The sequence below is a fragment of the Pelobates fuscus genome, chromosome 6, assembly GCF_036172605.1.
Source record: "Pelobates fuscus isolate aPelFus1 chromosome 6, aPelFus1.pri, whole genome shotgun sequence".
NCBI classification, from domain to species: domain Eukaryota; kingdom Metazoa; phylum Chordata; class Amphibia; order Anura; family Pelobatidae; genus Pelobates; species Pelobates fuscus.
Window position 1 is genome coordinate 21,510,105 of NC_086322.1, and position 72,089 is coordinate 21,582,193.

Consider the following 72,089-nt stretch of genomic DNA (forward strand, 5'->3'; position numbering starts at 1 on the left):
TTTTTAAATTTTAATAATTTATTTTTTTTAATTTAATTTTCAATTTGTCCCCTTTGATACACGGCCAGGGAGGTGGGCTCTCATTCCCTGGTGGTCCAGTGGATGGCCTGTGTAGGAGGGGGCTGACAGAGAGCTCTTACTTACCTTTCCTGCAGCTCCTGTCAGCTCCCTTCTCTCACCTCCGGTCCGCTCAGCTCCCCTGTCAGCTCCACTGTAAGTCTTGCGGTCTCTCGTGGCTCTCGCGAGACTTACAGTGGGAGCTGACCGGACCGGAGGAGAGAGAAGGGAGCTGACAGGATCTGCAGGATAGGTAAGTTACAGCTCTCTGCCAGCCCCCAAAAGGACCGCCGGCTTTGTAATGAGCCCGGCGGTCCTGGTCTGTATTATGGCAATGTAAGTGTGACGGTAGTCATCTGTATCACCGTCTAGTATTCCTTTTCCCAATAGCAGAATAACTCCAATAATCCACAGGAACAAATATCGCTGGTATCGCCAAATAATCCACACATGAGCCAAAGCTTAATGCTGGAACAAGACTGATTTTTAATGACACACACTCTGCTTTTATGCAATTCTCCCATGCAAGAGAGACACCCACAGACAATTATGAATTACCCAATCACACAGTGGTTACATCCCACACATCTCCTTCCCTTAGCCTGAGAGGTAACCCAATTATACGTACAGTTTAAAACATACTTTTTACCTAACATTCATAACTCTAAAACCATACATCCAATATTAATAACAGTGACATATTATTAATCAGCACATTCCAAATACAAACATACCCAAAAATCATACAAATCCGTTCAGCCGTTCGGGAAATAGTTATAAGTCACTTTTGACCGACCGCAGGCACCTTTTCATGCCCAAAACAGTTCCATGGATTTGGGCTGTGCGGTCGGTCTATTTTACACAGTGAAAACGACTAAGTCCCATTCGAATGAGCGTTCGAATCTTCGAACGGGACTTAGTCTCCAGCCGCAGTGTCGAAGAAGGTACGGGTCAGCGGTGTTCGTTCCTTTGGGTAGCCGCAAACAGTTCCATAGATTTGGCTGCACACACCGCTGACTACGTACGAATAAGTTAAAATGGCCGCCACCACGTGTTCGTTTGTCGAATGGCGGCCACTTCAAGGACTTTGCACTTCGACTGCATTCGAAGTGCCAATTTAAAAGTACAAACCCTTCCTCTGGAAGTTAAAGGGCCAGCAGCACCACAATGAAAATCCATTGTGCCCAAATCTTGTAATTAAAGGGCAAAACCTCCCAGGGACCATAATCACATGGCAAGAGGCTGGCAAGCAGTCCTCTCCAGGCCCAAGTGGCGAAGGGCACTTCGTCACAGTAAGTTGCCATAATACAGACATTAACTCGAGTATAAGTCGATGTTACAACACCCTTTGTGTCTATAAGTAAAAGCGCCGTTTAGTTCACCTTCCCCTCTCACCGTATCAATTCTCTGTTCGTATAATTTGTAATCCACGAACCATAACCAGGGGAAGCGGTAATCTCCTGAACAGGATCCGTGAAAGGACTCCGGTTCCCGAACAGAACTCCACGAACTGCCGCTAACAGCCGAACCACGACATCCACCAAGCGGCATACGTTTCCCATAAGCAGTCTCTAAGCATGAATAATAAATCCCCCCAATAACGAGACAGAAGCTCCGTATTGAGGGTCAAACAGGATCTGGCTTTACTGTGGGCTACCCGCCCGTATTTATGCGGGTCTCCCACTTGGTGGACACTCCCCTAGGGGACCAAATGGAAGACTGAAATTACAGATGTACAGTAGGACATTCCAGACATACAGGCATAGACTTTTCCCACAATGCAATATGGTTTCCTCCTTCCTGCCCTGGAAATAATTGGGAAGAAATGCAATTATCTCCAGGGCAAAGACCTATCGCCATTTTAAATATAAAACCAGAAAGTACTGTGGCAAACCTAGCCACTTCTGGACTGTAGTATTAAAGGTTGTCCGTAGGCTGAATATATGCTGTGTATTTTAAACTGTATATGTACCGTATTATGGCCGTTCGCATGCTGTCAGCCGTACGCTGCCAGCATACAAATCCCGTTCGTTTGACGAAACACGGCTATCCAGGCCGTTCGCCATACGAATGCGGGCTCCCCAGGTAGACCACCCACTCACCAGTCGTGTGGCACCAATTAACCGATTGCAACAATGTTGCAATCGGTAATTAAGGGCTCTCCTAGGTGGCCGTCGTTCGGCTACCGACCATGCGGCGGTCGGCCATCTTGGATCCTTTGTCTCTGCAGCGGTGTTCGGTCCTCGAGAGCCTGGAACTGAAAACGGCTACTCAATGATCCGAACACCGCTGGACTTCCAGAGCGTTCGGGAGTTCCGCGTTCGGCACATTCTGTTCCCCATAGATGTTCGGTACTTTTAAACCGAACTCAATGTTTTAATGTATTTTGTGCGGCGTTCGGTTAGTTTAGCTGGGATCGGAGCGGTATTCTCACTAAATGTGCCCGCCGACCCCAGCTATCTACCGAACGGTCATTCGTCTAAAAGCGAGTAAAATTGTATAAAATATGGATTTCTACATAAATTGTCGGGTTTGCTACACGAGGGGATAATCCACTTAATCGTCCATTTTAGTGGGAGTATCCCTCTCGTGCAGCAATGCCTGTTGGGATAATTACACTGCCTGATGGGAGAAATCCCCTGTAACACCTGTAAGGAAACCCCTTGCATGGGGAACTGCATAAATATGGAGGTATGTGAATAAAGCGAGTTAGTTGACTCCCAAACTGTGTTTCGTCCGGTTATTGGGAGGATTGGGGAATATTGCCGTGCTTTCTGCTCTGACTGTGGATTACCTGAAGATACCAACGGATATCGTGGACTAATATACTGCATTCCGTTACAAGTACATAAAAATGCATAACTTTATAATAACTGTACATTTCACATCCATATCACATATCCCCAGATAGCCGGGATCTGAGGGCACATTATTGACGAATAGCGCTCAGATCCCATACGTATAGTTCAATCACCATGGAGTCAAAGTTCTTATAGTCTTTCGGCAGGCGATCGACTCCATGGGAAGGCTATCTGGGTTAAGTACTTTTTGTCGACGGTAAAACTCCCGAACAGCTGGTATTCGTACGGCTTTGTCGAGACAGCCAAGTGACCCATGGTTTCATCGGTGTTCGGCAGAAAGAGTGTCCGTTTTTAGTTCCATGGAATCAGAGCCGAACACCGCTGGGCTTTCGTACGGTTTAAAATGGCCGCTGCCTCGTGTTCGACATACGAACGGCGGCCACCCTGAAGTCGGTTTAATTGAGAAGTGTCTGCGGTTAACCACAACGTTCTAATTGGGATTAAAAGGTTAACCAGCAGCACACTTCTCTTCTGGGTGGCCATCCGTTCGGTAGCTTTATTCGTGGAAAACAGTCATTCGTATGGTTATGATACTGGAAACAGTCATTTGGACGGACGGAATAAAATAGACGAATCCACAGAAAATAGACAGACGGATGGTTCTGTCACAGTCGAGTTGGGGTTTTTCAGCACATAAAAAGGGGCTGAAAAACTCGACTTATACTCGAGTATATACGATAATAAGTGAGATGGACAGCAATACTCACATCCAATTTTTACACGTTTACCACCTTGCTACTACTTATACTTTTCTTCAAACAGTGCTCCAAGAAGAGGTACCCAGTATCCTGCATTTCGGTAACAGGTAAGAAGGTTTACTATTTTTACGTTTTCCCTTGAGGCCTCATTCAGCCTCCACGGCTTCATACAACCCCCCACCTCCCAAAGTGGGCTCTACACTTCAAAACGTACCTGGGTTAAGATTCCTCACAAAATGTCAACAGCAATCTCATAATCATAATCCACCATATTACTACTATATTTAACGGTACATGTTTTGTCATTTATTTCTACATATTATTACTTAGACTTGTGTCATTGCCACCAAGTCCTACGCCATCAACAACCTACAGGCTACCAGGTTCCCTGCATTGCAGTATCCGGTATTGGTAATCTTACTCACTACGATTACGTTTCTCCTTAAGGCCTCACTTTGCCTTCGTATCATTCAAATGATTCACATTCATGGGAACCCAGGGGCTTGCCTCTAATTTACGGACCAACGTTCAGGTCCCTCAGCTTACCCACGTTTGTACGTTACAGTATCTCTGATACACACCTTCTCATACGTTAAACATTTTTACACTCATTATATTAGTGGCACGCCTCAGAGCCACTAGTCATCTTTTTCCCCCTAAGGTTTCCCGGCTGGGCCCGTTCCCTGCAGACGCAAGAATATATTGTACTCTTCCGGCGCGTTGCCCAAATAAAGAGGACAGACACTCAAGGTTAAGTATCTTCATACGTTACATCACACCATTCTAAGAGACAAGCCCCAATAGGCTAGAGAACTGGCATTGAGGGTTAGGCACTGGCCTTAGCTATCCCAAGTAATACTACGGTCCCGCGAGGTCTACACCCCACCTCAACATGGAGGTTCAGCCCCACAACCAAATCATAGTTAGCCACCTCGCTCGCCCTTCTTTAGGGCTACAGTTAGGGCTTCCCATGTCACGGCCACACGTTTTTAATCTCTTACGGTCACCGAGAATCCGAGATCCTGCCACCTCGTTCAAGTGGCCACAAAATCCCCTCGGCCCAAATCATAGGTAGAGCCTCTCTCCGCCACCGGGCACTAGCAGGGCCTCACCTTTCACTTGGTACTAGTTAAATTCTTCGCTTCGGCACTAGCTAGCAGGCCAGTTCTCCGAAGGTCTCATCCATACCTCTAAGACACATTACTTATCCAAATCATTATTTCTTTTTCAGAATGTCACAAGTATCCATCCCAATAATCGGTCTCCTGTTGGACGAAATACCCAGCACGCCAGTCTGGCCAGGGTCTCCATAGGAATCCCTCACCCCTTCTACCCTCAGTTACCTGGGATTCTGGTACATTCCAAAAAATATCAGCAGAGCTCTGACACAGGGGTATCCCCTGCCCAGCCACTGCCAGTAAGGCAGAACTACACTGGCTCACAACGGCTCAGCCCAATGTTCCTAGGCCCAGCTCTAGCTCACAAGTGCCGTCAGCTTACTCCTCAGATTCCAATCAGGAAACCCCAGTCGCTATCCTGGCCAGCCTCCAAATGATTAACAGGCTGATAAATGGAATCGGCTATAGCCACACCAGGTGTCTCGTTAAGCCCGGCAGGCGCTCACCTGGCGATCTCGGTCATACAGTCTGGCTTTCCCCTCATTTCCCTCCCCGTCCCCCACTATCACTACTCCATACGTCTCACCGGCCCACCCTGTTCCAATTTCCATGGAGAAAATAATTCTCGATGGAAAGGACGTTAAACTAACATAACTACTTAACTTCACAAGCCTCCCTACAGTACAAAGGTTATATTCTTGGCGACATTTCAGTATTCCAAAGAGTGACACCCACGACTTAACCAAGCTTTCCATTCCTCTGTTTATCATTGCCTCTCGCATAGAGACAGCTACTTCCACTTCTCACCACCCCTTCAACCCACGCACTAGTCAGGGAGGCTGCCTGAGGGACATGCTGGGCTGACCATTTCATTTCTGGGGAAGGCTCGGGTGCACTATGACTTTAATCCTGGGGTATGCTATTTCACTACATGCAGGGTTTTGCACATCTGCTCCAGAACCTACACCTAGTCCACATACGCAGCCCATCTGTCACCTAAGATACGCCCAACTAAGGTTAACATTGTTATCCTAATATACTATCTACATTTACACCCAGCTAGGCATCTGGTAGATTCTGGTGCCGGGTTTCTCACAGGGGTTCACATGGGCCTTATCGCCATTCCCACAGGTACACTCGTAGGCCCTAACCCTATTATCTTCACCCATTGACCCTCTTACGGTGGACCACCTTCTGTCCACAGCAGTCATACGCTGGGTTCACGATCACCTCCTCACTTCTCATCTTGGCGTAGCATTCCCATCGATGTAGAAATTCACTATACTCTATAATACATCGGATCATAGACCTCTTCTGCACCGCACTCTACATCCATTCCCAGCATCAAACTCCCTCATTCCCGCTATGGAATTCTCACTGCACTACGCAAATCGATCATGCCATACAAGCGATCACTTCGCAAGTAGTAAGGCTTGGTTGAGCAAGATGGACTTATCCAACGCCTTTAATCTACTATCTATTCACCCTTCACTATGACACCTGGCCTACGTTCAGGCGGCCATCCTCGCTAACCATTTTGTGGCTATTTTTACAGGCTGACTTGCCTGGCAGCAACCTCTCAGCTCTTTTTAGTCTGCTTTTACATTCCTGGTGTCCACAACACAGCCGCTGAAGCTCTTGCATGCTCAGTTTAAGGTCTCCCTACGACCTACTACCAGGATACAACCTTTTAATGAGAATCTTGGACTAAGCACAGTTACACATACACACGCTTCACGACTACTCTGTCACTCACGCCAGGGCTTTGTATATTGTTCCATGTCACAAGTAGAGTTTGCTGAATTCAAGACTTTTTTAAAACTATTTTTTGCCTTCTCCTCTGAACCTACATATCAAGCATCTTATTTATACCTCCTATGCTGTCACTCAGTTTTACGCATCCAAGGTCAGACACACTATAAGTACTAATCCATTACTTCACATCTAAACATTCCATTAAAGGTAAGCTACATCATGGCTTCCTTCACTGGTCTTTCTTTGGCAGAAGCACTGCATCAGCAGTTCCAAGCTCTTACACCCCAGTCCACATCACTAGGTGATGGGGCCCACAGGTAAGCCTCACCTAGTTATATATACACCTCAGTAAAAGCTCCTTACTAGCTTTCAGTACAGAAGCCGTATAAACTTGCAATAGTGTGTTTTCTTTGAATCCTCTTTTTGCCCTCTTTTGCAGGCCTACTCGTACGTTGGCTTCGGCACACCTCAACCAACTTTGCTTCTCCTTCTACATTCCATTACGTATTAGATAAAACGTGTTCAACTGAGAAGACAGACCACTTATTACAGAAACACAAGCTCTTTTAGAGAGAGTGAGTTTCAGAAAGCTGGAGGACAGCCAGTCAGATTAAAGAAAGGCAAGTGGTGGCACATTGTAGGACAGTGGGACAGAGATCAAGAGAGAATAGATATCTGGGTGTCATTGGCATACAGGTGGTAAAATCCAAAGGAATGAGTTTGCTAAGAGAGGCAGTATGAAAAGCGAACAGAAGGGGAGGATGAGGGGGAGCAAGGGTCATTGGAAAAGGAGACATTTAATTAGTGTTAGGAGAGATAGGAGGGGGAAATCATGAAAAGGACAGTGTCACAGAGACAGAGATTCAAAGAGTTTGGAGAAGGATACGATCAGTGTCAATGGCGGAGGATAGGTCAAGAAGAATTATGGAGTAGTGGCCTTATGGGTGTGCCCCTTCATTCTATTCTCCACTTTGTTTCAGGAGAACACTTTCAAGCAATACCCTCTGATTCAGATGGAAGGAATGGTAAAGAGAAATAGTCAAGGGTGGGTGGAGAGGAGGAGAACAAGAACAATGAGTATTTCTTGGTCAAGTAGTGATATCAAGCTTCTTTTCATCATCTACCCATCACCTCTAAAATCGAAGTAGGGTTCCACCTACGCGTTAGCCAGACCTATATGGCAGGATACAGATTTTCTAGAGACACCAACCCAGCAGAGTAATCTCCACTCTCCCTCTATTTTATGCATATATTTTACATGTTTCATCCTTTATGGGCATATCTTATTGCATCTCTATTTCCGATTTTGACATTAACTGTATTTTTATGTCATTTAAGAAACTACCTTTTTGATTTACATTCTTAAAGGCACAGTACCTTATTTTAAAAGATTTGAAATATTTTCTCATTCATTCCTTTTTAGATTATAGATAGCTTTAAGCTCCTACAGTTCACATTCATATCTTACAAGTCCTTTTTCTGTTTTAAGCCATTAACACGAGTCAGCTCCTGGTACCCACACACTATCCTTTAGAGTGTTGTTTTTCAGCTATTGTCTATAGGTTTTGTGAATCCCTATTTTTCCCCAGCGTGAGCAACTCAGTGTTAGTTAGACTCCCTCTCCTCTGTGTACACAATAGGTATACCAGAACCCTCCCCTTCTCTGAAACAAACATGCCTGTGGAACAGACCAAGCCATGAAGCAACATCTATGCCACTGTGGTTCACAGCATAGGGGGATGGTTGACTCCCTTCCTAGGACAGAGTTAACCTGCAAAAATGTCGACCATCCCTGCATTATACAACAGTCATGGAATGCCAGAGATGGATAGTCATTTGGCTGACCTCTAGGCTACTAGTCAGGATGGTTATAGGGTGAATCAAAATGGACAGGAATTAGAGGGGGGTTTACAGTTTAGATAAGGAAAAAGATACCTAGAATTGAACATTCTACCTGATGTAAAGCAAACAGATTGACAGTCAGTGGAACAAGGGATTGCAAGACATGCACAAGTTTAATTTGTTTTTGTACACCAAGACAGAACATGACATTCCTGCCATTTATACAATTCCTATTATACCATGAATGGAATTATGCAAAGTTTGATTTATCTGTACAACATTTCATATTTCAGATCATATTCCATACAGAGGAATGCACAGGATTATCCATCTCATGGTTTGTAGTCTTCCTGGGTGACCATCAGGTTATAGTGAGTGACCCCTTTCCACATTCCCTGGATGGTGGTCTCATATCCAAACAAAGTGCGGATCTTGGCATTGAACGGTACATCCATTTCTGCCTTGGTCACTGATGCCACCATACGTATTGAATGTCCACCTGGAACCTCCACATCTGTGCTGGATGAGAAGGTTGTCTGCAGAAGAAGTCAGAAGGTTAGAAGCTGAAGGAGGAATGGGGCAAACTGGAAATCTGCTCAGGGCCCTGTGTTATTTCAATCCTCCTCTGCCTGTCTGTACTGCAGTACAATGAAGGTAGGTGAGAGATTACAGAGGCACAATACAGGAATTTGTGTTGTGTGTTCTTATTAACCATTTGCCACTACAAGCACAAACAGCTTTAGCATAATTAGGCAGTTTTGGTGTACAAATCATGCCCTGGCAATCTTCCTGCTCAATTCAGGAGATCAATCACTATTTATGCAGTCCTAGTCACACCTCCCAGCACGTGATTTGAACAACCTTCCCAAACATGAAGCTCGGATATTACAGGTTCCTTTATTACATAGTCTGTTTAATCTAGAATTCCTCATCTCCTGCTCGGTTAGTAGCCTCCGAGCATGATCTATACACCAAAAACTGTATCATTAAAATAAAGTTGTTTTGTTGCCTGTAGTATCCCTTTGAGAAGGAGCATTTACTGTAACATGCCAACAGAATACAAGTTAACAAGTTCAGCATAAGTAGGTATAGTGTATTTTATGACAGCTTTTATAGAGGTTGGGCAAGAGTGTACACTGACCAAAGCCAGTTAGCAAGGTTCTTACCCAGCCACCTGCCTTATTGGATATGCAGTTACAGGGCCCACAACTACCAAGTCAGGATGTCTTAACCAGTGGGGCTGTGTCTTTAGAAGCAGATAAAAGTCATACATGGAGTCATGAGAAAGAAACTGAAGCCAGTTGAAGAATAAACCGAATAGCGGAGTGGGTTTTGATATTTCACTGTAAGCAGTATGCCAAGTCTAATCAATAGAGAATACTTTCTCCCTTCCCACAAGCCATGCTTACCTGTGTTGTGTTGGTTGTGGTGAAATTCCAGGTATGAGTTGTGCTCACATTGATGGAAATCTTGGTCTCAGTTTCCCCTATGAATGGGACTCCAGCTTTAAAGGACATCTCAGATCCAACAGCCACTGTGAATCCATGTTGCTGGCTGAAGCTGCTGCTCTCAGTTACAGTTTTGGAGAAGCTAAAAAGAAACCAGTCATTAATAGTTTGAAATTCAGGCTAGTTTACCACCACCACCTCCAATCAAACCCAGTTGGTTAATTTGTTTTTTTTGAGCAAGGATAAAAGGGAGATATATTCATTTGGAATTTCAGTTTGTTCAAAATTCAGAAAATCTTAAGGAGAAAAAACCAAGTGCCTTCTGAAATTCATAGGTCCATTAGACCATATGGAGTGCAGCTTACTCTTTCATGGCAGTGCCATGTGAGGGGCAAGTTATGGAGCCATCTACTAAATGGCTGAAAGGAAAGTTAAGAAAAGTCATTTGAACACCCTTATTCTTAGATGTCCTCAGCATACTTACCCATTCTCATTGTAGCCATCTAGATCATGGAATAGGACTAGAGATGTGGTCTATCCACCACCAATCACAGACCTGGGCATTCCAAGTATTGTATATACACTGCAGGCATTTACCTTCCTAACCCAAGTAGACAGCAGACAGGAGCAAGCAGCACAATGAGGTTTCCATTACTTACGAGAAGGTGTGCTTTAATGGAGTGCTGCTCTTGTTGTTATAGATCTGGGTCTGCACCACCTCTGTACCTTGGGATAGGATTTTCCCTGAATCTGGAAGGAATTCAAAGCTCACAATACTCTGGATGGTTTTATCAATGGTGAAAGAAAGGAGGGGGTAGACATTGTAACCCCAGCCCAGTTTCTGTGCCTTTTCAATATAGTTGGTATCAGCAACGGTCGGGGTTGGTCCTTTATAGATGTTGCCATTCTTTGAATCCACACACCACAGGTCTGACTCTAGGGTGAAAGCCATGAAATGGGTCAGGATGCGCCAGCCTCCTTTTCCAATGGTTTTGCTGGAATCAAGCCAGTTATCGTCTGGTTTGGTTGGGGGGCTTCTCATCATGAGCTTGTCGTCACTTGTCACTGCATACAGGATGCCTTTAGGGTCAAAGAAGAGGGCATCAAATTCATTCCAGATGCCGGTTCCTATTTTGGTGGCTTGGCCATAAAGCCAGGACACATTTTCATTGCTTGGTGCTGGACCCTTGTAGAACTCCCCTTTCTTGGTAGCTGCATACAGAAGGCCATTTGGATCAAAGAACATGAATTTAAACCCATCCCAGTCGGTTTTGCCCACTCTCTTGGCAGTTGAGAACCAGTCCAGGTTTGGATCTGAAGGCATAGCTCCCATGAAAAGCTCTGTACCACGCACAGCAAACAGCATCCCTTCTGGGTTAAAGGCAATCTTACTGACATTATTCAGCTTCCCTACAATGGTAGATCTGGCATCAAAGTTATCCAGAAGATTCTTGGGTGGTAATCCAGCTCTGGCAACATAATCCTTCACAGCAAACAGGAGGGTGTCTGGAAGTCAATAGGAAGAGGTTAGTTAGAAGTAATTCACAACAGTTTGAAATGACAGGTGATGCAAGTCATAAGCCAAGATACTGATTGTAGTTTGAGACAGTTAAAAAAAAAAAAAAACAAGCAGCACAGGAAACATCCCTTCAAGAACACTGGGGCATTTCTTATGGTCTACAGCAGTGCTCCTCAAGGCACACCCAACAGTCCAGGATTTGGGGATTACCAACGTGTGTCCAAGGCATTTAGAAAATATGAACTAAACACCCTAGATATACCCAGGTAATCCCCAAATATGGACTGCCTTGAGGAGCACTGATCCATAATTTTCTTTATACCTCCAGAGATTTCAAATGGACAAAAAGAGGACACTCATTTAGGGATGAGATTCATGGTGTGGCCAAAGATAGAATGGTTCTGAAAAGTTTTAGGCCTTTTACCAACAAGTTGTAGAATTAAAGTGTAGTTTTGAACAGGAATAATGCATCTTATTTACACAGACCAATTTCTAAACACATTTAGTAGTTTAGAGACATTATTGCGGTGGAGTTCTGTTATATACATAGACAATAAGGTGCTCCTAGCAGAGAGGTACTGTGGGGTTTGAGGCCAAAATATGGACTGGATCCCTAGAAATAAGGCCGTCCCAAGACATTACATTTCTGTTATTTACTAAAATTAACCCCAGATCTCTGCAGTTGTCAGGTTAAAGGATCACTATAGTGTCAAGAAAACAAAGTGGTTTTCCTCACAATTTAGGGCCATGAGGGTGCCTCCACCCTCAGGGTCCCCCTCCTGTGGCGCTGAAGCAGTTGAAACCCCCTTCAGCCACTTACCTTCATCCAGCGCCAGGCTTCCTCGGCACTGGTGACCTCTCCTCCTCCCACTGAGGTCAGCTGAGACGAACGTGCACGCAAGTGCCGCGCACAAAGTGTCCATAGGAAAGCATTTCTCAAATCTTTCCTATGGACGCTCTGCGCAATGGAGGTATAATATGCCTCCAGCGTCACAGATGCACCTCGAGTGGCTGTCCAGAAGACAGCCAGTAGAGGCTGGCTTAACCCCAAATGTTAATCTAGCAGTTTGTCTGAAACTGCTATGTTTGCATCTGAAGGGTTAAAACCTGAGGGACCCAGCACCCAGACCACTTCATTGAGCTGAAGTGGTCTGGGTGATTAGGGTCCCTTTAATTGTGCCTCGATGTCCGTGGCAGACAGGCAGCAACCAATCATGCTGTCTCAGCACATGTGATCACCGAGACAGCAAGTCAGAGCAATTATGCGCTGCAGGGACTTTTGGTTTGCCTTCGTGTATGCCAGTTAAGTGGAGGGACCTGGATCTGTGCAGACCTGCCCCTTTCTAATCATTTAACCCCTTTCCTTTAGATATACCCTCGGCGTCAAAACTAATTTAGTTTCTTTATAAGAAAAAACAAAAAAACCACACCCTAAAAATTTTAATTCTCCAAAACATGGATCCATCAAAATGCACACTTAACCTGTGATGTATGTTTGTATTGAAAGGTTAATGGCCAACTTCTAAAGTGGTTTGTATTTTGTGACCTGAGACTGGTAATAAACTGAAGCCATATACATTATGTACTCTGTAAATCAAGACAAATGTACCGTATATACACTCGAGTATAAGACGAGTTTTTCAGCACATTTTTTGTGCTGAAAAACCCCCACTCGTCTTATGGCAACTTACATTGCCATAATACAGACAAGGACCTGGGGCTGGCAGGAAGCTGTAACTTACCTTTCCTGCAGCTCCTGTCAGCTCCCTTCTCTCTCCTCCGGTCCGTGCAGCTTCCAGGTCAGCTCCCTCTGCAAGTCGAGAGCCGCGGGGTCAGAGCGTTGCTACGGGTTACTGTGGCAACGCTCCGCGCGGCCGCGAGACTTGCAGAGGGAGCTGACCTGGGAGCTGCACGGACCGGAGGAGAGAGAGAGAGAGAAGGGAGCTGCAGGAAAGGTAAGTTACAGCTTCCTGCCAGCCCCCTCCTACACAGTGCACACCACCGGACCACCAGGGAGTGAGAGCCCCCCTCCCTGGCCAACTAACAAGCAGGGATTGGGGACAAATAAAAAAATACAAATATTAAATTAATAATTAAATAGAAAATGCCCACCCCCCACCAAGGCTCTGCATCACATGCACACACACACAGCGCATTCAGTATATACACACTGTAAATAAATATTCAGTTAATATAATTTTTTTAGGATCTAATTTTATTTAGAAATTGACCAGTAGCTTCTGCATTTCCCACCCTAGTCTTATACTCGAGTGAATAAGTTTTTCCAGTTTTTTGGGGTAAAATTAGGGGCCTCGGCTTTTACAGTATTTTAAATTACTTCCCCCATCCCCATCTCCCCCCCCCCCCCCCCCTCACTAAATTATACACAGTATAAAGCTTGGATTTTTTTTTATAATAAATGAGAATTTATACATGTATGGCACATCAAGTTAAGCAGCAATTTCAGCCAAACCTGAGAAGATGTGACATATCAGCTAAGACTCCGGTTTTGGCTTTAGATTGAAGTTCATTTCGAATGCCAAACAGTTCCAAGATTTTTTAATTCAGAGAATTTATAAACATGTATTCCTGATACTGCAGTGCCTGTTTAGATTCCCAGCCCTCCTTAGATCAGTTGGAAAGGTGATTTTAGACACTTTGATCCCATGCCATTCTCACAGAAGATAGTGCTGCCTATGTGGCAGAGATAGTCAGGTTTGATATCAGCCAGTACAAGGCTTTCCTGTAGGAAGATGGGAGGTTATTGCACAGCAAGACTATTCGCCTGAGCCACCTATTTGCATACATAGCAAGTGCGGTTGTAAATTTAGTTCTCAGGGCTCCTGCTGCCGTGTCTAATCCACCCCCCCAAGGTATCATTTTGTAGACGTGATTTGAATTAATGCATCTCTATGAGGAACATTCCTGCAGAATGTAGAGGCACTGAGAAAAGCTTTACATACATAGTTCTCTATAATGTGAGAGACTCCCTAGTAATGCTCAGTATATACAACCCTACAAAATGAGCTTAAAAATCCACAATACACAGGGATCACTTACCTGGTGTATCCATTATCAAAGAGAGATCAGAAAACAAGCTCCCAAATCTCTAGACTCCCAGCAGAAATCCTTTTTTGTTTTATCTTGGAGTCTCTGGCTTGTATAGCTGAGGAAAAGTCTCCAGAGATCTCTGTATAAGGGCAATACCCTCAGTGATTAGCTTTATAGTCAGGACCCCTCCCCACACACAGCTGTACCTGGTTTAATAAGCAGGAATGAAATTCACTATCACAGGGTCATTCACTAAACTCTAATCTGAATGGCAAAACTGAGACAAAAATAGTCAAAAAGTGATGGGGATTATGTATAAAACTTCTGACATTCACTTTCAACAAATTTGTGTGAATGTTCCATTTTATTATGAATAAGATTTTTAATACATTGGGGACATATTTTCCATCCTTTGTTGTAGTGGGCCAAAATGTGTTTTTGACACTTTTTATTCCTCTTTCAGATTTTGCTATTTTTTTTCTCCCATAAATCACTGTGATTCTGGGTCCACAGGGCTCCATTGTACCAGTCTGCATCGTCCTAAAAATGCAAGCATATTTTTAATAGGGTATATCTAATCATTTCTTCCATTTTCTTTAAAGGAACACTCCAAGAAAAAAAAAAAGGGAGGTAAAAATCACTATATAATAGATATGCGCCAAAGAAAACATGCATGAATTTTTGCTGAATGTTTTCACTGGAGATATATCTAAAACAAGCTTGGACAATCTGCAGATCTTCTCATTTACTAAAGTGGGAATTAGAGAAATTGAAACCAATGGCAGAACTAACATAGGGAACCCTGGTGCAAAAATGTCTTGCCCCCAATCGCAAGGGTGTCCAAAAGGAAGATCCCCATCTGTTGTACAATTATGTATTATTATACATAATAAAATGGAACATTTGCACCAACGAGAATTGTTAAACATAACCCCTCTGTATTGCCTTTCAGATTTGATCTGCAAATATTTGGTGCTTAGTGAATAACCTTGTGAGAATCTACTGTATTCCTGATCATTAAAGCAGGTACAGCTGTGTGTGGGGAGGGGTCCTGACTATAAAGCTAACCACTGATGGTATTGAACTGATACAGAGATATCTGGTGACATTGCCTGATCGGCACAAGCTAGAGATTCCAAAAGGAAATAAGAAGGATCCCTGCAGGGAGTCTAGAGATTTGGGAGCTTGTTTTCTGATCTGTTTATGAAAATGGATACACCAGGTAAATGGTTTCTCTTCATCGTGTCTAAGATGCTTCTCCCTATAACATACACTCCAAGTGTTACTCTAGGAGCTTCATATTGTTGCTGTGTCTGAATGTAACTACACTAAACCTGTCTGGACTCTGTAGAGGTAAAACCCATTGCCAATTCTCTAACAACTTTAGTTGTGTCAACTGTTCTTACAAGGGGATCTAAAGCTTCTCAGAACAACCCTGCATTTTCCCTCTTTAATAAATTGTAGTGTTTTTATTATACACTTGGTGAGAGAGACCCAATGGAGGGCTGTTGTACTTGTTTAAACTTGGATGTTCTGCTCTGTCTTCTGTAATAGTTTATTATTTCTATAATGGTCTCTCATCCCTGAGATCTTGTTGCTGGCTGCAGGGAACTAATTGGATATCAATTATCTACATTCCAAAGCTGGTATGTTTGTTTTGAATGTCTCGTCCTTGGTAAAACCAGGGTTAAATCTGCCTGTTAAAACCAAGACAACTAGCAGAGTTAGAGAATTAAACTAAACCTGCTATTTATTGTCTGTTCTGCCATTTGCATTTAATTCCATGAACTATCTATAGTGAAGGTTTATCACCCAGCTAGACTTTCTGTTCCTAGCACACTAAGTTTAATGTTGCTCTCCATGGCAGCTTAGAACATGAGGTGTTCATGTGGGTGTTTTTGTGTTTTTTTTTTTTTTTATCTTTCTGATGAGAGCACTTTCTGGGCATTGCCACCCATCCTCCATTTTCAGGCCTGACTGTTGGGATGTATGAGCAAGCTTACTGGCTCACTTCGTATTTCCCCTCGCTAGTTTTAAATTGAACTAGAGCTAAAGCACAATTCCCATAGCTCAAATTGTTTTGTAAGCAATAACCACAGATGTCAATGAGGCAATTCAAAGGGATGTTATGGCACTAGAAATAGAGGCAGACTATACAATTAATAAAAGGAATGGAGCATCTTGGTTATGAAGGTTAAAGGGACACTACAATGATGGGAATACACATCTGTATTCCTGCACTATACTTTCCTTGTACCACCTTGCACTGTAAGGGCTATTAAAGCATTGCTTTAATGGGGTTTGCATAAAAGGCAGTGTCTAGGGAAGGCGCCAAGCTGCAGTGATAATGGTACTCGGTGAGGACTAGGAAGCATGATTGGCAGAGATACCCAGGCAGTCTGCCACAATCGTGTGTGTGTGTGTGTATATAAAACAGTTTGTCTAAGGGTGTATACATAAACTGCAACATTATCTGTGGCGAAACCAGCTTCGCCACTGTGAACTGGAGAGGCCTGGTTGCTAGCCTTCTGCCCTGCGACTACGGCCCCTGGACATATTGCTCTATAAAAACTATATTTGGGCATGTAATAATTGATATTACTGCTACTGGGCCTTTAAGGGCCATCCGTGAACTTATTGGGACTTTTGTGATACTGTACCTTTAAGACTGTGGAACATAGTACTTTAACCCTGCCTTTAATATCCTGTATGTATTTATGTGTTGAGTTAACCTGGGATATAGATATGCAGTATTCATCTGATTGTTCGGTAGAATCACTCCATTCAGTATATTGAGTGAAACTACCGAACAACCAGACCACCCAGGAATAAGCGTGCCTCCAATTACCGTTTGCAACAATGTTGCAAACAGGTAATTGGCAATCTATGCAATGTATTCTGTGTCCTCTGGGTGGCCGCCATTCGGGAGCCGAACACGTGGCGGCGGCCATCTTAAACTACCGAACAGCGGTGTTTTGCCGTCGAGTGTCTGGAACTGAAATCGGACACTCGACTAGGCAAGCACCGCTGAGACCTCCAGACTTCCAGGATTTTGTGGGGAAACTACTGAACGGCCCGACGTTCGGTAGAAAGAAACGCACGAACTAGGGGATTCATGCGAATTCCCCTTAGTCTCTATAACCCAAGTAATTCGCCTGTTTCTATTCCCTTTTCTGTGACCGACCGCAGGGCCAAAATGCATGGAACTGTTTTCGGATACTTTACCCATGCGGTCGGTCAAATCTTTGGAAACCCATATCTCCCGAACCATTCATCCGAATGACTTGAATTTTGAATATGTTGTCCCCCTGAATAAAGGTGTACCCCCTGTTTTTGGGGTACATCCAGAACTTGGCTGGAAAAGTGTACCGGATAATTGGGTTTAATGTTATCTGAGGGGAGGGGATGTGTGGGCTGAACCATGTATGTGATTGGTTATGTTATGCCTCCCCTGGGTGTGGCCTGTATGTGTACTCATGTAATAAAAACCAGGCTGGGTGCCCCAGCACCTCAGACCACTGCTTGACCTTCAACACGGAGCTTTGTCTCGTTTCTGGGGGGGGGATTAACTGTATGCTGTTGAAGATTGACTGCTAGGAGTGTAAGCTGATGTCTGCTTTTCCTATTCATCTGCTAGCAGCTATTCGTGAGGTTCCAGCTTGGAGTGCTATGTTATTCCCTGGTATGCAGTTCGGGAGTTTAATGCATTCACCTATATCCAATTCATGAGTTTTGATGTTCTGCAGTAGCTGTGCCTTTCTGAGAAAAGGGGATTATCGCCTAAACGGATTTTAATGAGACTGACCACCTGTAACATAAAATATATATATATATATATATATAGTCGGGGACAAAAGCCGTATACATGATAAGTTGGATATATGAGCAAGTCGGTTGTGGTGTGCCGAAACCGACGTATCGGGTAGGCCTGTAATAAAAGAGGGCAAAAAGTTGAATAAGATACCTTATTACACATCTTTACGTTGCAAGATTCATAACGGCTTTACCTACTCAACTCTAGCTCTGGTTGTGGTATGTATCTAGTATTATACTGTGGATTTCCAGCGTCCTAATGTTTATGGTGTGAGCAGGGACATTTTTTCTGGAAGCGGCTGATGCTGCCCTGATTCTGGAGGAATGTCCCGAAAAGGCATTGGGGTTGAGTCCCCGCCTAGTTAAGAGGGTTCTGAGGTACATTATGAATTTAGCTGTAGTGAGTGGTTTGCCCTGCAGTTAAATAGGGGCATATTGAGATTTTGGTCCTGTGAGTGATAACCTGTAAAGGTCTGACATTTTGACCGGCACCTTATTGCCCGTAGGATTGTCCCTACGTATTACATATGGCAAGAGGATGTGAACTGTTTGGTACTAGGATGGGCACTTAAGACATGGTGTAGCCAGCCAGGTAAGTTTTGTAGTGTTAAGAGAGATTTTATAAATTGTGTGGGCAAAAAGGAGAGGAATGTCGCAATGGTGACTAGTGAACGAATATTGGTTTTATGGTAATCGGTGGTAAACTTGTTGTAAAGGTGAAATCTCTATTGTATGCTTGTGATGTATAATCAGAGAGGGCCGCTCAATCCAGAAATCTGCCAAATGCCATGAGGCGAGTTAGTGCAGTATTAAGCCATGGAATGTGGGTATAGCCAGCTGCTTTATTGTCAGAAAATCACTTTACTTCCCCTATCCGATCATGCCTCCCCAGGCCTTGTAGGCGGCCACTATGGGGCAGATTCCAAAGAAATGTTGACGAGGAATAGAAACTTTTTTTTTTTTTTGTCTCAACTGGCCAGGCAACTCAGAACCAAAAGTCACCAAATTGGCTGTGAAATCAGTGTGTGCAGACGCATTGGTCCATGTAACTGGGAAATTATGAGAAATGGTGGGAATAACCTGGCCCCCAATCCAATGTGGTATGAACCTGAGCCATATGTGTAGGTCTGCTAACAACTAGTGCCAGAATGCAACTGTCGGTGGGAAGAAGACTCAGCGGTCGGGAAATAAATGTGCAGAATAATGGCAAACCTCGATGTGCCCAGTAGGACTGTAGATCCATTCTCCCCCCACCCTCCCCGCTTGTTCTTCAGAAGGAAAGGTTCCCAGGACTCCGATGCGCTGTACCTTCTCTGTAGGTGGACATGTTCTGTAGCTTATTAGTGTCAAGATGAATGCCTAAGAAGGTCAGTTTGTGAAAGTGGAACCCATAGTGAGGAAAAGTGCCATCGTCTTGTGAATACTAACCAGAGCGGAGTGAGGGCGTTCTATCGTGAGGAAGTTATCTAAGATAACCGGTGACTGCAGGACATTCGCTAATATTGAGTGTTAGTCAACATAGTGTGTTAGCAAATAAGAAACAGCTTGGGGTTACTCTTTGCTCTAAAAGTTACACGTGTGGGAAATTCATGACAATCCCTCCATAAAATGCCATGAACATGCCCTTGGGATGGCTGAATAGGTAGAAGCTTGGAGGCATAGGAAATGTCTGTCTTGCCCACCCAAGCTCTGGTCAACCCCTTTGGCATAGTGCTGGGGGAATTCCTTAGAGGAAATCAATGAGTTGAGGCTAGGGGTGGGTAATTAATATGGTTGAATACCTTCTTAAGCAACGTGATTGTGTTGCGGGGTCTATTAATGCAGACAGAAGGTTCTGACACTCGTGAATACCGGACAGGAGTGTGACCAGACCTGTGTGGAACTGGTGTGTGGAAACCTTGATGTAGAAGTCGACTGAGTGACAGAAAGGCTGTGCTTAGAGGTAAAACTCCAGGTTGTCGATGCAAGCCTTCTCTATGGTGAGGAGAAGTAGAGCCACTTACATCACAAAAGTCTGAAGGCTAGGATGAATTCTGGGATAGTGAGTTTCTGATTGAGTCTGGGATTCTGGTGTATAGAACGACGTACAGATCATCGTAGTAGTAAGACTTGTACTCTAAGACATCGTGGGAGGCAATCAGTAAGGAGACTAAATTAACCTTTCCAGATGTCTTTGCGTATGGTCAGGGACACAAAGTATGAGGGAGTAATAATGTAAACCGATGTGCTAAGGGAGGGATTTGAAAGGATAACATAACCATGAGAGGGATTTGGGAGTCCTGTGGCTGGGATGTGCATCAGTGCCTGTGGAGATTCCCGTCTCTGTAGTCCATCGTTGATGTTATGTATGGAGGCAAGTAGAGTGGATATCAACGGTTTGACTTCATGTGATTTGGACTAGTGGGCAGGGGCCACTGAAAGGTGTGGCAAGAACGTTGGCCTCTTGGGGACTGTAAAAAGAGTCAATATAAGAGGCCATGCTGGTTGAGGCCCTAACTCGTAACCTGGAGAGGTTGATGTGAGGCGTTAGCTATGTGTTGGGCTGAGGGGCGTGTACCTCCATATGTGGAGGAAGATGGGTGTTGGCCTCACGGAACTGATAATGATGAGGCTAGTTACTGGCATAGCTGGGTACCAGGCCGATAGCTGACATAGCGGATCCGAGAATGGGACGGGTAATGGGTAGTAGCGAGGTGGGTAAACATACCTTGCTTGGGGTAGAATGTGGTTTCCTTGCCAGAGGAATGAGATATTGGAGAACCTAAAGGGAAATGATGGTGGGAGGCAAGTTGGAACTGGAATTGGGCTTGACTTACTGTGAACAAAATACGCCTGTATAATCGGGGTGGTTGTTCTTGAGGCTGGTCTATGAATAGGTAACCTGAGGACATAGTTGTTAGAATCCTGACCCTACGATGGTGGGTACAAGATTCATAGGACATAAATCAAATATCCCTATAAGTGAGTAGGGTGAGGATCCTAGGCCATTACCAGAGACCTTGGGGAGTGTTTAACCAATACTGCGACAATAATGGGGGATAGGCAGAGTCATGAGTGACCGCTAATTGGTCCTGTGACTTTAGCTAAAATACATATAGGGGGATATGGAATACCAAGCTATGATGGCAGTTTTGAGCTATCCCGGTAGGACTTAGAATATTTAATTATGGTCGTGCCAGCATGGGAAGGGGGGTGTATGTGTGGGGAATTAAGGATCCCCGGGCGTGGGCCTGTGTACGGCCTGGCAAAGGAATTGCGTGCCAGCGTTGGCTGATGTAACATAGAACAGTTAGAGTGGAGTTGCTGTAGGTTTAGTGATACAAGGGTCGGTTAGGATGATTAACTTGCTTGAGTAGAATATAGCAGCAATGAGTAAATAACTTTTAGTGCATAATACGTGATTATTTTGACGTAGAGTCAGGGGGAACATATGATGGTATGGTAAAGCCTGGTACACTAGGGTTTGTCCCAGGTAACATGACGATACATATGAACATAGGAGTGTGGCGTGTTACAAAAAAGGTTTAGCGAATAGGTGATCGTCCTCCAAATAAGTAATATACCTATCGTGGGAGCAAGTATACAGATTGGCCATAACACATGGTAACAAATGTGAACGTGATGACTGCCTCAGAACAGTACCAGGTCCATAAGTGATAGAATAAGACATATGCGATATATGATGGTAATGCTATATATGTAGTGAATATTAAATGCTTACCAGAGCTGAATTAGTAATGGGAAACTGACAATATCCATGCACAATTGTAAATAATAACAAGAAACATAGCAAATATAACAGAACTACAGGGGGCATGTAAGGATAACTAGTAGCAGGCTAAAGAACCTGGACATTTCATGTATCAGGGAACAGTGTAAAACTAACGAATTGGTACTATGATTATGGTGGCCGTTGATGGAAGCATGGAATGGAAGATGGAAGCATGTAATTGAGAGACTGGAGACTAGTTCGGTAGACATTTGACGAAAAGAAACTAGCGAATAGGAATGGAACAAAGAGCAGGCAGGAGTAGGTGAACTGACAAGTCCTGAACGGGAAAAAGTCCAGAATAGACGGTATGTAAAAACATAAACGTGTGAACAATTGTGTGTTCATGGATTTGGCCCGTACAGGCAGACTCACGGTTCGTGGATTTGACTGGTACAGGAAACAAACGAGAGGTCAGCTATGTGGCTGGAAAGTATCCAGACTTGGTGGACACGGAGGTTTGGTCCAGGAAAAGGCCCGATAAGCCGGTAAGGGGTCCCATAGCGCCAGCGGGAACGAACAGCCAGTTCTGGAGAGGAGGTAAGTAGTCTCTGACTGCGTGTGGCTGGAACAGCGTGATGGGAGTTGTTGGAGCAGGGAAAACTTGGTCCGATCGGCGTGGGAGTCTGACCGCATGTGGCTGGAACAGCATGATGGGAGTTGTTGGAGCTGGGAGAACTTGGTCCAATCATCGTGGGAGTCTCTTACTGCATGTGGCTGGAACAGCATGATGGGAGTTGTTGGAGCAGAGAGAACTTGGTCCGATCGTCCTGGGAGTCTCTGACCGCATGCGGCTGGAACAGCAGGATGGGAGTTGTTGGAGCAGGGAAAAACTTGGTCTGATCGGCATGGGAGCCACAGTAGGCCCAGACCAGCTTGTTTGGAGTTTTTAGGCAGTCTGTGTTGATGACCTTTGAACCGGAAGTAGTCATGAACCAGGCAGCATCAGCCCTGTGGTGTAGGGGGGCCTGAGTTTAAATAGCCGGGTAACCCCTCCCACAACTTCAGGCTACGCCTTCCAATATATATATATATCTCTGTATGTCTAGGGGAATACTCACTGAGCATTGCATAAGTAAATTAATGTTTCCCAACAGCTGTAATAACTAATATTCAGCACCGATTTCCCTCTGTTCTGGGTCAGTGCTCAGCATCCTTTGCCACTTGACCGCAAATGAACTATGCTTCAATGATATTACTGATCCTGGATTTCCTCCATGCAGATTTTCTAAATATTCTAATAAAACAAAATGTGCAAAAAGGTTTTGAGCTCTTCAAATTTGAAGATGAAACCCATTTTTATAGCTCACATTTCTAATGAATAACTTGCACCCTAGCCTGCTTCACTGGTAATAGTCTAATTCCTAATGTGACCATTCTATCTATCTCTATAAAGAGGTATTCTTTTACACTATGCTTAGCCTGTAGAGCTAAAGATTTAAACTCTAAATACAATCTGTTTGTGAACAATCCCATGTTGTGAATTGCATCTGATAGCTATAACCTCTTGCTTTTGAACTTCCAGACACCCTCCTGTTTGCTGTGAAGGATTATGTTAGCAGAGCTGGATTACCACCCAAGAATCTTCTGGATAACTTTGATGCCAGATCTAGCATTGTAGGGAAGCTGAATGATGTCAGTAAGATTGCCTTTAACCCAGAAGGGGTGCTGTTTGCTGTGCGTGGTACAGAGCTTTTCATGGGAGCTATGCCTTCAGATCCAAACCTGGACTGGTTCTCTACTGCCAAGAGAGTGGGCAAAACTGACTGGGATGGGTTTAAATTCATGTTCTTTGATCCAAATGGCCTTCTGTATGCATCTACCAAGAAAGGGGAGTTCTACAAGGGTCCAGCACCAAGCAATGAAAATGTGTCCTGGCTTTATGGCCAAGCCACCAAAATAGGAACCAACAGCTGGAATGAATTTGATGCCCTTTTCTTTGACCCTAAAGGCATCCTGTATGCAGTGACAAGTGACGACAAGCTTGTGATGAGAAGCCCCCCAACCAAACCAGACGATAACTGGCTTAATTCCAGCAAAACCATTGGAAAAGGAGGCTGGCGCATCCTGACCCATTTCATGGCTTTCACCCTAGAGTCAGACCTGTGGTGTGTGGATTCAAAGAATGGCAACATCTATAAAGGACCAACCCCGACCGTTGCTGATACCAACTATATTGAAAAGGCACAGAAACTGGGCTGGGGTTACAATGTCTACCCCCTCCTTTCCTTCACCATTGATAAAACCATCCAGAGTATTGTGAGCTTTGAATTCCTTCCAGATTCAGGGAAAATCCTATCCCAAGGCACAGAGGTGGTTCAGACCCAGATCTATAACAACAAGAGCAGCACTCCATTAAAGCACACCTTCTCGTAAGTAATAGAAACTCTATTGTGCTGCCTCTGTTAATACTTCTGCTTGTTGGCAATGTTTGTTCTATGGTGTTAGTGAGGTACATGCCTGCAGTATATGGTGTACTTGGATTGCACAGGTGGTGGATAGGAAGCCACTGTAGCCAATTATCAAAATGGCTGTATAGAGAATGGGGTAACAATGCCAAGGCCATCTATGAATACAAGGAGTCGATGACCTGTCCTATGGCGACTGGTAGCCCTCCATTGGTGAGCATGAAATGAGTCTGTCTGGTGTAGCTGGAACTCTACACAGGACGCTCTCCTTGAATTTCAGGTTTCAGTGGAAAGGTTTTCCTTCTAGGATACAAAAGGCAAATTGTTTAGGGTCTTGTTCTCAGGAGTGTAACGTGTATCCTTGTCTTTTGTGGCTGGTATTTTGTGGATTTTTTTTTAAATTTATTTTTTCTTAAATGAAAATTGGTCCTCAGTCCATAAATTTAGTAATATCCCACATGTGGTCAATACTGAATCTTGACAAAACAAGGTAGCTGGAGAACTGGGTCAATAGACCTGTGCAATTCATTTAATCCTATCTTGGAAGAGTCCAAATGTAAAAAACTGTCAGATCTATTCACAATTTATCTTTTAATATGGATTTCAAAGTAAGAAGCAAGGACTCTTCTACTAGAGAACAGATGGCTGTCTTTCTTGACTTTTCAGCATTTCAATGGATTGCTCATTAACTTGGAACTTGTGTTGCACTCCCATTATTGAGCCATCTGCTCAACTGGGATTAATGGGTACATGAATTCCAGAAGCCAATGGAATGTAATTCTTTCTGAATTTTAAGCAAACAAAAAGGTTGAGATATTACAGATCAAAATTGTTTGCGGGATTTTTTTTATTACCAAGGCACATCCTTGGCAAACATCTATTTTACGAACTAGATTTGGGTGCGACTAGCCTAAGCCCTGCTCCATGAAGTCTAATCTCTCCCAATATATTAATGTGAAGGTTTTCTTTCTAGCTTCTCAAAAACCATAACTGAGAGCAGTACCTTCAGCCAGGAACATGGATTCACAGTAGCAGTTGGAGCTGAGATGTCCTTTAAAGCTGGAGTCCCATTCATAGGGGAAACAGAGACCAAGATTTCCATCAATGTGAGCACAACTCATACCTGGAATTTCACCACAACCAACACTACACAGGTAAGCATGGCTTGTATAATGAGGGTGAGAAAAGCTTCTCTGCATTAGTATTGGTTTGTTGCTTACAGTAAAGTCACAACACCCACATGGCTATGTGGGTAATTCTTCAACTGGTTTCCATGTTCTGCTTGTGAGTCTCCATGTATGGCGTGTATCTGCTTCCAAAGCAACGGTCCCACTGGTTATAGGTATCCTGGCTTGGTAGATGTGGGGCATGTTACTGTCACTCCAATAACAAGGCAGGGGCTAGCTATTAACAAATAGCTTAATGGTACTGGCCCAGATCAGTGTACCCTCTTGCCCAACCTCCTCTCTAAAAATAGCACTACCTCTTTTCTCTGAACTGGTTAATTTGTAGTCTGCTGCATTGATATCTATATCTCATTAAAACAATGAACTTAATGAGGCAGTTTTGGTGTATAGATCATGCCCCTGCAGTCCAGTTTTTTTGGTTTCTAGCCCTAGCTCCTCCGGCTGTGTCATTCTGAATGGAGAAATGGTTTAACTTTCAATCAGGCTTGCTATCTAAAATCTGATCGCCTGTTTTCTTCACTGAACTGTACTCCCACATGAGGCTATTGTAGTGTCTAGGAAGATATTAACAGAGCAGAAGATGATTAATTTTAGATTAAACAGACTGTGCAATAAAGGAACCTGTAATATCTAAGCTTCTTTTTCATGAAGTGTTTTGGAAGTCTGTGCAGACCACATGCAGGGAGGTGTGTCTAAGGCTGCCTAAACAAAGTGATTGAACTCCTAAATGGCATAATTGAGCAGTAGGACTGTAGGGGCATGATCGATGCACCTAAACTGCTTCATGAAGCTACAGTTTTGGTGTCTATTGTCCTTTTATTCTAGCCAGGGGCAAGAAGGCTTCAATAAGAACCACACAACAAAATCCTGTGTGCCTTTCTAATCTCTCACTTAACCTTATTGTACTGCAGAGCAGTCCCACTGAGAAGGGTTAAAATCCTGCAGGTTTCCAGTTTGCCCCATTACTTCAGTTTCTAACCTTCTGTCTTCTGCAGACTACCTTCTCATCTAGCTCTGATGTGGTGGTACCAGGTGGACATTCAATACGTATGGTGGCATCTGTGACCAAGGGAGAAATGGATGTGCCGTTCCGTGCCAAGATCCGCACCTTGTTTGGCTATGAGACCACCATCCAGGGAATGTGGAAAGGGGTCACTCACTATAACCTGATGGTCACCCAGGAAGACTACAAACCATGAGGTGGATGGCTCCTGTACAATCCTCTGAGTGAAATGTGTCCTGTGGATAAATGTTGTACAGAATGTCTCTCGGTGTAATTGGAATTGTATAAGCTACATGCATTTCATATTCTGTCTTGGTGTCAAAATAAACAATATTGTAAAATGCTGTTTTCTGCTGCATATGTCTGTCTGATCCTGTGGGCTTCCTTAACTCTAGCATTCCTGATTACCACAAGGCACTCAATGAGTGCACATCCCCCCAGGCTTATACCAAGTGTGCAATTAAAGCACATTATTTTACTCCCGATCATGAGATTTCTCACTGCTTTACTTCCAGTGTGTAGTCCTATAAATGATAACCAAAGGTACCACAAATACTTTATCTAATTGGGTTTATTAGCAGTAAACACAGTGCAGGTACTTGGCAATAGTTCTATATGCATATCATATTGGTTGGGTTTTGAATCTCCTAGCCTTTACAAATGTAACTAACCCCCCAATTGCTAGAGGGCTCCATAGTCCATTGGACACATTCTTCAGCTTCCAAACTAACAATTTGTAGCAAAAAATTGCTTTCAAATGGGATTTAAATCCCAGGGTCAAAGCTAGTCCCAGAATCTCACTTACCTGCATTAATTTTAAAGTTGGAGAATGAACAACAAGCTCAATCTCCTTAGTGAGGTAACTGGATCTGTGATGGTGAAGAGGACATCTGCAAAGGCCAAATCCTCTGAATAAAGGAACCCTTTGATCTGTGAACTCTTCCAAATGGCACTCAAAGGGTTCTATAGCAAATATAAAGAGCACTGGGGATAGGGGCATACCTGCCTGGTTCCATTGCCTATTGCAAAGGATGTTGACTGCCCATTTAACCTAATGCAGCCCAAGAAGCCTTAATAGAGAGCTTAAACCCAGCTGTGGAACCTTGTCCCATGCCACAAAGCCTCCAAAATGAGAGGACATTTTAAACCAACATTTGAGAGCTCTCACGTTGTGTATCATCGATGACTTTAGTTTGCCTTCCCAACACAAACCCCAAATGATCAGAGTGGACCCTTGGGGAAGGAGCGCAGCAGCTAGTTAAAGGTGTTTTGTCCAGTAGATCCCTAAAGACTTTGTAATATCAGGCCATTAGCCCATCTGGACCTGGGCTTTTCCCACATGGCAACAATCTAATTACCCCCTCCTCTGTAGTGAAGGGCTCATCTAGGGTTTTATTAATCTCAGCTGAACTTTTGCCAGTCCTGTATTTAGAAAGGTAACATCTGATATCAGATTTTTTTTTTTTTTATTTATAATATTTTATTAAGTTTTTAACATAGATATATAAACATTCATACAAAGACATTGTCATTTTACAAAGAGATATGGTACAAAAATTGCATATTAAAGTTCTTTCAATTGCAGTACAAATTCTATTATTCAGAACCAGTCTTTTTGTGTTTACCCCTTCTTTTCTAACAATAATTCCATATCATGCAACAAACAAATACAAAAAAATCAAAATATTTATTCTCCGATGTTGACATTACATATGGATTTTTGGGTATTCGGTTCCGTTTTCTACCATCATTCCCCATCCCCAAATGTCTAGTTTATAAGAATAAAAATTCTTTTCTGTAAACTTGCACAGCCTATCTTAATGAGGTGGTCAGACTCCATCTGCCTGTACTAAGAAGCACCAAGCTCTCTATGTCAATTTTTTCCCAATAAAACAACAATACACACACACACCTTTCGCTATACCAAGATTCGAGGGGGAGAGGGTTAGGGGGAACAAACTTTTTCAAGCGCTATGAAGCACAATAACCAGGGTTCAAGAGATGCTTGTCTCCAACCGTCCTTTTATACTACAGAGCCTTATATTTGTATACCTATCGGTCTATCGTTCTTATTTTCCCATAACCTTAAGACCCACATCATGTGTTGTTGCAAGAGTCATGGAGAGAAAGACTGGGGAGGACTCTATGAAACGTATTACGTTTCAGTCATAATTTGGCAATTTTCATTCTGAAGAAGATGGTATTAAGTATGTGTAATAATTTATTAAGGCCCTTTCCTTTTCTAATTCCCCTTTCCTCCTTCCTCTTGGTTATAAGTCCCTTTCTTAGATGTTTCTACCTTGCCCTAGATTTCCCTATTGCCCTGGCCCTCTATTAACAAAACCTAGGGGGAAAAAAAAAAAAAAAAAAAAATCACACTCCCGCCGAGGGTCAGTCTTAAGAACCCGAAGGGCAACACCCATCCTTCTAACTACTAATCAGGTTTCTCATAACCACAAGTATCCTAAAGGTGAATGCACAGGGTTCACCCCCAGCCACAGATCCATAGCATATACATCTTAGTGTAAATTAAGAATCATTTCTTCTACCTAATTTTATAATCCATTTCTGCCATTGTTCAATTCTCGGATTAAAGTAGTGTTCTTGTCTTAATATCCCTATTTCCATTTTACAGTTATTCAAGACCTGCTGTTTTATCAGCTCCCAAGTCGGGGAGTCTGGGTTTTTCCAGAATCTTGCAAGAGTAGCTTTAGTTTCAATGAGAATGTGGATTATTAACTCTTTTTTATCCTTTGGAATTATAGGCCAGCCCAAGTGCAATATCATAGAACTACAGGTGTAATCAAGATCTACCTCTATTACTTCCCTGCAGAATTTCGCTACCTTTTGCCACAATGAAGATATAATCGGGCATGACCACCATATATGGACGTAGTCTGCTCTCAATGAAGCGCAACGCCAGCAGAGATATTGAGATCCTGGATATATTTTTGTTAATTTAGTTGGAACATAATGCCATCTATTGATGACTTTATAATGACTTTCCGTACCGCTTTATTGGCCTTAAGCCATTCCTTTCTTGTAATTATAATTTGTAAGTCTCTTTCCCATGCTTTTAGGGCTGGAAATTCAGGGATTGCCTTATACTTACTAAAAAGTTTTAAACTTTTAGAAACTAAATTTTTATTATGTCTGATGTTTATCAAGTCTACAAAAAGTTGTAATCCCTCGGAAATCTCAGTTATTCTGTGTCTCATTAGAAAATGTTTTATCCTTAAATACGCAAAACTTTCTCTATAAGAAAGCAAAAAAATTTGTTTAATCTCCTCAAAAGGTCTAATTTGTTGCTGTTGGAATAGCTGATCTATTCTATTAATACCTTTGCTTAACCATGGCTCTAGATTTAAATCCTCCATATTACTGGCCAATACATGCAGTGGTAAATCAATGATAATTTTATCTTCAATCTTGAGTCTTTTTTTCCAGATTCTCCATTGGCCCAAGAGGTTAGCTAGGATTATACCCATATCATCTTTCTCAAACTTATCTATACTCCAGAATAAAGTCGTTAAGTCCGGAACTGCCGCTTTCCTAGCCTCAATTTTTTCCCATGTTTCACCACAAGAACTCTCTTTCATAGAGGAAATAACATGCGCAAATGAACAAGCTTCATATATGTCCATAATATCAGGGATTCCCATCCCTCCCAATTTAGGCTTTAAATTCAGAATTTTTTTATTAACTCTGGGTTTTTTCCCCAGCCATATATATTTGTCTAAAGCAGCTTGAATCATCATGAGCCATGGTTTAGGCATTTTCAATGGTAACATACGGAATATATAACTCCATCTAGGAACCAAATAAGACTTTACAATGTTAATTCTACCTGTCCATGATATCTCTGCTGTTCTCAAGTCCTTTAGTTGTTTATTAATTTGCATCATTAGAGGTAGAACATTATATTCCATAATCCTAAAAGGATTACTGGAAATCTTAATGCCTAGATAGGTAATACATTTTTTTGCCCATTCGAAACTATATTTCGCTTTAATATATATTTTCTCTTCCTTCTTTATATTTTTGGCAAGAATAGTTGTCTTATCTACATTTAACTTAAAGTTGGAATAGTACCCAAATTCATAAATCGCCTTTAACAATTCGTCTATTGATAATATAGGGTCTGATATAGTGATTAGGACATCATCTGCATAAAGTAAAGTTTTAAGTTCCTCTTGACCTATTGTTATTCCCTTTATTTTCTCATTAGACCTGATGTCACAAATCAAGGGTTCTATATATATCAAATATAGCAGCGGGGACAGGGGACACCCCTGTCTTGTCCCATTTCTTATGTTAAACCACTCAGAGGTTATTCCCCTACCGATTGTTCTTGCCATTGGGGAGCTATACAGGGCCATGATAGCGCTCAGAATCCAGCCTTCGAAACCAAAGGCCTTTAATGCCTCCCAAAGGAAGTCCCATCTGACCCTGTCAAAGGCCTTCTCCGCGTCCAATGACAGGGCCAGCAATGGAGTGCCCGATTCTTGAACGTGTTCCAAAATGTCAATCACTGTCCTTATACTATTATTTGATTGTCTGTCCTTCATAAATCCAACCTGGTCTCCATGGATTATGGACGGGAGTACTCTTTGTAATCTCTTTGCCAAAATACTTGCATATATTTTTATATCGGAATTTAGTAAGGATATAGGACGATAATTCCCCACTGATTCCGTCGATTTATCTGGCTTTTGTATGGGAATTATATTAGCATATAGTAATTCGTTGGGCAAATCTTTTTCTCTAGCTATGCTATTGAAAAGATCTTCAAGGTGTGTTACCAACACGTCCTGGAACTGTTGGTAAAATATATTTGGAAAGCCGTCCGGCCCCGGGGTTTTTTTTTTTTTTAAAGACTCTATTGCATTTATTATTTCTAGTTTTGAAAAGGGTTCATTAATAGAATTCAGTTGTTCCCTTGATAATTTTTTTAGGGTTTTATTTTGAAAGTATGTTTCTGGTTTATAGGGGGGTTCAGGTAGATTATACAATTTTTGGTAAAATGAGTTAAATGCTTTACCTATATTTTCAGGCGTTAATTGGATGCCATCATCTGTAATAATTTTTTGTATTAATTTGTTTAATTTCGCACCTTTAACTCGATTTGTGAGCATTTTATTTGCTCGATTTCCTTTATAGTACCATTTTATTTTTAGATATTCGAGTTTTTTTGAGGTTTGTAAAAGTAGAATTTTATTGATTTTATCTTTTATTAATCCTATTTTCTCACTTATCTCTATATTTGGATTATTTTTGTTAAGTTTTGTTAGTTTATAGAGAGACACATATAATTCTGTCAGGGAAGCTTCTTTTTGTTTTTTCTTGATTGTACCTAATTTAATAAACTGTCCCCTCAGCACGGCCTTATATGTACACCAAACTATGGCATCTGAAGTTCCTTTGTTCTTATTCTCCTCAAAAAAATTGTTTGTTAATTCTTTTATGGTATTTATATCTTGAGCCTCCCTAAGAAGGAATTCATTTAGTCTCCAACTATTTCTAATTTTAATATCTGGTGAGATAGTGAGATCAAGTATTACTGGGTTATGATCTGACCAGGTTACGTCATGAATCAGAACCTTTTTAGTCTTGTATGAGACCTCTAACGAACCCAAAAACAGATCTAGTCTAGAATAGGTACAGTGTGCTTTCGAAAAGCAGGTATAGTCTTTTTCTGATGGATGGTTTATCCTCCAAAGATCTAATAATTCATAGTTATTTATCAACATTGAAAATTGCATTGAGGATTTCTTTCCCCTTTTATCTTGCGTTACCCCTGCCAATGAGTTCCTATCCAACGTGCCATCCAGAATACAATTAAAATCTCCTCCTATAATGATTTTACCCTTTTTAATTTTTTCTAATTTACTCAGCACCATTTGTATAAACTGAACTGAATTAGTATTAGGAGCATAGATGTTTACAATAGTGAATTCTTCATCCTGTACTTTACATATGGCTAAGATGAACCTGCCATTTTTATCTATATCCTGGTATGTGACTTGAATATCTAAATCATCTGTCGCTAGTAAAGCTACTCCACATTTCTTTTTATCCTCTAATGATGAGCAGATTTGGATTTTAAAATTTTTGGGGATGAAACGTTTTATATCTTTCCTTAGCCAATGAGTTTCTTGTAGTAATACAACTTTTGCACCTTCCTTTTTAATATATTGATACACCATGGCTCTTTTAGTTGGGTTATTCAGGCCCTGTACATTCAGCGTCATAAACTTAACCATAGTCTAAGCCTTTGAAACTCGAGACCGTACCCCCCGGCGGGAGGGAGAGAAAAAGAAAAGAAAAAGAGGGGGGGGAGGAAAGCACATAACAATTACATTCATATGACCTCATGTAAATCGAACATAAGGCCACACATACCCACATTTTGTAAAAAATTCCGTCTCCACTCCCACTTAGTGGAAGACAGAAAATGCATCCCAGAACTCTGGGAATACATCCACAACTCCACAACGAAATATGGAGTTACTTGGGGGAGCATGAGAAAACCCTCCCCGAGAGTGCCGCTGGTGTCCATATATACCCAGCGGGAAGGAGAAGGGAAGAAAGAAAAAAAAAAAAAACCTTTTATGTACATATCAATCATAAACCACGTTGTGAAAACTACTTTCAATATAATTTCAATTTCCTATAATACATCGTACTTTCCTTATGGTCTAAAAATTACTCTAGACCAATAACATCTCGTGTATTCATCTTACTATTCAATTTACTCCAATAAATGTCCTTATATATATATATTATCCCATTTCCCTTTGGCCAAAAGTGCCTTTAAGTGTGATTATTTCATTTTCTTTATAACGGTTTTATATTACTAAAATCTGTCTTTACAGTCTAAAGTGTTATCCATACAATATCTTGTGGACCAGATAGCCAATTTAACCCTTAAATTTACCCCCAAAAATACAGTAAACACAAAAAAAAAAAAAAAAAGGATATGTGTACATTCTCCTACTCTTCACTACTACCTAGTAAGTTTATATTAGTGATTTCAATATTTGTGCTTTAGAGATTATTTTGAAGCAGTGTTCTATCATACAGAGGATTCCTATCAATTTAACTAATCAAATTACACCCAAAAGTGTCCATATCTATCATTATCTGTGGGTGATCTCGTTCTCCTCTGAGAGGATATACTTTCACGTGAGTGTCATTTATATATAGCATAACCTATTCCCCTGTTATGTAAAAATTTATATAAATTATGTAAACAATTTTCAGTATAGATATTGCAATTTCCCATGTACCAACTGCTAGATTATACGCCTTTATAAGCTGTAAGTAACCCGTTCAAATCAATACCTTGTCAGCCATTTACAGTATAGTATATCTGGTTATTATATTTACATCAGAGGAGAGAGAAAAAAAAAAAAAAAAAAAAAAAAAAAAAAAAATTCATCCCTTAGTCGATCCGCTGGCATATCCAAACTTATTGATTAATTTTGCATGTGGACCTCCTGTAGCCATTTCCTGGCTAAATCTGAGTTGGCAAATACCAGAGTTTTTGCTTCATGAGTGATAATTAATTTTGCTGGGAAAGCCCAGAAGTGTCTAACATCATTTTTCCTTAGTGTCTCCAGAACCGAAGCGAATGATCGCCTTTTCTTCCTCGTTTCATATGATAAGTCTGGGAGAACTTTTATGTTCGCATATTCTTCTTTTTTACTGCCTTGCTTTGAGGTTTTTCTTATTTCTTCTCTAAATAAGTATGAGTTGCAGCAAACCATAATATCTCTGGGAGCTTCCATTGGGAGATTTTTAGGTTTTGGAATTCTATGATATCTCTCTAGAAATTTATAATTATCATCCTTCTGAATGCCCAGTTCCAGGAAGTATGAATCCAAGAATGCTTTTATTTTTTCTTGTGTGATACTCTCCGGGATGTTCCTTAATCTTAAGTTGTTTTGTCTTGATCTGTCTTCAAGATCATTTATCTTTGATTGTAGCTGTTGGATTTTCTGGTTTATTTCTCCCTGTTGCTGCTGTTGGTCTTTAATTAGTGAGTCAATAAGATCCATTTTTCTTTCGACTTGGTTAATTCTGAGGCCTATCTCTTTAATTTCCTTTTTTAAATCCTCATTATTGCTGAGAATTTCTTGTTTTATTGCTAATGGTTGCTGGTCTAGGCAGATTTTTAAAAATTCTGGCGTAACCATCGAGTTTTCCATTTGAGATGTTTCTAATTGGGATATTTTTTTCTCTCCCGCTGTCAAATTAATTTCTTTCACAGAACTCTCTGGGGATGATCTATCTGTTTGGGGGGAAAAGAAATTAGAGAGTCTTTTCTCCGTCTTGTTCTCTTTTCTTTCAACCTTCTCTTTATGTTCTTTATCTTTATCTTTGCCAAGGGACACTTTATTTTCTTGATTTCTTCTGGTTGACATAATCCCAGAGATATCATGCAGCACAGAGAAAAAAAAAAAAAAAAAAAAAAAAATCACCAAAAGTATATCAGCTTAATTCCTTGTGTGAGATAGTTAGTCAACGAAAACGTGTTTCTGCAGCTTTAATAACGTTTTGGTTTATGTATCACGTTGCGCCCTTAGATAATTGTTTGATTGATTAGAATTAGTTTTTCTTCTCTCTACTTCATCTTCATGGCATTTTTATTCTTAAATTCTTCTAATTGACGTAATTTTAGTGATATCGTGCAGCACAAAAAAGAACAAAACAAAACAACAAAAAAGAAAAATCACCAAAAATATATCAGCGTGAGTCCGTTTAGTCAATGTAAACGTATTTCTTCAACTTTAGTGACGTTTTGACGTTTTAATTTATGTATCACGTTACACCCTTAGATAATTGGTTGATTAAAATTGGTTTTCCTTCTCTCTACTTCATCTTCATAACTCCTTTTTTTATTTTTTCCCTTTTTCCTTTAAGAGTATGCATTCATAGGTGGAGGTTCTTTATATGCACTCTTTACTTTTTCCAAGCTATGGTGTTTAACACTGTTCAGTTTTAGGATAAATTATGGGAAATAATGGGTTTTCCCCCTCCTTCGCTTCCAATACACAGTTTCCCAATTCCTTCTATATTTATGAAGGCATGTAAATGTAAAAAAAAGAAAAGTAAACTAAAATATCACTTTCTCTGTCTTACTTTTCTTCCCCTTTCACTTTCCGTTGAATTATTTTTACCACCCCACGTTTAACTAGACCTGGGGGGAATTACTGCAGCGGGGAAAACAAGAGAAAAATTCCAAGATATTGTATTGCTTTGTCGGGTGCTGAGTGCTGAGTACCAATATGTATAATTGTTATAATTGGTATAATTCTCACCCGTCTTCCTTAAACTGCATCCGCCAATCAGCCTTAAGTTACAGCCAGCAGCTTAAGCGTGTAGTTATGAGTAAGAAGTCCAATGCTCACAGGTCTCTGCCCCGACCTCAGCAATAATAGGGCGCCTCTATTTCTCCCGCAGTACATGTATCCACTCGGGTCGAGGGCACGACCGGGCTAATCCTCTCATAAATCCTGGATCATAGATCTCGCGTTTCATTCAAATCTCCTCCGTCCGCCATCCGACTCCCACGGCACTCTCGGCGGGCTTCACTCCCTCCACCCCCCTTACGTAGCGCTCGCGCACACGCGTCCTACGTCATCCCCCCCCCTGTCCTGATATCAGATTTTGAACCTCCTGGGTGAGGGAGCTTATAAAGGTTGTGATAGAAGGAGCTGAATTCTGTCGCTATGGTGGTGTAAAAGTGAGCACCTCTTGTTTTCGCTATGTAGGCTTTTTGGAGTTTGGGTTTAAGTACTTTGGTCAGCAATTTGTTTCTTTTGTTTCCCTGGGAGTAAACAGTGCTCCTAGTGAGCTGGGCTGCCCTGTGGGCATTGATCGAGTAATGATCTCAGTTCTAACTTCAAGGCTGCAAAGCATTTAATCCTGGAGATGGGCTGTCTCTGTATTGCCTATGGCCTTGGTAAGCTCCCATATCTTGGATTTCTGTTACCTTTTTAATACATGCTTCACATTTAATTAGTAACCACATAATCTCACCTTTTTTGTGTGCTTCCCATACCCAGGATACACTTGGATCCTGTGCCTTAGTTTCTGCAAAGTAATGCGGACCTCCCCAAGTCGGTCTTTGTTACCCTGTTTGGCTTGTACCAGTTTAGGGTCATGCCATTTGGGATGAAGGCCCCAGCCACCTTCCAGCGCATGGTGGCTAGACTTCTCGATGCCTTCCAGGATTTCACCTGTACTTACCTGTACTTACCTGGATGACATTGCGATCTACAGTGAGTTCTGGGAGGAACACTTGATTCATGTAGGGATAGTGCTGGACAAGATTCGGGCCGCAGACCTGGTTCTGAAACCAGACAAGTGCCATCTTGGCATGGCAGAGGTCTAATGCTTGGGACACTGGGTGGGGTGTGGAAAGCAGCAGCCAAAACCTGCTAAGATTGAGGCGGTTGCTAACTGGCCCACACCATGCACAAAGACCCAGGTACTGGCCATTTTAGGGATAGCTGGGTACTATAGGCACTTTGTACCCGACTATAGCCCCTGACTGACCTGACAGAAAAGCTTACCTAGGCAGGTCCTGTGGTTTCAAGCATGTGAAGCCGCTTTCAGTTGCTATATAAGCACTAATTAATGCCTCTGTCTTGGCTGCCCTTGTCCCTAACAAATGTTTTATTGTCCACACAGACGTGTCCATGTTTGGACTAGGGGCAATTTCAGGTTAAGTCAGGGAAGATGGAGGAGAGCACCCTGTGGCGTTTCTCGGCAGGAAACTGTTACCCCGGGAGGTGAGCTATGCGGCAGTCGAGAAAGAATGCTTGGTGTTAGGTTGGGCCATGAAGAAATTGACTCCTTATTTGGACAGACAGGAATTTACTTGAATTACGGATCACAACCCGTTGGTATGGCTTAACCGGGTTGCTGGAGACTGGCCAACTGCTATGCTGGAGTTTGGCCCTAAAACGTTATCATCCACTACCGACCCGGTAAGCAGAATGGCAACGCCGATGGGTTGTCCTCACAAACAGATCACCAACTAAGCCAAATCCAGACATCCCAAAGTTAACCTGAAAAAGGTCAAACTGGGTCTACCAAAGTGTCCCACAAGGGGGAAGCAATGTGACAGACCACCCTGTCCCTGGATTATTAAAGCTCTCTTCCATGCTCATGGTTATTGTTACTGGCACTTATAAAGCGCCAACAAATTCCACAGCACTGTACAATTCCGAAAAAGACACACAATAAGAACAGACCGATACAGTTAGAGGGCCCTGCCCATGAGCTTACAATCTAAAGGTTGAAATGGGGGTATGAGACAAGAGCTTTCAGAGGAATTTGTATGTGATGGCAGAGAAAGTTAATGGTATAACTGCAGCAGCTGATAGCATGTGAAGGTAATAGAAAGGTGATTGGTGTGGTTCCAAACAGCTGGAGGTGCATGTTATATAGTTAGAAGGAACCAAGGTGGGTGGAGCGGAGTAAAATGAAATGGCCTTCATGTTGCAGGGATGGATGGATTGGGTCTATGAAGAGATAAAAGTTACTTTACTTTAAAGGAATTTACAACTGGAAGTGGCAAGCTGGGGGAGGAGGAATAGAGCAAGCCAGGCATTTGTTATAAACAATTAAATATTTGCTAATAACTACATGTAACCGCAAGTACAAAAAAATTACAGTAGTAAACTATATGTAACAATGGTAGCATCATTATAGTAAAGTGATAATATAGTTACAAAATGAAAAGTCCAGCTGAATATCTTCTGCATCTGTTTGTACATTTTAAAGCTGCAGTGTTCAAAATTAAATGGCCTTCATGTTGTAGGGATGGATGGTTTGGGTATTTTAAAGCGGCAGTATTCAAAATTAAATGGACTTTATGTTGCAGTGGTTGTTCGGTTTACCGTGTTCGCCTTCAATTGTATTATTTTGTTTGACTATCGTACTAACAGACCAACCGTATGCTGCTTGTTACCCTCAGGCACCCCTGTCAACACCTGATTAGACAGGGATGGACCAAAAGTCCTAAAAGGGAGAGTAACACAAATTATAGGGAAGGGGGGCCCTACCTTTAATAGGCCTAAGGAAAACGTTTAAAAATAACAGGCAAGGGAGAGACAAGGAGGTAGATGTATAATGAGTATACTTAAATACCAATACAACTACATAGATAACTATAGATAACTCACACTGTCGCTGGGGAGGAAGGACGACACTTTTGGCTCTCTGTAACTCACTCTGCCGCTGGGGAGGAAGGACGACACCTTTGGCTCCCTGTAACTCGCTCTGCCGCTGGGGAGGAAGGACGGCACCTTTGGCTCCCTGTAACTCACACTGCCGCTGGGAAGGAAGGACGACACCTTTTGGCTCCCTGTAACTCACTCTGCTGCTGGGGAGGAAGGACGGCACCTTTGGCTCCCTGTAACTCACTCTGCTGCTGGGGAGGAAGGACAGCACCTTTGACTCCCTGTAACTCCTTTTTGGCCAAATCTGCTTTGAACTGTGTGAAGAAAATAGACTTTTATTTAAAATTTTCTTCTTTATTCGGTTTGTTTCCTCTATTTACTGCATGGACCTGCTAGCGGTCTAGAAACGTCAGAAACAATGGTATGACTGGGAGCATGAGATAGGAACATGGAAGTAGGGCAAAAGGTATTAGCCCTCAGACCTTCCAAAAAGGACAAGCTCCAGGCAGCTTTTTAAAGTGGTGGAACGAATTAGCGACACCCCCTATATTGTAGCCAAATGTTCAGATGAAAGGATCAGACAAGCTTTTCACGTGAACATGTTGAAACTGTACTTCGAGCGCTCCGAGGACGTGGCCGCTATATGTTCCCCGTCCACGGATGATAGTGAAGCACTCCCCTTACCTGACCTGCTGGCAGCTAATCAAGTTACCTTAGAACAGGTCGGGTTGGGGGAGAAACTAGACCCCACTCAGCAGGCAGATGCTAACCAACTGCTGCAGGAATACAGTGGGCTGTTCTCAGTTCTACCCGGGTACACCTCCGCCGCAGTGCACCGGGTGGAGATGTAGGGGGAGACTTCCTTGAGGCAACAGCCGTACCGTATCCTGGCAGCAGTACGAACTAGCATGTGGAAGGAAATGCTAGAATTAGGGGTTATTGAGGCTTCCCAAAGTCCCTGGGCGTCTCCCAAAGTCCCTGGTGGTTTTAGTACTGAAGCGAGACGGTACGACTCGCTTCTGTATTGATTACGGGAAACTGAATGACCGGACTATCACTGATGCATACCCCATGCCACGGATCGACGAATTGCTCGATCGCATGGCCAGCGGGTGCTTCCTAACTACCCTTGACCTGTGCAAAGGATATTGGCAAATTCCGCTAGACCCGGCCGCCATCCCTAAGTCAGCATTCGTCAACCCATTCGGGCTATACCAATTTCGGGTTATGCGACTTCTGGAAGGAATGCAGGACTTCGCATGTGCCTATCTAGATGATATTGCCATATATAGCGGCACATGGGAGGCACACCTGTTGCACTTGGCTTCGGTATTTGGGAAGTTACAAGAAGCCGGTCTCACCCTGAAACCCGAGAAATGCCATGTGGGTATGGCAGAGGTCCAATACCTAGGGCATAGAGTAGGGTCTGGTAAACAGCGACCTGAACCAGCCAAGGCAGAGGCCATAGCCAATTAGTCCCAGCCTCGCACCAAGACGCAGGTATTTGCCTTCCTAGGCACAGCAGGGTATTATAGAAAGTTCGTCCCTGAATATAGCACGCTAGCAAAACCCCTCACTGATCTGACCAAAAAGTCCCTACCCAAGCAGGTAGCGTGGTCCCCGGAGTGTGCAACCGCGTTCCAGAGACTTAAACGGTTTTGAGCGAAGCTCCAGTATTGGCGGCCCCAAACCCTAATAAGACATTTCTCGTTCATACAGATGCCTCCATGTTTGGGCTGGGAGCCGTGCTGAGCCAAGTGGGGGAAGATGGCATGGAACACCCGGTGGCATATCTCAGCCCTAAGTTACTACCTCGGGAGGTCAGCTATGCCACCGTGGAAAAAGAATGCCTGGCGCTAGTTTGGGCCTTAAAGAAACTCTAACCGTACCTTTATGGCCGTGCTTTTACCCTTCTTACTGACCACAATCCCCTCATTTGACTCAACCGAGTCTCTGGAGACAATCCCCGGTTGCTGCGCTGGAGTTTAGCGTTGCAGCCCTACAATTTTACACTGCGATACCGCCCTGGCAAGCAGAACGGCAATGCAGATGGGCTCTCCCGCCAAACTGACTTGGATGTTTAATTATACTACCCAGACATCCCCTAGCCAACCCGGCAGGGTCTAGGCGGGTATGCCACCCCTTGGAACTAAGGGGGAGTATTGTGAAGAAAATAGACTTTTATTTAACATTTTCTTCTTTATTCGGTTTGTTTCCTCCATTTACTGCATGGATATTGAATATTGGTTCGGTAGTTTGAAGCTACTGAACACCAACCACCCTCCTGGCTCATTAACTTCAAAAGAACCGACTATTAAGTGCTCCCTGGGCGACCGCTGTTTGTATAGCCGAACGCCACGTGGAAAAGAAAACGGCGGCCATCTTGTTCGCACGAGGGGAGTCAGCGGGACTTGGTCGTCGAGTGACCTAATGTCCTCCCGCATAGCCTACACCCCTCAGCGGCGGGTGGGGGCCCTAAATACTAAGAGGGGGGGGATGTAAGGTCCTCCCCCCTGGCCCCCACCCCTGACCGGCGGGTGGGGGCCCTAAAAAAAAATTTCCTCCCCCCCACCCCAAGGTGACTAGGGGTCCCCAAACCCTTAGTCACCCCCTCCCCCCAATAAAACTTACCCCCCTACCTACCCCCCTCACCCTAAAAATGAATGAGGGGGGTCCTTTAACTAAGTACCTGTAAAAAAAAAACCCTAGTCACCCCCTCCCCCCAATAAAACGTATCCCCCTACCTACCCCCCTCACCCTAAAAACTAATGAGGGGGGGGACCTTTAACTAAGTACCTGTAAAAAAAACAAAAAACTTACCATTCGATGTTTTCTTTCTTCTGAAATCTTCTTTTTTCAGCCCCAAAAAAGGCCAAATAAAATACCATAATAACCGACGCAATTTACACAGTCAAATTACACAGCGTGGGAAAATTCCAACGAACTTTCCCACGCTGTGTAAAATGACACAGAGCACTCTGATTGGTGGATTTCAAACCAAACAATCAGAGTGCTCTGAGCCTAATTGCAGGGCTCAGTCTGTGCGGAGCTCTCCATGGGTGAAGAAGGATTATTTATTTTTGCGCTCGTTTTTTTTTTTTTTATATTTGCCTTGGTTATTATTTTTTTTATTTGGCCTTTTTTGAGGCTGAAAAAAGAAGATTTTAGAAGAAAGAAAACATCGAATGGTATTTTTTTTTTTTTACAGGTACTTAGTTAAAGGTCCCCCCCCCTCATTATTTTTAGTGTGAGGGGGGCAGGTAGGGGGATAATTTTTATTGGGGGGGAGAGGTGACTAGGGGTTTGACTCCTCCTCCTTTCTGTCTCCCCATCTGAACTTTCGCCCTGTTCTTCTTCTTGCCGAGCGGGCACCCACGTGACATCCATGGACGCATCGTCATCATCAACCGCTTCACTTGTATCTGACAACTCAGCAAAGGAAGCAGCAGCGGGTACATCATCATCATCATCATCACACCGTACGTCCATGTGTGTAATGCTGCCTGCCTGAGACATATCCCTGTTATCTACATCCTCTGGCAATAATGGTTGCGCATCACTCACTTCTTCAAACGGATGTGTGAATAACTCCTCTGACATACCAAGTAAAGTGGCTGTGGTGCTAGTTTTGGTGGTGGTGGCAGGCGGGTGAGTGGTATCTTGAGAGGTGCCTGAAGCTAAGCTGGAGGAGGATGGTGCGTCAAGATTCCGAGCGGAAGCTGTAGAAGATTGGGTGTCCTGTGTTAGCCAGTCAACTATGTCCTCAGATCTTTTCAAGTTCAGGGTACGTGGCCTCTGAAAACTGGGCATTATTCTAGGGCCAAAAGGGAATCACAGCACCACGACCAAGATGGCCCCTGCGGGGTGGCCTGCCTCTGCCTGTCATTTTTTGGGGGATTAGTGGTACTATGCGTGCAAGCTACTGGGAGACCAGATATGAGTGGCAATGTGCAATGGCAGAGGTCTGCAGAGTACACGCTGTAGGCCTGGCACACCCGCTTGAAGACAACTAACTGCTATTCAATCTATAACAGTGGAAAAAAAAAATTGTTTTTAAATGCACGCTATTGTGACACCAGAAATAAGTGGCAATGTGCACTGGCAGAGGTTGGCAGAGTACACGCTGCAGGCCTGACACCCGCTTGAAGACAACTAACTGCTATTCAATCTATAACAGCGAAGAAAGTTTTTTGGTTTTAAATGAACGCTATTGTGACACCAGATATGAGTGGCAATGTGCACTGGCAGGGGTCTGCAGGGCACACGCTGACGGAAGGCCTGACACACCCGCTTTAAGAACACTGACTGCTATTAGCTTACACTGGAAAACTTTTTTTCTTTGTAAAAGCACGCTATACAGACACCAGATATGAGTGGAAACTGTCAAAGTATACTGGCAGGGGTCTGTAGAGCACTCGCTGAAGGCCTGAAACACCCGCTTTAAGGACACTGACTGCTATTAGCTTACACTGGAAAACTTTTTTGCTTTGTATAAGCACGCTACAGAGACACCAGATATGAGTGGCAACTGTCAAAGTACACTGGCAGGGGTCTGCAGAGCACACGCTGAAGGCCTGAAACACCCGCTTTAAGGACACCGACTGCTATTAGCTTACACTGGAAAACTTTTTTTCTTTGTAAAAGCACGCTACAGAGACACCAGATATGAGTGGTGGCACTGACTGGGCAAATGCGCACAGTATCCACTGTGAGCCTGACACAGAAGCTGGCAGGCAACTAACTGCTATTCAATCTATTACAGTGAAAAAAAAAATATTTTTAAATGTCAAGCATAAGCTATTGTGAAAACAGATATGAGTGGTGGCACTGGGCAAATGGGCACAGTATCCACTGAGCCTGACACAGAAGCTGGCAGACAACTAACTGCTATTCAATTTATTACAGTGAAATTTTTTTTTTTTTTTAACCCCTTAAGGACACATGACGTGCGTGACATGTCATGATTCCCTTTAATTCCAGAAGTTTGGTCCTTAAGGGGTTAAATGTCAAGCTTAAGCTATTGTGACACCAGCGAGTGAGTGGTGGCACTGGGCAAATGGGCACAGTATGCACTGTGAGCCTGACACAGAAGCTGGCAGGCAACTGCAATTACATTACACAGAAAAAAAAAGCAGACTGATGTTCTAGCCCTAAAAAGGGCTTTTTGGGGTGCTGTTCTTACAGCAGCAATAAGATGAGTCCTTCAGGACTGTAGTGGACACTGAATACCCTAGCCTAGCTATCAATTTCCCTATCTAATCAGCAGCAGCTACACTTTCCCTCCTCTCACTAAGCATGCAGCTTCAGAATGAATCTAAAATGGATGCTGGGAGGGAGGTGGGAGGGTGTGGAAGGGAGGGTCTGCTGCTAATTTGCTGGAATGTGTCTGCTGACCGTGAGGCACAGGGTCAAAGTTTGCTCAATGATGACGAATAGGGGGCGGATCGAACCGCCCATGTGTTCGCCCACGGCGGCGAACGCGAACACGCTATGTTCGCCGGGAACTATTCGCCAGCGAACAGTTCGGTACATCACTATCTACCAGTTATCCAGCTGATGCAACCTGTATTACTTACTGTCTTATCATGTCTTAATGAAACTACAGGTCTACAGCTAGATGTTCATGTAACCCGTGCTCTTCATACAGGAAAAAAAAGAGGTCGTACATGAAGAATTGGTCCAAATAATTTTTTTTTAGGGAGGATGTCTAAACAACTGGCAGAAACCTAAATTAAAAAGGCTGATCATATGTCAAGGCAGCAGGATTCATGTATGTACGTAGTGGGGAAGCATAATGATGCAGCATAATAACATAAACTAACCCAATTCTCCCCCCAAATAATGACAGACAACCTAGTATGGATAAAACAGGCCACAGCATTTATTATAACATATGATAATTACTGTATAACACATCCATAATTTATTTTAATATTAAATATAACCCAACTGTCCTTGTCAATAAACTGACCATGCGCCTATGTACCACTTCCTCTCACCTCCCACCTCAGCATAAATTCCTTTTCCTTCCAATGCTTACCACCAGCCGACCTTTTCCTCGCTCGGTGGGCACGTCATAACAGGTAACCCAAGGTTAACCCTTCAGAGCAGGGGAGGTTGAGACCTGATACTTGCTGACTTCATTCCACATAATTAACCTAACAATCTCAAACTTAATTGGCAAGGACATAACCCCAGCCACAACCCCGCTGTTTTACGCCTAAAATCAGCGGGGGACCCCACCAAGACCACCCATGGCCTGTTCCACCACTTCCTGCAGAGCGAGATTAAAGAGGTCAAGCCCAACCTCCGTCAAGTGCACCCCATCCCCTCGAAATAGATTGTCTGCATCCCGCTGTAAAACCCTATAGCGAACCGGAAACCCCCGAACCCCCAAAACAAACCTAGAAACCCTCCTATTCAGTTTCCAACGGCAGCGCTCCATGACACTCTGATTCCGAGCACGCTGCCAGAAATGACGAGCGATACATCAGGAAATAGAACTAATATGTGTGCCATGTCCTGTTTAACGTCATTCCCCCACAGGTGGATAACCAGGACACTCGGAACCTCCAGGAGGCGGGACCACTGAACTAAGTCAGGGGGGAGCCGCACCAACCTCATGCCTCTTGTACCAAACCACCTAACCTCCCCTTCGGAAGGCGTAAAACACAACCAATAGACATAGGAGTGTCCCATGATCCAAATCCTGAGGGGAACCGGATCTGTGGCGAGAAATCAACTCCGGAGACCAGCCAGGCGAACATAAGAAATATAATGCCCCGAATCCCACCTCCCGATTCTTTGGACTACCTGCGCTGGCATGCCAAGCCTAGAGGCCTCAGTAGCTGTCTCTATACGGAATGAGTGCCCCTGGAACTCCCTGCCATAAACAACCAGAAATTCGAGCCCCAAGCGGAACACCCTAATGACTTTGAAGTGGGAGAGAAAGCTCATGCACCAAAATGGGGAGGGTTGGAGAAGCTGGGCATAAGTAACCAAAGGAAAAAACGGGACAAATGCCGGAACCCAGAACAACACCCATTCGGACCCACTTACCCCTCCCAAAGACATCAGCCTTTGAGCGAAGAATCCTGAAGGAAATCTGATCCGCTGAGGCCTCAGTAGCTGTCTCTGATTTTAAGCGATACAGCTCGTGGAGAAGTAACAGTTTTGTTGGAACTTTTGACAGCTGTTCTTTAACCACTGAATAATCAGCTATTCCAAATCCAATTCTCATTGAGTTTGAAATGGGTACTTCCCAGTCTAAAAAAATTCCCCCATTCATGTTTAAAAAATTACCCTCGCCCTAATCCAGGGGAGACTTATAAACAGCTGTAAACAGTATGTTGCTAGAGTTGGTGAGCTGGGGGATTATTTAGAGGATCCTTGGGTGGACAATATGTCAGGGTGGACACAAGGACAGGGTAATGAAACTCCCTTCCCTAAAGACGGGGCTAATGATTATTTTCTGAGTATGGTTAAGGGATTATAATTGGGAGATAAGAAATATTTTCCTTGATATGAGGGAGATCCAGGATGGGATAAGGAATACATGAGACAGGGGGGTGAGAATTGGCTTAAGATTGCACCTCACTGACAGGGGCGGATTAAGAGCACAGTGGGCCTGGTGCTGACAATTATGATGGGCCTAATTACGGAATCTTATTGACCAAAAACACTAAAACAGTCATACCTCCCAAGCGTCATGTATCTGATGGAGATGGTGCTGAAGGGAAACTCATAGGATGCGGCTATAAGAAAACACATACTCTATTCTAATCTCTCTCTAATTTTTGCTTTCATCTTTCAAGTAAATCCATAACCCTTAACAGCAGTGTCCAGTGAAGCAGGAAGTCAATGGGCGGGGTAAAAGGGTGGGCCATTGGTGCGAATCACGTGACCAGACCTGCTAAAAGGGGAGAACATGCCCAAAAAGGGGGCATGTCTGTCCAAAGAATTTGAAGGACAGCCTGGCATGAATGCATGTCAGGCTGCCCGCCAATCCTGCAGGCTGTCCAACTAAGGGCATACTATGCAGGCAGCACCCTGAGCTTGACATAAATGTGTCTAATGATGCGTTCACTCCATGCTTTCTAAGGACTGCCCCCTAGCACTCACATGTCCACTTGTCTCCTTACTTTCTTACTAGCAGGTAGAAGTTCCTGGTATATAGTCTGGGACAGAGAAAAGGTGTATGTACTGAGTGTAGAAGAAAGGGTACATGCCACAGTGTTAAAAGAGACAAGCGTCTGCATTACCTAAACTAATTTTATTGTCAGCCAGTCCACACAAGTTTTGTTGACATACATCCCTCTTAAGCTTCCAAACTTAAAGGGACACTATAGTCACCATAACAACTACAGCTTATTGTATTTGTTCTGGTAAGTAGAATCATTCCATTCAGGCCTTTTGCAGTAAACACTGTCTTTTCAGAGAAAATAACTCCACTGGCCACTCCTTAGATGGCTGCTAGAGGTGCTTCCTGGGACAGTACTGCCTAGTGTGCAGCACTGTCATTCAGTGTCTCCACCCTCTGCATGCAGACACTGAACTTTCCTCATACAGATGCATTGATTCAATTTATCTTTATGAGGAGATGCTGATTGGCCAGGGCTTGTGCTGGCTCTGCCCCTGATCTGCCTAGTTGACAGTCTCAGCCAATCCTATGGGGAAGTATTGTCATTTGCTCAGACCACCACTTCTGATGATGTCAGCAGACAGTCAGTTCAGCAGCAGAGCCAGCAGCTGCAGACTTGAATACAAGTTATATTTTAATATACTTAGGGAGGCAAGAAGGGGCCAGGGTGGTGGTTTTAACATAATAGGGTCAGAAATACATGATTGTGTTCCAGACCCTATAGTGCTCCTTTAAGCAAGAGTATGTGAAGAGTAGTTGGGGTTGCCACCTTTCTTGGAAAAAAAATACCAGCCTTAATCATATGTATAATCACAAGGAGTGACATCAGAGAAAATTCTGTAAAATCACCAACAAACTACTCACAGTTTGATTCTGCTGTATAGATGGATTGCTCCCAGTGTCTCAGTCTCGCAAGTCACCCAGTGTCTCAGTGTCCCTATGTATCACAGTGTCAGTGTCCCCATGTCGCCCAGGGGACACTGAAACATTTGGGGACACTAAGACACTAGGGACACAGAGACATGGGAACACAGACACTGGTAGACTAGGGGACACTAGGAGACTAGGGGACACTGGGAGACTAGGGGACACTGGGGACACTGGCTGGGAGACAGACACTTAGGGACACTGGGAGACATGGGGACAGTTGTGGACATAGACATGGGGACACTGGGACATATAGGGACACTGGGAGAGATGGGGACACTAGGCACACTGAGACACTCGGAACACAGACATGGGGACACTGAAACATTTGGGGACACTAAGACACTAGGGGACACTGGGAGACTAGGGGACACTGGCTGGGAGACAGACACTTGGGGACACTGGGAGACATGGGGACAGTTGTGGACATAGACATGGGGACACTGGGACATATAAGGACACTGGGACACATGGGGACACTAGGCACACTGAGAGACATGGGACACAGACACTGGGAGACTTGGGGACACTGAGACACTAGAAACACTGGATAGGGGACATGGGGACACTGGGAGAAATGGGGACATAGTGTCTCCGTGTCCCAATGTCGCATTGTCTCCCAATGTCCCTATGTCTCACAGCATCCCCATGTGTCTCAGCATCCCCATGTGTCTCAGCATCCCCATGTGTCCCAGTGTCCCCTAGTGTCTCAGTGTCCCCATGTTTTCCAGTGTCCCCAAGTGTCTCAGTGTTTCCAGGTCTCCCAGTGTCTGTGCCCTAGAATCTCAGTGTCCCCTAGTGTCTGTGTCCCCATTTGTACCCTAGTGTCTGTGTCCCCTAGTGTCTCAGTGTCCCCATATGTCCCCTAGTGTCTCAGTGTCCCCTAGTGTCCACATGTGTCCCCTAGTGTCTCAGTGTCCCCATGTGTCCCTGCTGCCTTTCCTCCCATCCCTCTCTTACCTGAGCTGTAGAGCTGCTGTCTGTTCTCTGTGCTGTGTTGCTGCTCCCCCACGGATCAGTAAGTAGTAGAGAGAGGCAGGGATATGCTGTAACTTCCTATACCTGCCTCTCTCCACACACAGTGACCCCTACTGGCCGGTGCTGGTATTGCAGAGTAATCTCCATTTATTCTGAGAAAAATACCTGCATTTGTATTGCCGGTATTACTGCAATACTGGTACGGCCAGGCAGCCTCAAATACCAGTCAGGTGGCAAACCAGTAAAATACCAGTCAGGTGGCAACCCTAAGAGTAGTGTGTAAAAAAAAAAAAAAAAAAAAAATTTTTTTTTTTTTTTTTTTTTTTTAAATGGGCCTATTCCATGGGCCTGGGCCTGGAGCTGCAGCTCCATCAGCCCCTATGTTAATCCGGCCCTGCTCACTGATACCCTGTTTCTCAAGAGGAGAGACCTGTTGGTGATACCTGTAAATCACTGCCCCCTCCTGATTACCTAAAGATAATGATGATTGGGTGCTATCCTTGCTGTGGTAGTTAGTACCCACTGCTCCATAGAGTTCCCTTTTACCCCCTCCCCAGGAAGAAAGGATTGGGCAGCTCCTCTGAAGCCATGAGGGTGTCCAAACCAGGTATGAGAATTAAGGGAATAAAATAATTTAGGGAATGTCAAAAGTACATGTAAAGGTGATGATAAATAAAAGAAAGAAATAGAGGTTAATTAAGGGGAGCTACAAATTCATGTTGTAAATGTAGATGATTATAAATTATTATGAAATTTATATTTTCAGCACATGCTTCATTTCGTGCTGTAAACTAACTAACCTGGTGCTAAGGGAGAACCTGTCCCAGCTGGCGTTCAAGGACCCACCCTGGCAGGTTCCTCAATACCAACCACAGCTTCCAACCTATACCCACACCCAACAACCTCAGCCTAATACACAGATGGTTCATGTTCTTAATATTTTATATATAGATAAAACAATATTAATGCTGGATCTTAGAGGATGTACAAGCTGAAGTTGGGACCTAGGCATTGTTTGCATAGGCTGCGCAATGTGAAATAACTAAAATAAAATAGGATAATAATAAGTATGCTTAGTCAATTTGTAACGTGGTATCATAGAGGCATCTGCAATAAAATAAGTGAGTTTCCAAGACCTGACAGGTGAGGGCAACTTAATATAACATATGTCTACAGTTTGCTGCCCCTTCCTTGTCAGAGGCCACTTGCAACCTTAGCAAAGCAAGACAACTTTGTCTTAAACAAAGCACTTTGCAACAACAGTAATTCATTTTGTTTCTCCTATTTCATTCCTAGTTGTTCTGATAAATACAGTTTAAGTGGGATAACTGTATGGAGGTTCCACCATGTATTAAACATGATCACACACATACAGAACTGGTGGCTTTTTGGACATCGGGATCTATAAAAGGTTTGGGTTTAAAAAATGTTACCTGGGTCCCCAACATTTCTGACAGAATGCAGCATTCCAATTCTATTAAAGTAATTAATTGGGATTATCAAATTATGGTTTAAGTTTAAGAACAGTATTTTATTAGGAATTATTAGTGTTAGTGTTAGTGTTTTAGTACTCAACAAGCATTTATATTAAATTAGTGCTTCTCTCATCCATCCAAGGCATTCTAAAGGGAAATGATGTATTAAAATTGTATAAAGGACAATGCAATGAATTATAAGCAACAATGAGAGAAGTACAAGTTACACAAGTTAAGGGTTTAACATTAGTCTCTAATTTGAGTTTAGCCTAGATAATTAATTTATTGATGTCGTACTGATCCTTGTGTTTGTATGATTATAGAGACCATACTGGAGTATTTGTGTCGCCTGATATTTGGGACTACACACCAATCTCTCTGGCTGACCTACCTGCCTACCTTTTTGCAATTAAATCTGTTTGGTCAAAATCCATGCTGGCCGAAGAAACTAAGATGCTTACTTATGAGTACATAAACTAACTTGGAAAGTCCTGCAGGTGCAGTGCTGTCTAATGTCGCTACTTCTGTATTACCCTTTCAACAATTGGGGTGTTGCACAGAGCATTGTGGTGAACATCCAGCAAACAGAAGAATTAAGAACTATGTGGAAGCTGACATTGTCTTGTTGTCAGCCATATTGCTACCCTTAGCTATGTTATGGTGTCTAGGATTATGGAACAAAGTTTATGGTGTCTAAGATTCTTTATTCTCCTTGAAAGACTTATTCTATTTTTCTGGACTATGCTGGACTATTGAACTATTTTGTTATTTTTATTTTTGTAGAGTTAGCCGGAGAGAGAGGAAGTGTTAACTTACTCAGGCATGGATGTACTATGGGTGTCATTGATGTATGTTGAGTGTACCAAGGATGGATTCCCATTTATTAAGTGTGGATATGACTGGACCATCGAAATAGGGATGTAATTAGGAGACATAGGATGCATGGTCATGATTGGGATTATTGTTAGAATTACAAACGGATTATAAATTATCTCATGATTTAATATGTAAATGGGCCTTTTGAAATGTTTCCCAATCCAGATATCCAAGCTATTTACTTACAAATGCAGGGTTTTATAAGTCACTAATGCTGTCAACGAGAGGGGATGACATGTCTACACAGTCATGGCCCTCACTCAGAGTTTCCTCAAATATGAGTTTTTGCCACTGGGTTTTTGACCTGGCCCCAGATCACCGGGTGGACTGGTAATCCAAGACCCTGGTCCAAAGAGGGGATAGATCTTATTCCCGTTTTGACTATATGAGCTTACATTTTGAATTATAATAAGAATAATATTCCCGTTGTTGGGAATAATACACTTTGCCTATATTGACCCAAGGCTCAAGATACAGATAACATGATGTTCAGTCTGTTTAAAAATGGTTAACATGTCAGCTGTTGGAAATATTTAACTTGTACACTTAAAAGATGTGTTCAACAGATAATTGAAAAAGCTGAAATCAACAGCTCGAACTCCTCTTAACCCCTTAAGGACCAAACGTCTGGAATAAAAGGGAATCATGACATGTCACACATGTCATGTGTCCTTAAGGGGTTAAAGGAAAACCTATGGCACAGAGCAAATGGGGGAAATCGAGGTGAAGAAATAATGAAAGTCCCACAGATGTGATTAGCATGTCTGAATATACCTCCTTTCGTTTCTCTGCCGCAGGCCTCCCATGGATATTTACCGTAAGATAGATCATGATATGATCTAAGAGGGGAATTGTAGATACAAATATCCATTTTGCGATCTATCCTAGCTGTTCATATAAGGGTTAATTTGAACAAAGAATACATTTGGCATTTCATCTTCTATTCTCGGAAATAGGATTTATATAAAATCCTAGTTACGGGAAAAGTACTGATTTCGAAATGTTCTTGTTAATTGTCCAAGATATCGGTATTTGTAAATATCTGGTTTTAATCAAATATGTAATGCATTATATGACGAAAGATTATAACTAGAAACAGCTGTTTATAACTTGTGAAAAACAAATTATGTCACTAATGCTCATGGCCCCCACCGACATGAAAATGGGGTATAAATGCATATGACTTTATAATAAACTTTAAATTGGTTATAGAACACATCTCTTGTCTTCTTGACTGATTCCCAGGATCCTGTCTGTCTATCCAAGAGGGTGCGGCTCCAGCAAAATATCCATCTAACTAAGAGAGTTTCGTATCTAGATTTTATCCCCAAAAGGGTTTTATCCCCAAAAGTGTTTGGTTAGGGGGTATGTTTAGTGGTGCAGTTAGGGGAAGGGTTATTATTATTATTATTATTATTATATTTATATATCTCTTTTCAGAAATTTAGCAAATGAATCTGATGAACCTGTGTTTGTTGACGGATCCAGATTCTGTTCAGATGGGAAGTACTATACAGGTTATGCTATATGGTATCCAAAACGAGGATATTCAGTAGTACATAAATTGCCAGGTCATTTGTCAGCACAGAGAGCAGAACTAGAAGCATTAAAAACAATGCTAACACTTGAGGAAAAAGAAGGGCGTCCCTTAGAGATATGTGGTCAGATCACTAACAGAACATTTAGCTATATGGAAAAGAAGAGGTTTCGTAGATGCCTCAAATAAAGTGTTTGCACACAAAGAGACACTAGAGACCATATTTGAAATTGCGTCTCAAGAGCCATGTTTACATGCTATAGTTAAAGTACCTGCCCACCAAATCAGTAAAGACGTACTTAGTGAAGAAAATGAAATAGCTGATAAATTTGCAAAAGAGCAGCTTTAACTGGTGAAAATGCATTGCAGACAGAGTTTATGTCAGTAGCAGTGGCTAGAAAGACTAACACACAGCCTCCGTCTTTTGCAGAAGAACAGGCAAAGGATTCTTCCCTTGCGGCTTCTTGGGTTGATCCAAAACCTCCATTTGTTCATGAGAACAGGGTTTTGTGTCATGACCAAAATGGAGAACTGTGTCCGGTCATGCCAGAACATCTAAAAGTGTTATTTACACAATATAATCATGAAAGTTTAGGTCATATTGGACAGCAGAAACATTTAGAGGTACTCAGAGATAGTTTTTATTGGGATAACATAGAAAACACTGTACATCAGGTAGTACAATCATGTTTGATATTTGCACAAATAAATCCAAGACTTAAAGGACAAAAAACACCTATACAACATATAGCATCTGCAAGTGGTCCTAGGACTACCTTACAAATTGATTTCATTGGGTCATTACCAACAGGTAAAATGGATTAAAGTATGCGTTAGTAGTTGCGGATGCATTCTCTAAATGGTTGGAAGTAATTCCACTAACTAAAGATGATTCACAAAGGACAGCTGAAGCATTATGGACACATTTTCTCAAGATGGGGATTTCCTAGACTTCAAGAGTCAGACAGAGGTACTCATTTCACAGGGAAAGTCATGCAAGCACTGTGTGCTATTCTAGGCATAGAGCAAAGATTCCATGTTCCATATCATCCACAATCTGCTGGGATTGTGGAACGTATGAATACAACATTGAAATCTAGACTTTTAAAAACGTTACTTGAGAAAGGGAACACATGGGTACAGGCACTTCCTGGTATTAGGTATAGGTATTAGAGGCACTATGTCTTCAGCTACACAATATACTCGATTTGAATTAATGACAGGCAGGAAAATGCAGTTGAATTTTCCTAACGAAGCATATTTGTCTACCCCACAGAAAGATGCGATTGCTAAAAATAATTGGTTGCAAATGCTGCAGATAAATTTGGAGCAAATCCTTCCACATGCAGTTACTCGTATCCGCAAAATGGCACATTCTGATTTTTCAAAGTTTTTAAAGGGGGGTATGGTCATGTTGTAAACTTTTAGGAAAACTGGACCTTGGGAGGCATACTGGGAAGGTCCTTAAAATTAACAGATACAATTGGACAAACAATGGTACAACTGCAAAGACCTCACAAAATTAATGGAGGCAAAATTGTTTTTGGGTTCATGCAGATCAGTGCGAATTGTATAAACCTACAACATAATTTGATAATATATAACAAGGTTTAAATCAAATTTTCAACCCCGGTATATACCGTAGTGGAGCGCTAAAGAGTACCGTATATACTCGTGTATAAGTCGATCTCATGTATAAGTCGAGTGCAGTTTTGTGACCAGCAATTGTGAAATATGCTATGCCTCGTGGATAAGTCGAGGGTAAAACTTGGGGCTATGAAATTCTGTGATTTTTATAATTATATACACACACACTCTTACAAACACACACTCTGCATTACACACACACACAAACAATCTGCATTATACACACACACTCACAAACACACACTCTGCATTACACACATACTCATACAAACAATCTGCATTATACACACACACTCATACTGACACACACTCTGCATTATATACACACACACACTCATACAAACACACACTCATACAAACACACACTCTGCATTATATACACACACACTCATACAAACACACACTCTGCATTATATATGCACACTCTGTGTGTATATAATGCAGAGTGTGTGTGTTTGTGTGAATGCAGGGTGTGTGTGTGTGTGTGTGTGTGTGTATTTATAATGCAGATTGTGTGTGTGTTTGTATGAGTGTGTGTTTGTATGTGTATATATAATGCAGTGTGTGTGTGTATGAGTGTGTGTGTGTGTATATAATGCAGAGTGTGTGTTTGTATGAGTTTGTGTTTGTGTGTAGTGTGTGTGAACTGGGTGGGGGGAGGGCATTTTTATTATTTTTAATATTTAAAAAAAGTATTTTAGTATTATTTTTTTATTTTATTATTACATTTTTTTAAATTTTAATAATTTAATTATTTTTAATTTAATTTTAAATTCGTCCCCCTTGATACACGGCCAGGGAGGTGGGCTCTCATTCCCTGGTGGTCCAGTGGATGGCCTGTGTAGGAGGGGGCTGACAGAGAGCTCTTACTTACCTTTCCTGCAGCTCCTGTCAGCTCCCTTCTCTCACCTCCGGTCCGCTCAGCTCCCCTGTCAGCTCCACTGTAAGTCTTGCGGTCTCTCGTGGCTCTCGCGAGACTTACAGTGGGAGCTGACCGGACCGGAGGAGAGAGAAGGGAGCTGACAGGATCTGCAGGATAGGTAAGTTACAGCTCTCTGCCAGCCCCCAAAAGGACCGCCGGCTTTGTAATGAGCCCGGGGGTCCTGGTCTGTATTATGGCAATGTAAGTGTGACGGTAGTCATCTGTATCACCGTCTAGTATTCCTTTTCCCAATAGCAGAATAACTCCAATAATCCACAGGAACAAATATCGCTGGTATCGCCAAATAATCCACACATGAGCCAAAGCTTAATGCTGGAACAAGACTGATTTTTAATGACACACACTCTGCTTTTATGCAATTCTCCCATGCAAGAGAGACACCCACAGACAATTATGAATTACCCAATCACACAGTGGTTACATCCCACACATCTCCTTCCCTTAGCCTGAGAGGTAACCCAATTATACGTACAGTTTAAAACATACTTTATACCTAACATTCATAACTCTAAAACCATACATCCAATATTAATAACAGTGACATATTATTAATCAGCACATTCCAAATACAAACATACCCAAAAATCATACAAATCCGTTCAGCCGCTCGGGAGATAGTTATAAGTCACTTTTGACCGACCGCAGGCACCTTTTCATGCCCAAAACAGTTCCATGGATTTGGGCTGTGCGGTCGGTCTATTTTACACAGTGAAAACGACTAAGTCCCATTCGAATGAGCGTTCGAATCTTCGAACGGGACTTAGTCTCCAGCCGCAGTGTCGAAGAAGGTACGGGTCAGCAGTGTTCGTTCCTTTGGGTAGCCGCAAACAGTTCCATAGATTTGGCTGCACACACCGCTGACTACGTACGAATAAGTTAAAATGGCCGCCACCACGTGTTCGTTTGTCGAATGGCGGCCACTTCAACGACTTCGCACGTCGACTGCATTCGAAGTGCCAATTTAAAAGTACAAACCCTTCCTCTGGAAGTTAAAGGGCCAGCAGCACCACAATGAAAATCCATTGTGCCCAAATCTTGTAATTAAAGGGCAAAACCTCCCAGGGACCATAATCACATGGCAAGAGGCTGGCAAGCAGTCCTCTCCAGGCCCAAGTGGCGAAGGGCACTTCGTCACAGTAAGTTTCCATAATACAGACATTAACTCGAGTATAAGTCGATGTTACAACACCCTTTGTGTCTATAAGTAAAAGCGCCGTTTAGTTCACCTTCCCCTCTCACCGTATCAATTCTCTGTTCGTATAATTTGTAATCCACGAACCATAACCAGGGGAAGCGGTAATCTCCTGAACTGGATCCATGAAAGGACTCCGGTTCCCGAACAGAACTCCACGAACTGCCGCTAACAGCCGAACCACGACATCCACCAAGCAGCATATGTTTCCCATAAGCAGTCTCTAAGCGTGAATAATAAATCCCCCCAATAATGAGACAGAAGCTCCGTATTGAGGGTCAAACAGGATCTGGCTTTACTGTGGGCTACCCGCCCGTATTTATGCGGGTCTCCCACTTGGTGGACACTCCCCTAGTGGACCAAATGGAAGACTGAAATTACAGATGTACAGTAGGACATTCCAGACATACAGGCATAGACTTTTCCCACAATGCAATATGGTTTCCTCCTTCCTGCCCTGGAAATAATTGGGAAGAAATGCAATTATCTCCAGGACAAAGACCTATCGCCATTTTAAATATAAAACCAGAAAGTACATAAAAATGCATAACTTTATAATAACTGTACATTTCACATCCATATCACATATCCCCAGATAGCCGGGATCTGAGGGCACATTATTGACGAATAGCGCTCAGATCCCATACGTATAGTTTAATCGCCATGGAGTCAAAGTTCTTATAGTCTTTCGGCAGGCGATCGACTCCATGGGAAGGCTATCTGGGTTAAGTACTTTTTGTCGACGGTAAAACTCCCGAACAGCTGGTATTCGTACGGCTTTGTCGAGACAGCCAAGTGACCCATGGTTTCATCGGTGTTCGGCAGAAAGAGTGTCCGTTTTTAGTTCCATGGAATCAGAGCCGAACACCGCTGGGCTTTCGTACGGTTTAAAATGGCCGCTGCCTCGTGTTCGACATACGAACGACGGCCACCCTGAAGTCGGTTTAATTGAGAAGTGTCTGCGGTTAACCACAACGTTCTAATTGGGATTAAAAGGTTAACCAGCAGCACACTTCTCTTCTGGGTGGCCATCCGTTCGGTAGCTTTATTCGTGGAAAACAGTCATTCGTATGGTTATGATACTGGAAACAGTCATTTGGACGGACGGAATAAAATAGACAAATCCACAGAAAATAGACAGACGGATGGTTCTGTCACACGGCTCCCCCCTTGTGGGACACTCCGGCAGACCCGGCTTGACCCTGTGGCGGGTCAACTTGGGGATGCCCGGACTAAGAGGTGGTGGAGATGTCTGTTTGCCGGGATAATCCGTCCGCATTTCCGTTCAGCTTACCGGGTCTCTAACTAATAGTAAAGTTGTAAGGTTGCAATGCCAAGCTCCATCTTAGCAGTCTCCCATTGTCTCCTGAGACCCGGTTAAGCCAAACGAGGGGGTTATGATCAGTCACCAGGGAAAACTCTTGCCCATATGAGTAGGGACTTAACTTTTTCAATGCCCAGACCAAGGCCAAACATTCTTTCTCAACTGCCGCATAGCTCACCTCTCTGGGTGGTAATTTTCGACTGAGGTATGCGACAGGATGCTCTCCTCCATCCTCCCCAACTTGGCTCAACACAGCCCCCAGTCCATACATGGAAGCATCTGTGTGAAAGAGAAAATGTTTGTTAGGGACTGGGGCAGCCAAGACAGGGGCATTCACGAGGGCCTGTTTCAGTGCCTGGAACGCAGCTTCACAAGCCGGGGACCACAGGACCTGCTTAGGTAAGTTCTTCTTCGTCAGGTCCGTCAGGGGCTTAGCAATAGAGCTGTAGTCAGGAACGAAATGTCGGTAGTACCCTGCTGTCCCCAAGAAGGCCAATACCTGGGTCTTAGTAGTGGGTGTGGGCCAGTTAGCCACCGCTTCCACTTTGGCTGGCTCTGGTCTCTTGCTCCCACATCCCACACGGTGACCCAGGTACTGTACTTCTGCCATACCTAGATGGCACTTCTCTGGCTTCAATGTCAGGCCAGCGGCCCGAATCTTATCCAGCACCACCCCTATGTGTACCAGGTGTTCCTCCCAGGACCCACTGTAGATCGCTATGTCGTCCAAGTATGCACAGGCAAATTCTTGGAAGCCATCCAGGAGTCTATCCACCATCCGTTGAAAGGTAGCCGGGGCATTCTTCATCCCAAAAGGCATGACCTTAAATTGGTACAGGCCAAATGGGGTGACGAATGCCGACTTGGGGATAGCATCCTCGGCCAGGGGAATCTGCCAGTAGCCCTTACATAGGTCTATGGTGGTCAGATAACGTCCCCTGGCAATACGATCTAGTAATTCGTCTACCCGGGGCATCGGGTAGGCATCAGTGGTGGTCCGCTCGTTGAGTCGCCTGTAGTCCACACAGAACCGTGTGGTCCCATCCTTCTTAGGTACCAGGACTACAGGTGAAGCCCAAGGGCTGTCGGAGGGTTCGATGACCCCGAGCTGGGTCATCTCCTGTATCTCCTTCCGCATTCCGTCTCGGACTGCTTCAGGGATACGGTAGGGTGGCTGTCGTAAGGGGGACTGTCCAGGGGTCTCTACCTTGTGTACAGCGAGGTGGGTGTAACCTGGCTCCTGGGAGAAGGTTGCTTGTTTCTCCCACAACAACTGTTTCGCTTGTACCCTTTCTGTGGGGTTTAACCTGTCTCCTAACTGTACGAGGGAGGTGAGATCAGTATGGGGGTCCCTCTCTAACAGATCGGGAAGAGGCAAGTTCTCAGGGTCATCTGTAGCTGGGGCACATACGTCTGCAATATTCTCAGGTTGTTCTTGGTATTCTTTCAGCATGTTCACATGAAAGGATCTCTGGACCCTTTCGTCTGAACAGCTGGCTATCAAATAGGTAGTATCGCAGATCTGCGCTACTATCTTGTACGGGCCTTGCCAAGATGCTTGCATCTTGTTGGCCTTCACAGGTTTGAGCACCAATACCTTTTGCCCAACCTGGAAGGCTCGCTGTCGGGCACCCTGATCGTACCATCTTTTCTGTCTCCCCTGGGCCGCCCGGAGATTCTCCCTTATCATCAGGGACAGTTTCTCCATGCGGTCCCGGAGTTCCAGAACATATGGCACTATGGGGGTCCCCTCCTGCTCAGTCTCCCCCTCCTAGTGGTCCCGGATGAGATCCAGGGGTCCGCGGACCCGTCTCCCATACAGTAACTCAAAGGGGGAGAACACAGTAGATTCCTGGGGCACCTCACGGTACGAAAACAACAGGTGAGGCAGGAATCTCTCCCAGTCCCTGCAAGTGTCCGTAAAGGTTCTCAGCTTCTGTTTGAGGGTACCGTTAAAACGCTCGCAGAGACCGTTAGTCTGTGGATGGTAAGGTGAGCTAAGTAAGGGTTTAATGCCACACACTTTCCACAGCTGCTGGGTGAGCATCGCAGTAAATTGGGTTCCCTGGTTGGAGAGGATCTCCTTAGGGAACCCGACCCTGGTAAAAATTCTAACCAGGGCATCAGCAACCGTCTCTGCCTCTATATTAGACAGCGCTACTGCCTCTGGATAGCGAGTGGCATAGTCCACCACAGTAAGAATATATTTCTTACCTGATGGACTAGCCCTGGCCAGTGGACCCACAATGTCAACAGCTATGCGGGAAAAGGGCTCTCCTATAATAGGCATCAATGATAGCTTAGCCTTAGGGTGGTCCCCCCGCTTTCCTACCCGTTGACATGTGTCACAAGTACTGCAATACATCCGCACAGCCTGGTTGAAGTTGGGCCAAAAGAAATTCTGTGAGATCCTATAGGCTGTGCGACGGGACCCTAGATGTCCTGCTAACGGGACATCGTGCCCTATCCGCAGAATCTCCTGCCGGTATTTTGCGGGCACCACCAGCTGTCGATTCGGCGGAGGGGCTATATTCTTTTTGGAAGGTTTCGGGACTCTGTATAGCCTGTCCCCCACCCACTTATACCGTTCCCTGTCTATTCCTTCCTCTCCAGCTTCTGCTCTATCCCTGTACTTTTGGAGGGTCGGATCTGCCCGGGTTTCCCTCCCAAACTCCGCTGGGGAATCCCAGCGTAAGGGGGCCTGATCCAGGTGGGCTGGTTCCAGAGGCATGGGTCTGAGAACGGGTAGTCACTGGGTTAACGTCCAGGGGGCCCATCGGAGCATAGGCCGAAACCAAAGGGGCCAAATCATTCCCAAGAAGAACATCAGCGGGCAAGTCTTTCATAACTCCAACATCTACGTGTCTAGCGCCCACTCCCCAATCCAAGTGAACACGGGCAACAGGTAAACGGAATACGGCTCCCCCTGCTACCCTCACTGCCACTGTGTCTCCTGTGTGCTGGTGCTCTGAGACTAAGTTATTTTGGAGCAGTGTCATTGTGGCTCCTGTGTCTCTAAGTCCATTTACCACTCGGCCATTCAGTTTCACAGTCTGCCGGTGTTGCTGGCGATTGTCCTGATGGGCTGCTTGCACCGGGTCGGCTTCGTGCAAGATGCCCCAGAATTCCTCCTGCTCTACACAGTGAGCAGCAGGCTGTGGTGGGCGCTGATTCCCGTTGGCTGGTCTCCTCCAGGACTGCGCTTGGTTGGCGTTGTTCAGCGGACACTCCGGGCGTTTGTGCCCCAACTGTTTGCACAGAAAGCACCGGATGGGTTGCGAATAATCCCGGGCATTAAACTTGGATGGCTGCACATAATTAGTGGTCGGTGGTACCGCTGGGGTGCGATGCACTGGGGGTTGGTAGGCTGCTGGAGTCGGGGTGGCTGCTGGTCGGTATTCCACTCTGGCAGGGACCTTGGTAACTGCACTGTCCAATGCGCGAGCATCGGTATATTCGTCTGCCAACCGGGCCGCCTCAGGTAGGGTAGAGGGTTTTCTATCTCTGACCCACTCCCGGACCCCGGCAGGCAATCTATCGAAGCAATGTTCCAGTAAAAATACCTGCAGCACCCTCAGGTAGGGTAGAGGGTTTTCTATCTCTGACCCACTCCCGGACCCCGGCAGGCAATCTATCGAAGCAATGTTCCAGTAAAAATACCTGCAGCACCTCCTCCCCAGATACTGCTTGGCATCCTGCCATCCAGTGGGCTGCCGTACGGTGAACTCTGCAGGCCCATTCTACATAAGAATCGCCAACCTGCTTGTTGGTTTCCCTGAAGCGCCGTCTGTAAACTTCTGGGGTCACCGCATACCTGGCTAGGAGCGCATCCTTCACTGCCCGGTAGCTGGTGATCTCCTCCTCTGGGATGGCCCGAAATGCTTCACTAGCCCGGCCGGATAACTTCCCAGAGAGGATGGTGACCCATTCATCTGTGGGTACCTGGTGTAGGGCACACTGCCTCTCAAAATCGGCCAGGAACCCATCAATTTCTCCTTCATTTTCAATAAAAATTTTAAATGCAGCAAAGGGTACCTTTTTCCTTCCGAAATTGTTATTGGGTACCTCTGCTGCTGCAGCTCCTCTTCCCTGGAGCGCCTGGTGTGCTGCTACTGCGGCTTGCACTCGTTCCACAATGTCTGCTGAGGGGTTGGGGCCAGAGTGTACCAGCCTTATTTGCACTGCCCGGTTAAATTGTATTTCCTCGGGTGTTAAATCCAAACTGCTGGGCACATTAGCTCTCTCCGTTCCCTGTGTTGCATCCATTTCCACTAGCAAAGCAATAATTTCACGTTTCTTTAAATTGCTTGCTGATCGTCCTCGGCGTTCTAGTATGTCCTTAAGAGTAGCACGTCTTAACTCTTCATACCGCATTTCTTTCCTTCAATTGGGCTGTGTAGCTGACCTTCTGTGTTGTGGGATTCATCCCGTCGCTTGCCACCAATTGTTACGACACCCTTTGTGTCTATAAGTAAAAGCGCCGTTTAGTTCACCTTCCCCTCTCACCGTATCAATTCTCTGTTGTATAATTTGTAATCCACGAACCATCCCCAGGGGAAGCGGTAATCTCCTGAACAGGATCCGTGAAAGTACTCCGGTTCCCGAACAGAACTCCACGAACTGCCGCTAACAGCCGAACCACGACCACCAAGCGGCATACGTTTCCCATAAGCAGTCTCTAAGCGTGAATAATAAATCCCCCCAATAACGAGACAGAAGCTTCGTATTGAGGGTCAAACAGGATCTGGCTTTACTGTGGGCTACCCGCCCGTATTTATGCGGGTCTTCCACTTGGTGGACACTCCCCTAGGGGACCAAATGGAAGACTGAAATTACAGATGTACAGTAGGACATTCCAGACATACAGGCATAGACTTTTCCCACAATGCAATATGGTTTCCTCCTTCCTGCCCTGGAAATAATTGGGAAGAAATGCAATTATCTCCAGGACAAAGACCTATCGCCATTTTAAATATAAAACCAGAAAGTACATAAAAATGCATAACTTTATAATAACTGTACATTTCACATCCATATCACATATCCCCAGATAGCCGGGATCTGAGGGCACATTATTGACGAATAGCGCTCAGATCCCATACGTATAGTTCAATCGCCAAGGAGTCAAAGTTCTTGTAGTTTTTCGGCAGGCGATCGACTCCATGGGAAGGCTATCTGGGTTAAGTACTTTTCGTCGACGGTAAAACTCCCGAACAGCTGGTATTCGTACGGCTTTGTCGAGACAGCCAAGTGACCCATGGTTTCATCGGTGTTCGGCAGAAAGAGTGTCCGTTTTTAGTTCCATGGAATCAGAGCCGAACACCGCTGGGCTTTCGTACGGTTTAAAATGGCCGCTGCCTCGTGGTCGACATACGTACGACGGCCACCCTGAAGTCGGTTTAATTGAGAAGTGTCTGCAGTTAACCACAACGTTCTAATTGGGATTAAAAGGTTAACCAGAAGCACACTTCTCTTCTGGGTGGCCATCCGTTCGGTAGCTTTATTCGTGGAAAACAGTCATTCGTATGGTTATGATACTGGAAACAGTCATTTGGACGGACGGAATAAAATAGACGAATCCACAGAAAATAGACAGACGGATGGTTCTGTCACAGTCGAGTTGGGGTTTTTCAGCACATAAAAAGGGGCTGAAAAACTCGACTTATACTCGAGTATATACGATAATAAGTGAGATGGACAGCAATACTCACATCCAATTTTTACACGTTGATGTTTTAAATTTACTAATCTACTATAAAATATCTAGTTATGTCTCTTTACTTACACCAAGCACTCATATATTTATTTTTTTCCTATATAATGTTAAGTTTATTATATGGTCCTTAAAGTCACCACTGGGTGAAATATATGTTTAAAAAAAAAAAAAAAATCTGGCCATGGTCACATAATTGTGGGACATCTATTTTTCACAGGGGAATCTTCTTAAAGGCACAGTTTGACTCTTTATTTTATAATTTACGTATATAATACACCTCCACTTTCCTCCAATCAGCCTTCAAGAAGCGGTATCCCTGTACCCTGTATTACTGTATCAGGTAAGTAGGTTTACCAGATCTCTTTTTCCCTCGAGCCCTCATTCAGCCTCCCCGACCTCATTCAGCCTCCCCACCTCCCAAAGTGGGTTCTAAAACTTCTAACAGGCCAGTTCTGAGTTTCCTCACGGCGTTTAAAACATCAAACACACAAACCTACACCACCTTGCTACTACTTATACTTTTCTTCAAACAGTGCTCCAAGAAGAGGTACCCAGTATCCTGCATTTCGGTAACAGGTAAGAAGGTTTACTATATTTATGTTTTCCCTTGAGGCCTCATTCAGCCTCCACGGCTTCATACAACCCCCCACCTCCCAAAGTGGGCTCTACACTTCAAAACGTACCTGGGTTAAGATTCCTCACAAAATGTCAACAGCAATCTCATAATCATAATCCACCATATTACTACTATATTTAACGGTACATGTTTTGTCATTTATTTCTACATATTATTACTTAGACTTGTGTCATTGCCACCAAGTCCTACGCCATCAACAACCTACAGGCTACCAGGTTCCCTGCATTGCAGTATCCGGTATTGGTAATCTTACTCACTACGATTACGTTTCTCCTTAAGGCCTCACTTTGCCTTCGTATCATTCAAATGATTCACATTTATGGGAACCCAGGGGCTTGCCTCTAATTTACGGACCAACGTTCAGGTCCCTCAGCTTACCCACGTTTGTACGTTACAGTATCTCTGATACACACCTTCTCATACGTTAAACATTTTTACACTCATTATATTAGTGGCACGCCTCAGGGCCACTAGTCATCTTTTTCCCCCTAAGGTTTCCCGGCTGGGCCCGTTCCCTGCAGACGCAAGAATATATTGTACTCTTCCGGCGCGTTGCCCAAATAAAGAGGACAGACACTCAAGGTTAAGTATCTTCATACGTTACATCACACCATTCTAAGAGACAAGCCCCAATAGGCTAGAGAACTGGCATTGAGGGTTAGGCACTGGCCTTAGCTATCCTAAGTAATACTACGGTCCCGCGAGGTCTACACCCCACCTCAACATGGAGGTTCAGCCCCACAACCAAATCATAGTTAGCCACCTCGCTCGCCCTTCTTTAGGGCTACAGTTAGGGCTTCCCATGTCACGGCCACACGTTTTTAATCTCTTACGGTCACCGAGAATCCGAGATCCTGCCACCTCATTCAAGTGGCCACAAAATCCCCTCGGCCCAAATCATAGGTAGAGCCTCTCTCCGCCACCGGGCACTAGCAGGGCCTCACCTTTCACTTGGTACTAGTTAAATTCTTCGCTTCGGCACTAGCTAGCAGGCCAGTTCTCCGAAGGTCTCATCCATACCTCTAAGACACATTACTTATCCAAATCATTATTTCTTTTTCAGAATGTCACAAGTATCCATCCCAATAATCGGTCTCCTGTTGGACGAAATACCCAGCACGCCAGTCTGGCCAGGGTCTCCATAGGAATCCCTCACCCCTTCTACCCTCAGTTACCTGGGATTCTGGTACATTCCAAAAAATATCAGCAGAGCTCTGACACAGGGGTATCCCCTGCCCAGCCACTGCCAGTAAGGCAGAACTACACTGTCTCACAACGGCTCAGCCCAATGTTCCTAGGCCCAGCTCTAGCTCACAAGTGCCGTCAGCTTACTCCTCAGATTCCAATCAGGAAACCCCAGTCGCTATCCTGGCCAGCCTCCAAATGATTAACAGGCTGATAAATGAAATCGGCTATAGCCACACCAGGTGTCTTGTTAAGCCCGGCAGGCGCTCACCTGGCGATCTCGGTCATACAGTCTGGCTTACCCCTCATTTCCCTCCCCGTCCCCCACTATCACTACTCCATACGTCTCACCGGCCCACCCTGTTCCAATTTCCATGGAGAAAATAATTCTCGATGGAAAGGACGTTAAACTAACATAACTACTTAACTTCACAAGCCTCCCTACAGTACAAAGGTTATATTCTTGGCGACATTTCAGTATTCCAAAGAGTGACACCCACGACTTAACCAAGCTTTCCATTCCTCTGTTTATCATTGCCTCTCGCATAGAGACAGCTACTTCCACTTCTCACCACCCCTTCAACCCACGCACTAGTCAGGGAGGCTGCCTGAGGGACATGCTGGGCTGACCATTTCATTTCTGGGGAAGGCTCGGGTGCACTATGACTTTAATCCTGGGGTATGCTATTTCACTACATGCAGGGTTTTGCACATCTGCTCCAGAACCTACACCTAGTCCACATATGCAGCCCATCTGTCACCTAAGATACGCCCAACTAAGGTTAACATTGTTATCCTAATATACTATCTACATTTACACCCAGCTAGGCATCTGGTAGATTCTGGTGCCGGGTTTCTCACAGGGGTTCACATGGGCCTTATCGCCATTCCCACAGGTACACTCGTAGGCCCTAACCCTATTATCTTCACCCATTGACCCTCTTACGGTGGACCACCTTCTGTCCACAGCAGTCATACGCTGGGTTCACGATCACCTCCTTACGGTCTTCACACTTCTCATCTTGGCGTAGCATTCCCATCGATGTAGAAATTCACTATACTCTATAATACATCGGATCATAGACCTCTTCTGCACCGCACTCTACATCCATTCCCAGCATCAAACTCCCTCATTCCCGCTATGGAATTCTCACTGCACTACGCAAATCGATCATGCCATACAAGCGATCACTTAGCAAGTAGTAAGGCTTGGTTGAGCAAGATGGACTTATCCAACGCCTTTAATCTACTATCTATTCACCCTTCACTATGACACCTGGCCTACGTTCAGGCGGCCATCCTCGCTAACCATTTTGTGGCTATTTTTACAGGCTGACTTGCCTGGCAGCAACCTCTCAGCTCTTTTTAGTCTGCTTTTACATTCCTGGTGTCCACAACACAGCCGCTGAAGCTCTTGCATGCTCAGTTTAAGGTCTCCCTACGACCTACTACCAGGATACAACCTTTTCATGAGAATCTTGGACTAAGCACAGTTACACATACACACGCTTCACGACTACTCTGTCACTCACGCCAGGGCTTTGTATATTGTTCCATGTCACAAGTAGAGTTTGCTGGATTCAAGACTTTTTTAAACTATTGTACTTTTTGCCTTTTCCTCTGAACCTACATATCAAGCATCTTATTTATACCTCCTATGCTGTCACTCCGTTTTACGTATCCAAGGTCAGACACACTATAAGTACTAATCCATTACTTCACGTCTAAACATTACATTAAAGGTAAGCTACATCGTGGCTTCCTCCTTAATCCCTATGTATATTTAGACAAATGGAGGTCATTTAGTTGCTCCAATGGCCATTGGAGGGAATGCCCGCCTACCAACGTCAAGGCAGACCCCCCTAAGCGGGTCCTAACACTGACCCTTCAGCCTGCTTCCTTGAGCTTCTGGCAAAGATATCTCTAATGAGACAGAAAGGGGTATTTTTTATATACACCCCTATACTTATTAACCCTTAATAGGGAACACATGGGATGGGTAGCAGCATTGTAACCAGGCTGTGTGATGCAAAGTAAATACAAATACAAAAAGAGAAGTCCTGCGCTTAAGCAGCAAGGACTACAACACACATCAGCCCCAATATATAGTAAAAACCAAAGAAAAGAAAATGTTACTTGCGCTTTCTCCTTAATCCCTATGTATATTTAGACAAATGGAGGTCATTTAGTTGCTCCAATGGCCATTGGAGAGAATGCCCGCCTGCCAACGTCAAGGCAGACCCCCCTAAGCGGGTCCTAACACTGACCCTTCAGCCTGGTTCCTTGAGCTTCTGGCAAAGATATCTCTGAGACAGAAAGGGGTATTTTTTTATATACACCCCTATACTTAACCCTTAATACACCCTTAATTACTATATATTGGGGCTGATGTGTGTTGTAGTCCTTGCTGCTTAAGCGCAGGACTTCTCTTTTTGTATTTGTATTTACTTTGCATCACACAGCCTCGTTACAATGCTGCTACCCATCCCATGTGTTCCCTATTAAGGGTTAATAAGTATAGGGGTGTATATAAAAAATACCCATTTCTGTCTCATTAGAGATATCTTTGCCAGAAGCTCAAGGAAGCAGGCTGAAGGGTCAGTGTTAGGACCCGCTTAGGGGGGTCTGCAGGGCCGGACTGGGGATACAAAGCAGCCCTGGAAAAAACCTATGCCAGCCCCATAAGTCAGTGCGCCATGTATTGTCACATGTAATACGTACGGCTATGTGTTGCCACCCTAGATGATTGAGTAATATATAAACACATTATATATATATATATATATATGTGTGTGTGTGTGTGTTATAGATTACTCAGTCATCTGGGGTGGCAAGACATGCATACATATACGCCTTACATATTATTGATATATATTTATTTTTCTAATATGGTGGGTAGGGGGACTGTGAGGTGTTTAGGAGTTCTGTATAGTGGATAGGGTAGCTGTAGGGGGGCTGTGAGTGGGTAGGGGTTCTGTATGTGGGTAGGGGGACTGTGAGTGGGTAGGGGGGCTGTAAGGTGGGTAGGGGGACTGTGAGTAGGTAGGAGTTCTGTATGATGGGTAGGGGTTCTGTAAGGTTGGTAGGGGGACTGTAAGGTGGGCTGTGAGGTTGTTAGGAGGCTGTGAGGTGGGTAGGGGGCCTGTGAGGTGGGTAAGGGGGCTGTAAGGTGGGTAGGGGGCCTGTGAGGTGGGTAGGGGGCCTGTGAGGTGGGTAGGGGGCCTGTGGCTTGTGGGGTGGGTAAGGTGGCCTTTGAGGTGGGTAGGGGGGCTGTAAGGGGGCCTGTGAGGTGGGTAAGGGGGCTGTAAGGTGGGTAGGGGGCCTGTGAGGTGGGTAGGGGGCCTGTGGCTTGTGGGGTGGGTAAGGTGGCCTTTGAGGTGGGTAAGGGGGGTGTAAGGGGTCCTGTGAGGTGGGTAAGGGGGCTTAAAGGGGGCTGTGAGGTGGGTAGGGTGCCTGTGGGGTTAGTAAGGGGGCCTGTGAGGTGGGTAAGGGGGCTTAAAGGGGGCTGTGAGGTGGGTAGGGGGCCTGTGAGGTGGGTAAGGGGGCTTAAAAGGGGGCTGTGAGGTGGGTAGGGGGCCTGTGGGTGGGTAAGGGGGCTGTAAGGGGGCCTGTGAGGTAGGTATGGGGGCTTAAAGAGGGTTGTGAGGTGGGTAGGGGGCCTGTGAGGTGGGTAAGGGGGCTGTGAGGTGGGCAAGGGGGCCTGTGGGGTGGGTAAGGGGGCTTAAAGGGGGCTGTGAGGTGGGTAGGGGGCCTGTGGGGTTGGTAAGGTGGCCTGTGAGGTGGGTAATTGGGCTTAAAGGGGGCTGTGAGGTGGGTAGGGGGCCTGTGAGGTGGGTAGGGGGGCTTAAAGGGGGCTGTGAGGTGGGTAGGGGGCCTGTGGGGTGGGTAAGGGGGCCTGTGAGGAGGGTAAAGGGGCTTAAAGAGGGCTGTGAGGTGGGTAGGGGGCCTGTGAGGTGTGTAGGGGGCCTGCAAGGTGGGTAAGGGGGCTGTAAGGTGGGTAGAGGGCTGTAAGGGGGCCTGTGAGGTGGGTAGGGGCCTGTGAGGTGGGTAGGGGGGCAGTAAGGGGGCCTGTGAGGTGGGTAGGGGCCTGTGAGGTGGGTAGGGGGGCTGTAAGGGGGCCAGTGAGGTGGGTAAGGGGCCTGTGAGGTGGGTAGGGGGGCTGTAAGGGGGCCTGTGAGGTGGGTAAGGGGGCTGTGAGGTGGGTAAGGGGCCTGTGAGGGGGCCTGTGAGGTGGTAGGGGTCCTGTGAGGGGGCCTGTGAGGTGGGTAGGGGGCCTGTGAGGTGGGTAGGGGGCCTGTGAGGTGGGTAAGGGGCCTGTGAGGTGGGTAGGGGGCCTGTGAGGTGGGTAGGGGGCCTGTGAGGTGGGTAAGGGGCCTGTGAGGTGGCTAGGGAAAGCTGTTAAAAGGTAAATATAAATACCTTTGCTGCTGGTCCAGTGAGCAGCTTTCCAGCATCATCAATGTGCGTGGGGGCGGGGCTTGCGTGCGGGGGCGGAGCTTCCAGGCAGGAGGTGTGGCTTGTGGAGGCAGGGCATGCCTGCAAAATTGATTTTCCCTGTGCAGGGAGACTGACAGGTCTCTCTGCAGTCTGCCCGGCCCCAGCTTGCTGCGGCCCACCGGGAAATTTCCCGGTATACCGGTGGGCCAGTCCGGCCCTGGGGGTCTGCCTTGACGTTGGCAGGCGGGCATTTCGGCACACCTCAACCAACTTTGCTTCTCCTACATTCCATTACGTATTAGATAAAACGTGTTCAACTGAGAAGACAGACCACTTATTACAGAAACACAAGCTCTTTTAGAGAGAGTGAGTTTCAGAAAGCTGGAGCACAGACAGTCAGATTAAAGAAAGGCAAGTAGTGGCACATTGTAGGACAGTGGGACAGAGATCAAGAGAGACTAGATATCTGGGTGTCATTGGCATACAGGTGGTAAAATCCAAAGGAATGAGTTTGCTAAGAGGCAGTATGAAAAGCGAACAGAAGGGGAGGATGAGGGGGAGCAAGGGTCATTGGAAAAGGAGACATTGAATTAGTGTTGGGAGAGATAGGAGGGGGAAATCATGAAAAGGACAGTGTCACAGAGACAGAGATTCAAAGAGTTTGGAGAAGGATACGATCAGTGTCAATGGCGGAGGATAGGTCAAGAAGAATTATGGAGTAGTGGCCTTATGGGTGTGCCCCTTCATCCTATTCTCCACTTTATTTCAGGAGAACACTTTGAAGCAATACCCTCTGATTCAGATGGAAGTAATGGTAAAGAGAAATAGTCAATGGTGGGTGGAGAGGAGGAGAACAAGAACAATGAGTATTTCTTGGTCAAGTAGTGATATTAAGCTTCTTTTCATCATCTACCCATTACCTCTAAAACTGAAGTAGGGTTCCACCTACGAAACGCGTTAGCCAGACCTATATGGCAGGATACAGATTGTCTAGAGACACCAACCCAGCAGAGTAATCTCCACTCTCCCTCCATTTTATGCATATATTTTTATATCTCATATTTTACATGTTTCATCCTTTATGGGCATATCTTATTGCATCTCTATTTCCGATTTTGACATTTATTAACTGTATTTTTATGTCATTTATTTTTTAAGAAACTACCTTTTTGATTTACATTCTTAAAGGGACTGTACCTTATTTTTAAAAGATATTTGAAATATTTTTTCATTCATTCCTTTTTAGATTATAGATAGCTTTAAGCTCCTACAGTTCACATTCATATCTTAGTCATTTTTCTGTTTTAAGCCATTATCACGAGTCAGCTCCTGGTACCCACACACTATTCTTTAGAGTGTTGTTTTTCAGCTATTGTCTATAGGTTTTGTGAATCCCTATTTTTCCCAGTGTGAGCGACTCAGTGTTAGTTAGACTCCCTCTCCTCTGTGTACACAATAGGTATACCAGAACCCTCCACTTCTCTAAAACAAACATGCCTGCAGAACAGACCAAGCCATGAAGCAACATCTATGCCACTGTGGTTCACAGCATATTGGGATGGTTGACTCCCTTCCTAGGGCAGAGTTAACCTGCAAAAATGTCGACCATCCCTGCATTATATAACAGTCATGGAATGCCAGAGATGGATAGTCATTTGGCTGACCTCTAGGCTACTAGTCAGGATGGTTATAGTGTGAAGCAAATGTACATTAATTAGAAGGGGGTTTACAGTTTAGATAAGGAAAAAGATAGCTAGAATTGAACATTCTACCTGATGTAAAGCAAACCGATTGAAAGTCAGTGGAACAAGGGATTGCAAGACATGCTCAAGTTTAATTTGTTTTTGTACACCAAGACAGAACATGACATTCCTGCCATTTATACAATTCCTATTATACCATGAATGGAATTATGCAAAGTTTGATTTATCTGTACAACATTTCATATTTCAGATCATATTCCATACAGAGGAATGCACAGGATTATCCATCTCATGGTTTGTAGTCTTCCTGGGTGACCATCAGGTTATAGTGAGTGACCCCTTTCCACATTCCCTGGATGGTGGTCTCATATCCAAACAAAGTGCGGATCTTGGCATTGAACGGTACATCCATTTCTGCCTTGGTCACTGATGCCACCATACGTATTGAATGTCCACCTGGAACCTCCACATCTGTGCTGGATGAGAAGGTTGTCTGCAGAAGAAGTCAGAAGGTTAGAAGCTGAAGGAGGAATGGGGCAAACTGGAAATCTGCTCAGGGCCCTGTGTTATTTCAATCCTCCTCTGCCTGTACTGCAGTACAATGAAGGTAGGTGAGAGATTACAGAGGCACACCACAGGAATTTGTGTT

The 72,089-nt window shown here is 44.1% G+C and overlaps 3 protein-coding genes across 3 annotated transcripts in view; 1 reads left to right on the forward strand and 2 right to left on the reverse strand.

Annotated features, from left to right (window-relative positions):
* Positions 1-8,627: 8,627 nt before the first annotated feature.
* LOC134615214 (tachylectin-2-like) lies at positions 8,628-14,371 on the reverse strand. The gene is made up of 4 exons (XM_063459709.1): positions 14,359-14,371; positions 10,439-11,285; positions 9,741-9,921; positions 8,628-8,867 (listed from the first exon to the last, which is right to left on the reverse strand). Exons 1-4 carry the CDS (start codon positions 14,369-14,371, stop codon positions 8,664-8,666), a joined length of 1,245 nt encoding a protein of 414 aa, XP_063315779.1. The 3' UTR covers positions 8,628-8,663.
* A 9,235-nt stretch (positions 14,372-23,606) lies between these two features.
* On the forward strand, positions 23,607-26,794 carry LOC134615300 (tachylectin-2-like). The gene is made up of 3 exons (XM_063459795.1): positions 23,607-24,303; positions 25,313-25,493; positions 26,522-26,794. Exons 1-3 carry the CDS (start codon positions 23,630-23,632, stop codon positions 26,723-26,725), a joined length of 1,059 nt encoding a protein of 352 aa, XP_063315865.1. The 5' UTR covers positions 23,607-23,629; the 3' UTR covers positions 26,726-26,794.
* Positions 26,795-71,701: 44,907 nt separating this feature from the next.
* The window catches only part of LOC134614114 (tachylectin-2-like), a 16,065-nt gene continuing 15,677 nt past the window's right edge, over positions 71,702-72,089 (reverse strand). Inside the window, exon 4 of the mRNA XM_063457557.1 lies at positions 71,702-71,933. Coding sequence (XP_063313627.1) covers positions 71,730-71,933 — 204 coding nt within the window. The 3' untranslated portion in view covers positions 71,702-71,729. The remainder of the gene's footprint in view (positions 71,934-72,089) is intronic.

Excerpts from the sequence above, each read along its gene's own strand:
- LOC134615214 (XM_063459709.1), bottom strand. Across the intron at positions 9,922-10,438 it reads CCATTAAAGCACACCTTCTC|CTTCTCCAAAACTGTAACTG; the intron begins GTAAGTAATGGA and ends GTTTCTTTTTAG. Across the intron at positions 8,868-9,740 it reads CCACAACCAACACAACACAG|ACAACCTTCTCATCCAGCAC; the intron begins GTAAGCATGGCT and ends CTTCTTCTGCAG.
- LOC134615300 (XM_063459795.1), top strand. The coding sequence starts at position 23,630 with ATGGGAGCTATGCCTTCAGATCCAAACCTGGACTGGTTCTCTACTGCC. Across the intron at positions 24,304-25,312 it reads CCATTAAAGCACACCTTCTC|CTTCTCAAAAACCATAACTG; the intron begins GTAAGTAATAGA and ends TTTTCTTTCTAG. Across the intron at positions 25,494-26,521 it reads CCACAACCAACACTACACAG|ACTACCTTCTCATCTAGCTC; the intron begins GTAAGCATGGCT and ends TGTCTTCTGCAG.